This window comes from Cucurbita pepo, chromosome 9 (assembly GCF_057944985.1).
Source record: "Cucurbita pepo subsp. pepo isolate OVF chromosome 9, ASM5794498v1, whole genome shotgun sequence".
NCBI classification, from domain to species: Eukaryota; Viridiplantae; Streptophyta; class Magnoliopsida; order Cucurbitales; family Cucurbitaceae; genus Cucurbita; species Cucurbita pepo.
The window spans coordinates 6,091,176-6,163,264 of record NC_141806.1 but is presented as its reverse complement, the minus strand read 5'-3'; the positions used below and the strand labels follow the sequence as shown (position 1 = coordinate 6,163,264).

At 41.0% G+C, this 72,089-nt stretch overlaps 1 non-coding gene and 1 pseudogene across 1 annotated transcript; both read left to right on the top strand.

Annotated features, from left to right (window-relative positions):
- Positions 1-43,679: 43,679 nt before the first annotated feature.
- On the top strand, positions 43,680-45,485 carry LOC147791188 (18S ribosomal RNA; annotated as a pseudogene).
- Positions 45,486-45,678: 193 nt separating this feature from the next.
- LOC147791187 (5.8S ribosomal RNA) lies at positions 45,679-45,833 on the top strand. The gene has a single exon (XR_015422547.1). It is a non-coding gene; the product is annotated as a 5.8S ribosomal RNA (ribosomal RNA).
- Positions 45,834-72,089: the final 26,256 nt, after the last annotated feature.

The following is a 72,089-nucleotide window of genomic DNA, read 5'->3' as shown; positions in this document are numbered from 1 at the left end:
GTTCTAAAGCAGTTCCGAAAAGCTACCTTCTCTTTCCGATATCCAAGTATTCCCCTGAGAAGTAGTGCTTGGACTTGAATGTCGAAGAAAGAGAGCCTATAGCACTGTACGTATGGGATTAAAACCAAAATTCTAATTTGGAAACCCTCGTAGGTATGTTTGAAAAAAAAAAAAAACTGAGTCTCTGTTGATAATTTTTCGACAATTTTGTGAGGAACGTTGAAACTCGACGATTTCAACGCTTACAATCAGCAGCCAGTACCCAAAAAGTTTTTCACTACCAGCCAATTTTGGTTCGACCAACGTCGGGGTGCCATTAGTGGCTATTTGTTCGCATTCTATGGCAGTTCCAAAAAGTTGACTTCTCTTTCCGATATCCTTATATTCCCTTGGCAAGCACTGCTTAGACTTGAATATCGAAGAAAGATAGCCTATAGCACTGCACGTATGGGATTAAAACCGAAACCCTACTTCGGAAACCCTAGATCAGCCATTTGAAAAAAAAAAAGTCGCAATCGATAATTTTTCGACAATTTTGTGAAGAACGTTGAAACTCAACAATTTCGACGCTTATGATCGGCAGCCAGCACCCAAAATGGTTTCACTTTCAACCAATTTTTGTTCGACTGATGTCAGGGTGCCATTGGCGGCTATTTGCTCGCGTTCTATGGTAGTTCCAAAAAGTTACCTTCTCTTTCCGATATACTAATTTTCCCCTGGGAAGCAGTGCTCGAACTTTAATGATGGAGAAAAAGAACCTAAAGCATTGCACGTACGGGATTAAAATCGAAACCCTGGCTAGGCTGTTTTAAAAAAAACTGAGTCGCAGCCGATAATTTTTCAACAATTTTGTGAGGATTGTTAAAACTCGATGATTTCGACGCTTTTGATCGAAAACCAACACCCAAAAATAATTTCTCTTCCGACCAATTTTTGTTCGACCGACATTAGGGTTCCATTGGCAGCCATTTGCTCGCGTTCTAGGCATTTCCAAAACGCTACCTTCTCTTTTCAGTATCCTACTATTTCTTTGGGAAGCAGTGCTCGGACTTGAATTTTGAAGAATGAGAGCCTATAGCACTACACGTACGAGATTAAAATCGAAACCCTAATTCGGAAATCTTGGCTTGGCCATTTGAAAAAAACTAAGTCGCAGTCGATAATTTTTCGACAATTTATTGAGGAACGTTGAAACTCGACGATTTCGACGCTTACAATCGGCACCCAACACCAAAAAACCGAATCACTCCTTGCAAGTTTCATTCGACCGACATCGGTCTGCCATCAACTGCTATTTGCTTGCGTTCTAAGGTAGTTCCAAAAATTTGCATTCTCTTTTTGATATCTTAATATTGCCTAGGGAAGTAGTGCGCAGACTTGAATGTCGAAGAAAGAACCTATAGCACTGCACGCACGGGATTAAAACCAAAGCTCTAATTTGGAACTCTGGCTGGGGCATTTGAAAAAAATTGAGTCACAGTCGATAAATTTTTTACAATTTTATGAGGAACGTTGAAACTCGACGATTTTCACACTTACGATCGACAACCAGTGATAAAGATCACGATGTTTCAAATGTTCCAACTGGACCTATTACATGATCCAAGAACAAGAAGATTCAACAAGCATTCATTCTTCATCTACAAAATTGGATAGACTCGATTCAACCATCATTTTATGTGTTACAAGCTGATTCGATTGAGGAAGGACAATATAGAGCTTCAAAAGTGAATATTTACACGGTTGAAGTAGTGGATGAAGTTGCAAGCATCACTTCATGAGTTGTTAGAAATTTTTATTTATTATTTTTTAATTTCATAATTCTTGTAATGGGAAAAGGGTGGAAGTTTTTGTCAAATTGACTTCGTCTTTTCTAGAGATTTAAAGGGATCGGGATTAAATCATGGCCACTAACTTCTGATATGGAATCAGCCCAAGGGAATGCTCTAATACCAAATGATCTGAAATTAGTCGAAGGGCTCTAATACCAAATGATATGGAATCACTACAACGGGAGTAAGATTCTGATTACCTTGTTGATCGAATATCGTGAGGCAAGAACACTTGTTTGAGATTCGATTCACTCCACAAGCAAGATCGATCATGTCTAGCTTGAATGATTCTTGTTGATCAAATATCTCAACGCAAGAACACTTGTTTGAGATTCGAATCACTCCACAAGCAAGATTGATCATGTCGAGCTTGAATGATTCTACATGCAACCTAAACTACATATAATTACAAAGAAACTTAGTCATTGGCTAAAGGAAACCACAAATGCTCATTTTACTATATTTTCCAAGTCTATCCTACAAAGATAACATACATGGCTTTATATAGCCTCAAAATAAAAACTCTTAGCCTTCATGAGATATTCAAGAGTTGTAACTATATTTCATGACTATAATTAGTCACTATGTATACTTTATGACTACAATTAACTGCTATGTAAATAACCCTTCAAATACATTAAATAAACACCATAACAAACAATTATGATCCACCCACAATTTATAACAATGAAACTTGATTCTTCTTCAATGTGACATGAATTGAAACATCTTTTGATAATTTTGACAACATTTTCTTCACATCTTCCTTGACGTTTATATTGCATGATTGATGTCTTGGTTCATATCAACTTCTTTTGTGGACATTTGAAGAATTGAAAGTTTGTTTGGTGGGAAGACTATAGATACCAACAAATTATTATGTAAAAATAAGATTTGTGAGGAATGAAATCAAGATCTCAATTGAGACTTTCACACCTAGAAATCTGAGCATCATCTTTGTCATTTCTAAATTTCAAGCAATTCTTGTGTTTTGCATCTTAGTCAAGTTCGATTGTGGAGTGACTCGATTTAGAACAAGGTTCCAAATCTTGCTTCTAAATCTTCGATATTAAGAGGTAATCTAATTCTAGCATTGTCTCTTGGTTGATCCGAATTTTAGATAAAGAGGTGTTAATTTCTTTAATTCGAGGGTTCTTACTTCAACAAAAGCTTGGATCGTTGGGTTGAGGATTAGGGTTCCCTTATCAACCAGCACACAAAAGTGGTTTCGCTCTCAGCCAGTTTTCTTTTGACCGACGTCAGGGTGCCATCGGTGGCTATTTGCTTGCGTTCTAAGGCAGTTCTAAAATGCTGCCTTCTCTTTCCGATATACTAATATTCCCTTAGGAAGCAGTGCTTGAACTTGAATGTCGAAGAAAGAAGCCTGTAGCACTGCACGTACAAGATTAAAACTAAAACCCTAATTTGGAAACACTGGCTGGGAAGTTAAAAAAAAAAAAAAAAACTAAATCGCAGTCAATAATTTTACGACAATTTGTGAGGAACGTTGAAACTCGATGATTTCGATGCCTACGATCGGCAACCAACACCTAAAAATTGTTTCGCTCCCTCCCAGTTTTTGTTTGACCGACGTCGAGGTGCCATTGGGGGTTATTTGCTTGCGTTCTAGGGCAGTTTTGAAAAACTAACTTTTCTTTCCGATATCCTAATATTCCCCTGGGAAGAAGTGCTCATACTTGAATGTCGAAGAAAGGGAGCCTATAGCATTACCTGTACGGGATCAAAATCGAAGCCCTAATTTGGAAACCCTAGCTGGGCCGTGTGAAAAAAACTGTGCCGCAGTCGATAATTTTTCAACAATTTTGTGAGAAACGTTGAAACTTGACAATTTCGATGCTTACGATCGACAGCAAGCATCCAAAAATGGTTTCACTCCCAGCAAATTTTCTTTCGACCGACGTCCGGGTGCTATCGGTGGCTATTTGCTCGCGTTCTAAGGCAGTTTTGAAATGTTGCCTTCTCTTTCCAATATACTAATATTCCCCTTGGAAGCAATGCTCGGACTTGAATGTCGAAGAAAGAGAGCATGTAGCACTGCACGTATGGGATTAAAACTGAAACCAAAATTTTGAAACCTTGGCTGTGTCATTTGAAAAAAACTGAGTCGCAGTCGATATTTTTTTGAAATTTTTTTTAGGAATGTTGAAACTCGACGATTTCAACGCTTACGATCGGGAGCCTGCACCCAAAAATGGTTTCGCTCCTAGCCAGCTTTCGTTCGACCGACGTCGGGGTGCCATTGGAGGCTATTTACTCGCGTTCTAGGAAAATTTCGAAAATATGCCTTCTCTTTATGATATCCTAATATTCTCCTTGAAAGCAGTGTTGAGTCTTGAATGTCGAAGAAAGAGAGCCTATAGCACTGCACGTACGGGATTAAAACCGAAACCCTAATTTAGAAACTTTGGGTAGGCCATTTGGAAAAAACGTAGTCACATTCGATAGTTTTTCGACAATTTTGTGAGGAACGTTGAAACTCGACGATTTCGATACTTACGATCGACAGCCAGCACCCAAAAATGGTTTAATTTTGACTATTTGCTTGCGTTCTAGGCCAAATCTGACAAGCTACCATCTCTTTTTGATATTCTAATATTTCCCTAGGAAGTAGTGCTCGGAATTGAATTTAACTTTAATCTTGAATATTTGATTAAAAAAGAAAAATGGAAATCGTTAAGGACATCACTTCCTTGAGTGTATTTTTCTTTCAATTTATTTGTTTTTTTTTTTAATTTCAATATTTTGACTTTAAAATGACAATAAATTCTTATCTAATATTTTTATTCAAATTTTTGTATTTTAAAGTAGAGTGTACATGGTTTGATTTGGATTGAAGAAATTTTTTTGAGCAAACTTGAAATTTATGGTTGGTTGGGTTGGTGACAAGCATAGAGTTTACAAGCCAACCTAATTAGACCCTTTATTTTTTTGTTTTTTTTTTGTTTTTTTATTTTAAATTATGTAAAAAAAAATTAAATAAATAATTCCACAAACATGTTAAGTTAATAAGTAAAATTAAAAAAAAAAAATCAAATATTAAACATTCAGAGATCATAATGCATCACTAACATTGGTTACAAATATCAAACTCTTAATCTTCAAAATAATCTTAAAAGTAGGGTAGGATAGGTTGTATCCTATTTTCGGGTTAGTTGGATTGACTAGACCAAAAAACTATCAACGGGCGAACCGACTCTAATTAGGGTAGGGTGGGTTGTAATTCTATTTTCGGGTTTAACCCGACCAAAAAATTATCAATTCGGGAACCAACTCGAATTTAAGGTTTTTAAAAAATTCAACGACATCCAACCCGAAAAAAAAATCTAACCCAAGCCAAATGGTTTGATACCTTGAAAAAACAGAACAATCCCAACCTAAATTGATTGGTATTATATTTGAGTATACCTTTTTCACGGCCCTTATTCATTTATAGGAATTATTTTTTATTTTTTATTTTTTGATATTATCAATCTTAATAGCCTCCTTAAGTTAGCGAGATACGTTTCTACGTATATAAATTAATTGAATTTACCAAATATGTCATAGCAACTAAAGGGTAGTTTTGTCATTTCGTTTTTTTGGATCAAAGGGGCTTGGGGACCTTATAAATAGAGGTGATGTGAGATGAGAAAACACAAGAAGTAGAGAGAAAGTGGTTGGCTTAGGGACGACATCGTTTTGGAGCTCATCCTAAGCATGAATGGAGACTTAGCTTCCCTTTGTTGACTGTGGGTAAGGAGGAGGCTCTAAAGATGAGTCTCTTTTAGCTACAGTCAGCAAAGTGGAAGCTAGTGCTTCAAGTTTCAGCTCTTCACCCATTGTCCACCCCTTTTTCTTCATAGCTGGTTCGGCTACCGTTCGAGTTCAAACATTTGAACTTTCGATCTAAAGGTACATATCGGTTATCGCTGAGCTAAGCCCAATTTAACTTTTGAGAAGTGTTTTTATGCCGTTTGAAAGTTCAATATTTGTTTGAGAGGTTTTGTACTTAAAAACTTTTTTTGTTTTTAGCATTTTCTCGACAGGTAATGTGTTCTCATCCATGGCCATGGTTATGCGCCTGATGAACATCCATCGCTTTCCTCTGTGGAATTTCACACTTGGCCTTCGAATCGCAGCGAGGTCGAGGATATGATTCGTGCCTATAAGAACAGAAACTGTAATTTGCAGAAACGGAAGTGTTTTGATTTGAATGATTATTTCTTGGATCGGAAGAGAAATTTGGTAAGGGAGATGTGTAAGCGTCGCGAGAAGGTTGAGAAAGTCATGTGGCCTGATTGGGATCCGCGGCTTGATTGTTGATTGGAACATCAATGGAGAGAGTTCATGGATGGATTGGATTTGAGGATTGAAGCCGCCAGTAGAATGATTGATTTCATGGACGTTGATTACGAGAATCTATTCGGCACATTTTCCTATGAGGAGCACGGAAATCTTGTTCGAATGGGAGGGGATTCGAGTCCTCCAGTACCGCCATTAATCGAATTGGATTTCCCTAACTCGTTGAACAGCCCTAACTAATAAGAATCACTTGTTCCAAATGTTTGACCTATTACACAATCCCAAGAAGATTTAACCAGCATTAATTCTTCATCTACAAAATTGGATAAGCTCGGTTCAACCATTATTTCATTTGGTACAAGCTGATTCGATTGAGGAAGGACCATTTGGAGCTTCAAAAGTGAATATTTCGATTGAAATAGCTGAGGAAGTTGTTGGCATCATTTCATGGGTCGTTAAAAAACTTTATTTATTACTTTTAATTTCATAAGGTTTGTAAGGGTCAAATTGTGGAGAATCAAGGGATCGAGATTAAATTATGGCCACAAACGTTTTTGTAGGGACTATAAATCCCCACAAATTATGTTTTTCCTAGAAATACGAGTCATTCAATCAAGTCTGGATCAAGTTCAATTGTTTAGTGACTCAATTTAAAACAATATTACAAATCTTGCTTCTAGATCTTTGATCATAAGAGGTAATCTAACCCTACATCCAAATTTTGTATAAAGAAATTAACATTTCTTTAATTTAAGGGTTATTGGTTCATTAAAAGTTTGGAGGATTGGGCTGAGGATTTGGTTGCCTTTTATTACTAACCCTAGTCACGATGAAATTGAGTTTAATTTTGAGAATCTTCAATTTTTGTTCGAGGACGACAATGAGAACTTCGTGGCTCATTACGCAAGTTTGATGAACGATGAATTCGATGAATACAACCATATCAAAGATTTGTTGACGCCACGTACCTTCTAATTTGACCTTGGAATTCATGTTGATTTAGTACTAACTCATTTTTTGAACTGAAAAGTTAGAAAACACGTGAGACTTTTCTCTCTCTCTCTTAGGTCCGTAAATGTAATAGTTAACGAATAAACTCTAAATTCATTGTTCATAAATTTTGTAATCACGTTTGTCCTCATCCTATCTTTTGAGGAGCATTTTAAAGAACAAAACAAATAATCTCATAGAACCAATCCTCATGATCTACCAGTAATCCTTACATGAACAATATCCCAAATCAAATTGATGAGCAAGAGCCGTGTGACATTTGCTTCAATCATGCTACAATAAGCCGTCTTTAAAATGCTATGCTTTGTCATCACGCCCATAATCAACTTATGAAACCTTTAATCCAAATTAATTTTAGTGGAACTCATAATTCAACAAAATTTATAAACTTTTAATCTATTTGAACTCGGCCATAACTAAATAATCAACCTAACCCATATAAATTGAATTGGTTCAAAAATAAACCAAACCTATAAAATTTTAATTTATTTAAATTCTGGTGGAATGGAAACTAAATAATCAACCTAATTTATATAAATTGAATTGATTGAATTTTCAATTTACCCAATTCATTCAATAAAATTGGATAGAATTAAATGAAATCCTTTTTACTTTCGACTAGTAAAAAGAGGACTCTAAATTAGATAGGTTAACTGTAACGACCCAAAATCTTCTACTTAATTTCGGGTCATTACATTAACACAATTAATACAAACAACGGTAGAGGAATCTAATAACATAAAAATAAAAAAAAAAATAGGCAAAAAGATAAAAGAAAAGTGTATCAACCCATAACCAATATTAATCCAAAATGTTGCGACTTTCATCAATTCAAAGCCCTTTTTCTCTCGAGAATTCTATATTTTCTACACAAATGATTATGCTTTTGTACTTGTATTTAATCCCCTAAAGGCTAAAATTAAATGGCCCATTTTCATTAAATTAATTAAACCTATTTAAATCCATACGGTGCCTCTCATAATTAAACCTATTTTTCCCATGTTTTATGTCTTTTTAATTCATGTTACGTGTTTTTCTAGACGGTTGAGATTAAAGTGAAGATGGATTGTGACGGATGTGAAAGAAGAGTTAGAAACGTCGTCACTTCCATGAAAGGTCAGGTCATTGTTCGTTGTTAACTGATCAAGTTCTTGTTATTTTTTATCGATAGAACGTGATATTGTCTCGGTTCTTAAAAGGGTTCCTTTTTGTGACATTTCACATCGATTGAAGAGAGAACATGCGCCAACGAGGACTTGGGCTCTAAAGGGGGTAGATTGTGAGATCTCACATCGGTTGAAGAGGAGAACAAAACATTTTTTATAAGAGTGTGGAAACCTCTCCCTAGTATACACGTTTTAAAAACTTTGAGGTGAAACTCGAAAAGAACAAACATTGGACGGTTACACTTTTTTTCTAAGTTTGTTAGCATAAGAACCGCTAACTGAGTATAGCTTAATAAGTTTCAATATTTGCTCTCAGTTTACAACGATTTAAGATATGAAGTTGAAAAATGACCCGAACATTGAATGATATAGGAGTGAAGACGGTGAAAGTGACGAGGAAATCAACTCGGAGGAGGGATTTTGTCGTTTGAGTTGTGTAGTTGTCGTTGCTGTTGTTGACAATGAAATCCTTTTTTTCTTTTTATCTCTCACGTGTAAAATTTTCTATAATAGAATAACATGTAACTATTGGATGAAAGTCCCAGATCCGCTAATTTAGCCATTAAATGTGGGTTTCTCTGTTGCTACCAAAATTTTTGAACAATAATAACCTTTTATATGTTTTATTGTATTTTGACTTTGTATTTAGTTCTTAAAAAAAAAAAACCTCTTTTCACAAATTAAACTCACTCAAACCTATTAAATCATTTATTTTTGTTTATCCTCATTTCATATATATTTTTTTTTATTTAAGAAATCGCAACTAATTATATCTTAGATATTTCCTTTTCAATTACAATTATTTGAGTTAATAATTTTATATGAATTCTGTCAAATCAGTAGCCAAATTAATCGATTAAATTAAAAACTAATAATATCGGTTAATATAAAAGAAGAAAAAAAAGAAGGAAAAATGCAAATAAGGAAAAGGAAAGATTTGGAAATAAGAATCAATTTAAAATACGAAAAAGAAAAATATAGAGAATGCCAAAATACTCTTAACAAAATCAAAAGATAAAAAAAATATACCGAGAGAAGACCAAATATGGTAAACTAAAGAAAGAAAAGAGGAAATACAAGTTAACACTATCAACAGAAAAGAAAAAAAAAAAAAAAAGAGGGAATACAGAGAAAAAGGATAAAAGGAATACTGTTAAAGGTTATAGATCTTATATTAAGAGAGAATTTAATTCTAGTCTTATCTCTTGCTTGATCTAAATTTTGTACAAGAAGTTGTTAATTTCGTACAAAAAGTTGTTAATTTCTTCGATTCAAGTATTTTTTCCTCAACAAAACTTGGATAGTTGGGTTAAGGATTATGGTTGTCTTATCACATCAACTCTTCGGTGAGGAAGTATCCTTCATCTAGAATGATGGACTTGTGCACTAGAGTTAGAGCCTACGGAACTTAAGTGGTTGTGTAATCACACTCTAATGGACGATAAAGCCCTAGTTGTGACTATTAAACCATGGGAGGGTGAATCATCACAAACTAGAGGCGGGAGTGGCTTTTGGAACACCTTAGGAGTTAGAAACATGTACATGGATAGGGAACCCGAGGAAGTGTTCTTAAGAGACTATGAGGTTTGATATGTCTTCATCGTCCACAAGAGGATGGGAACTGAGCAGATGTCCATAGTCCCAATTCGGTAGAGTTACCACGGAGACAATGAAGTAATTTGGGCAAGAAAATTCAACAAGAGGATGTCCTACCTTTGAGAATCGAGCATAAGCAACTTTCGAGGATGAAAGCTTTTAAAGAGGGGAGAATTCGTAACACCCAAGCCCCGACAAGAAATTAAAAACATTATTTTTTCTTTTAAAGACGAACTTCCGAGATTTTATTGAGAGTCTTAAAGACTGAATTTTAAAATGAGTTAGAAGAAAAAAGTTTAGAAAACACCGAGAAATTCAAGAAAAATATAAAACAAAACAATAAAACTTTGAAAAAATTGGTCATAATCAACCCGAGGGATAAATGGATCATTTTTTCCCTCCATTTCTAATCAGAAGTCTGGATTAGCCCTAATCAATTTGTTAAAATGATGAAAAAGAAAGAAAAGGATAAGAGAGAGAGAAAGATGGGGTTCAAAGATTTTTTTTGAAAGAGAGTTACAGATAGAAAGTCAAAATCCACTCCCATGTGAAATGGGAACTTCACCGAAGTTTCTTCACAATAATTTCTCAGTGGTCTCAGGAGAACCTTTATGGACTTCTGAATCACTCAATTCCGTCAAGAATTGGAAGAAGAACGGAAGGTATGATTTTTGGGTTCTTGATTATGATTTTTCTTTCGAGTTTTTCTTGGAATTAAGATTTGGATTTTTAATATGTTAGTAATGGAATGATTTTTTTCAAGTTTTATGAAGGAAGTCAGAATTGATTCAGATCGAAAAGTTGAATTTCGATGAACTTCAAGGGATCAGTAGTATGTGCTAGCATGAGAGCATTCTTTACCTTTGGTGGTTAGAAAGTGCATGTTAAGGATTTCGGAGATTATGTATTGTATGTATGTTATGGTAAAATTACCATTATGATCCTCTATTGAGATTTTCGATGAACATGTTGTGTTATGTATTATGCTAAGATAGAAGGAGAATATGCATGACTAAAATATGAGTTGGGAAATATGGATGAGTATGTTATGCATTATGTAGGAAATCAAGTACCCCAATGATGAAATTTGTGATGAATGTTGTTTTATATGTTTTCCTCTGTGTCAGGAGGATGGGCTATTGTGATCTGTGTTTCAAGTGATTGATGTATGTTATCTCCCCGTTGAGCTTATTTGCTTGTATATGTGCATGATATAGTATGTGTTAGCTTGAGGTGTTCGACTGTGTGTTCTCCCTGTAGAGCGTGTTTTTCTACATAGAGCTAGGGCATTAGAGTTAGGTTGGCTAGATGAGGAAGGTCAGAACACCTCGAGTAGAATGAGTACCTTAGGATCGTGAGCGGCGGTCAAAGGGTCTAGACCCTAGTACTCCAAGACTAAGAAATACTTGAAGAGTCTGAACAGAGCAGCTTGGAGTTGGAAGTCTAAACACCTAACTGCCATAAGAATCCAATAGACGTCCTCAAACCCCAGTTATGACTAAGTTGAAGTTTAAATCATGGATTACATGTTTAGGTGATCGATAAGAATATCTCTCTAGCAACTGAACAGAGCAGTTTGGAGTTGGAAGTTTGCGCTAAGCCACCTAACTGTCTTAGGAATCCAATTGTAACGACCCTAAATTTCCACATACTCAGAGTCGCTACTAACGTCTCATGCTCATCTATAATGCAGAAATATAACTCTTACATGAACATAGTTGATAATGTAAACTTTCAAAAAAACGTTTAAAACAACTTCTTATTTGGAAAACACAGCCATGGTCTTACGTGTTTAAATATGAAATACTGAAATTTAGAGAAAACAAAAACAAATACAAAATAATTTAAAACAATGAAATGCAAAACAACCTATTCTAACTTAAGACTAGAAATTTAAATATGAATCTACCCTATGCACGTGCCACAGTCTCTGCTCGCGATGCCGCCGTCCTCCATACAAGTGCGCCTTGCCTTTACTTGAAAAATGATGTGGCACACGGCTTGAGTATTTCAAAGAATACTCAGTAAGTTGCCCCGCTATAGGGGCCATGCAAATGCAAACACATGCAATCATGATTTAGGGACCTATCTCTAATCATCTTAGGGGTGGCCTCCAGTCTCGGACAAATTGGATGTGTAGTACTTCCCTACACACGACCCACACGTGCGAGTGTGAGTCCCCAGGGCGCTCGCACACCCCCTGGACCCTCTGGTCAAGCTAATCTGTAGCGACGTCCGGAGGTCAGCGGAACCCCATAGTGTCATGCGCCTCATGAACACCCTCATCTGTGTGCTTTCGCACCTGTGCGCATTCACGCTCATCATAAGGTGCGCGTCCGCACTCATCGTCTCTAGGGGAAGTAGCCCTATGCTTATGAACATACAAAATGCATGAGGTCCCTCTAAATCCATCGTAATGTCTCTTCTGACACAACCCTCTAGTCTCATCTCTTTGTTACTCTAGGTAACGCATACTCGTGGATATTTATATTAATATCATTTTCATGCTCTTAGGGTTGTGTCCTACGTCGATCTAACGACATGATGCAATATGGCACTCATCATCATCTAGCATGCTCAATATGGAAAACATCATCATATTAAGGTAAAAATCATGCAATCATCATGCTCATCATAATGCCACAACGTGCGTCAAACATATCAAGCGTCACTCAACAAAATATGTATATACCGCACATATCATCAAGCATCATAATCCACACATCATCATAACTCATAAAATTATTTAGCCTATCCTATAGTAAGGCCACTTACTTGGTTGGCCTTGGCCGAAGTACTCCCTAAATAGCTAAACGTAAGCTCCCGTTCCGTGAGAGCTGCTTCCTACGTCGCCGGGGTTTGTTTCCTATAACACCGTTCACCACTTTCCGTTAGTATTTCACAATTAATTTACCTATAATTTAATAAATGTGAAATACGGCTCTAAAACGGCCTCGGATACCTTAATCGGGGCTGAAAACAGATCCGGGAAGGTCGAAACAGTGGAAACCGGGCTGAAAACAGGTGAGCCGAGCCGAACAGCCGCCGGAGCGTCATCGGAGGGAGCTGAGCCGAGCCGAGGGACTGCCTACGCCGCTGTGTGACACGTGGCGGCAGCAGAGAGAGCCACATCGAGCAGTAGTGTCGGGTCGAAGCGCGGGTCGCAGTCCGGTTCGGGTCGTGGTTCGGGTCGCGGGCTGTGGAAGGCTACTGGGCCAAGACTAATCATTGAGCCTCGGCTTACTGGGCTGGGCCGCAAGTGTTTGGTTTGCAGGCCGGCTCAATTGGACCGTGGGTCTAGTCTGGGTTGGTTCAACTGAACCGTAGCTTTTGGGCTGGTTTGAGGTTTGGGCCGCTGTAGTTGGGCTGGGCCGAAGACAAAGGCCAAGGGAGGAATGGGCTGGCTCTCTCGGGTTTTGGGTTCGGGTTGACCCGGATCCGTGGATCTCGTCTTCCTTACCCGACTTCGGCCGATTTTCCGGTGAGCTTTCTCTCTCCTTCCCACGGCATTTCCGTTGCCAATTTCAGTCCTCTTTCTTCCCTTTTCCTCTTTGTTCGTCGTTCTTCTTGTTGGGTTTTATGTCCTAAAACTCATAGTTTGTAAACAAAGATATATTCTATTTTCAATAAAGTTATTATTGATGTTTATTCAGTAATAAATTGTTATTGAATAAAATGAACTTTACGATCATTAATCTAAATCCAATAAACTAAGAACACTCTGGCTATAGTATGATTACTTGAACTATATGTAGAGACATAAGAGTGGATCAAGTTCAAGTATATAGTCAAAATGATCTATAGTATAAGGATAAGGCTGAGTACCTTATTCTGGGGACACTATGGATGCGGCCCACTTTTGTATATGATATAAACAATGTGATCACTAAATTGTGCATGTGGAGACATGTGAGTGGGGGCGTCCTATGCAATGAGTATTGCATAAGATCGGACCATGAAGAAAACCACTCTCACTTTATAAAGTCGTTTACTGTTGAGACTGATTTTCTTTTCATTCGATAACCTAGGTAACTCGGTTTTAATCCTGAGCTAACCATGAACTCCTGTTTATTCAGAATTATCCTTAGATTTGCATGGGTGAGAGTGGCTCTAGTTCGCCGACTCAACAGGCCTCCCATTTCAGGGGTAAGACTGGGTGAATGGCAGGGGACATGGGGTGCAAGACGGAATTCACTCCTACCCACTTTTAGGGATAGAAGAAAGGTAGTTCCCTTAAGCACTGACTCCATGTCTTGAACAAGGGGCCCCACCCTCTCATTGGCCTGAGAGGGATTCGGTTTACTGGTTGGACCACAAACCAATTGTTCATTAGAGGATCAGTGAGACATAAGGAACAAGAAATAACTTCAGGGGTAAAACGGTAAATTGACCCAGCTCTAGTTACGAACAACCTGTGAAGGATCGACTTACTAATCATGGTTATATCAGATGGACAGAAATATATCTATAGTGAGGGGAGTGCAACTACTAGGCTATAGTGGAGTGTCCTAGTAGTTAACGAATGTTGGTTAACCAGGTTAATGAGTTTAATCGGTTAATCTTGGATCGTTGGAGCCCATGATCTATAGGTTCATTAGGTCCCTCTGCTAGCTCATATCGGACTAAACCATAGAACAGTGTGACGAGTGAGTTCGAAGTGTTCGAATTCAAATTAGGGAATATGCGTTACATATATACGATATATTTAACCGCAATTTTGTTTTATTTACGAATTAAACGAAAAGAGAGAATCTGAGATATTTAAATAAGATTTAAATATCTTAAATCAATTATGTGTCGGAATTGATTGGGATTGACATTTGAATTAATATTAAATATTAATTAAATAGTTTAATTAATCATTTAATGTTACTTTAATTTGAAATTCATTATTCAAATTAATTGTTGAATTAAAATGAAGAAAGTCAAAATGTTGACTTTCATCTAATGGAAAAATCCATGTTAGTGGAATTTTGAGGTGTCAAAATTTGGTTTAACCAAACTTGCATGTTTGCCAAATAAACCCCACAAGTTTGAGTGGAATTTTGAGTGTCAAAATTTGGTTAACTCAAACATGCATGCTTGCCACATAATCCCAAACATTTGAGTGGAATTTTAAGTGTCAAAATTTGGTGATCTCAAGTTTGCATGAACATGCAAACTTGACTCTTTAAATAGAGTGATCATGATACTTGGAATGAATTCTTCTTCATCTTGAGGAAAAAACCTTGAAACAAACACTCTCTTTCACATATACAAAATCCCTCCCAAGTTTAGTCACTCACCGGATTCCACAATCCCGTTCTAAGGCCGGAGGATAGTGGAGAAGACACTAGTGGTGGTTCGAAACCGGTTCGTGAGGCAAAAGGAGTTTGAACTACAAAAGGTTAGTATTTAAACCCATTAAGTTTTAATACTTATGAACATGCTAGTTATTTACAATAATTGATGTTCTAAAAGTGCCTAAGATCCAAATTGCTTCCGCATGTGTTATATTAACACCATCACTTCTTTCTTTTCTGGGAGTTTTGCGGCCTAAAAGCTCCTAAAAGCCACAGATCTAAGAACGATTAAGAAAACCTAATTTTTCGACCTCGGTTATCGACGACGACGCTTACGAAATAACACAAAACGCACCCTGAGTTATTGTACTTTCGTTAGGGATCCTTCTCATGGTGACAACAGGTCGTTTGGTGTCGGTTTGAGGGTGGTTTGAGGGCTCGTTGGAGAAACTGGACACTCGCCGACGTTTGTCCGAAATCTCTCTCTCTCTCTCGAAATTTTCTATCTTTTCTGCCTTTGCAGGTGTTCTGAAGATGCTGGGTGTCGTGGGCTGAGGGCTGGGCGTACTGTGACCGTCGTTTCGCGTGGGTTCCGCGAAACTCGGCGGTCGTCGGAAAACTCGCGGGTTTTCCAGCGACAGAGTTTTTTTTTTTTTTTTTTTCTTGTTTTCTTGTTTTCTCGTTTTCTCGTTTTCTCGTTTTTCTCTTTTATTTATTTATTTATTATATATATTATTTTTTTCTTTCTTTCCCGGGTCGTTACACTAATAGACGTCCTCAGACCCAGTTATGACTAAGGTGAAGTTTAAATCATGGATTGCGTTTTTAGGTGATGATAAGAATATCTCTCTAGCAAAGCATGCACGAAAGAACTTAGTTGAGATTATGGCGCAATAACTAGTGCGATTTACACGACCTAGGTCAGTATGTTTTCAGTAGACATTACACTCTAGGAACGTAAGCGAACAGAGGTTAAAGACTTGTGAGCACCTAGAAATTGGTTTGGTTTGAGGAGCTAACCCCGAACGTCCTGAAAACGGAGATGGATTTCAACCGGCTAGGTGCCCTTTGGAGCCTAATAGACCACCACGACTTACAAACCACCATAAGAGTTTTCCATAGGCTGCGAGTAGTCTGATCGGTGTCAACAGGTGCCCCACTACCCCGTTACCTGTAACAAGAATAGAAGCATTTAAAGGGAAGTATGGGCCTTAACTTCATGGTAGACCAGGGGTTTATGATCAAAACTCAATTGATGCTAAGTTGTTTCTGTAGAGGGAGCGTGAGACCACGTCGTACAACCCATCAATTGGATGGGACGAGGAGGGGTCGCGCCCTCAAAACGAGGATGACTTTATGGTCCTGGGAGGTGCCAGTAAACCACCTAGGTAAGAAACATATAGTCTCATGACGAACATGCATGAGGTAGCACCTGCAACATAAGGATATACCAAGGTATGGAGAATACTGGGTACCACTTTAGAATAAGGGACCAAGGTCCTCAGACACAGAAAACTCAAGAACCTTCTAGACCTCTCACGATATAGAATGTTCATGATCTAGACTACATCGCTTGAAACGGAAGAAGTATTGGATGTAGGTTTTCAGACTACGCTGCTTGGAACATAAAAAACTTGAGCGTAGGTATTCAAACTATGCCGCTTGGAACGCATGAAGCCTTGGGCATAGGTTTTCAGATCGTATCGCAGGGCAAGCCCTACATGCGGGTTCAAACTACGTCGATTGGAACGCATGAAGCCTTGGACGTAAGTTCAGACTGTGTTGCTTGGAATGTATGAAGCCTTGAACACAGGTTGTTAGGTTCATGACTAGTACCGTAAATCCTAGGAAGAGTGTTTTGGAGAACAAACTAAGAACAAAACAAAAACATAAAAAGTAATCAAGAATCAGAAAATGATCGAGGACTAGAACATTTATTAAGATTCAAGTTATAAAGATAAGAACCCATAACCTTTGTACTTGCAACAAGAATCATAACCAGTTAAAAGGAGTGTGGTACCCTAACATACCAAAGACACTATTACAAGCCTACAAGTAGCTTACTTAAGTTTTTGTACTCACTACATGTTTTTCAGGTAAATAAAGAGTTGGTCGAGGTGGAGAAGCGTTCGAGAGTTGTGCAGTCACATAGGGGGTCGTTCCGAAGCATCAGTCCATTTTTACATTTTGGAGTCTTTTGTGTTTTCTTTTATATTTTTATTCCCCATTTGTAATATTTGAAACAACGTTGCCTTATAACTAGATTTCATCTTTGGTGTTATCGACTCCTATTTCTTACTTTAAATTTGGTCGGAATTTTATCTTTTGTTTTATTGTACTTTTATTTTTATTTGTTTTTGTTTTCGTCTTTTTAGTCCCCGTGTTAGATTCAAAACTTTGAATATTGGGTCATGACACACGACCAGAGAAATCTTATGTTCGAGTCCAACTTTTGTCCCCTTGTCCTTTATTGTCCCTACGAGCTTATCTTTTATGGGCTATTGGACTTGAGAGTCCTTTTGGAAATTTAGTTTGAATGCTTTTAGGACAACTTAAGTGGTTGGCTTGAGCACTTTGAATCGGCCAAGACCAAAGCTTCTCTTCCCTAGAACTTCTCCTACTATATTTACTAATTACTCTTTCAATAATACTTGTAAAAATTGGGGCGCTTCCCCAGTTATTTTCTAGCTTCTTTATGCTTTGTATTTAAGTTTTTCTTTTCACTCCTTTTGGTAACGGTAACTTTTGTAATTTTATTGAAAAAATTGTTCTTTCTTATTAGAAAAGACTAGAATACTAGGTTAGGATTAAGCAAAAAGTAAGGAAAAGATAGAAGGAAAAATACTGAACATCTCACATTTAAAGAATGGACTATATATTCGCATATGATAAAGAATGGACGTGCGGAAGAAGTCAAGAATAGTTACAGGAGCTTCCTAAACGGAAAAACAACACAAACTAAGGGTACAAGATATGCAGAGAAATATGTCGCAACAAAAAGAAATAACTTAAAGCACGAAAAAAATTATAGTCCTAAAAAAGATAGAAAAGAAAAGGATTTTCAACAAAGTCATGGGAGAAAATGAATAGGAATTCATAGTTCAACTATAATATTGTGTTTTTAAAAAATGAGAAATAAAAATTTAACTAGAAATAGAAATTCACATTCTGTAATTATACTTACATTGTAAATTGGAAAGGTCTTTGATAAACATCATCCTATTACATGTTTCTAAATTTTAATCATTAATGAAACCATCCCTTCACTTCACTGACACGAAAAAAAAAAAATCAATAAGAAACTAAGTTTTCATTAAAAAAATATGAAAGAAATACATGTCATGAAAAAAGAGTTACAACACTAATTAATACTCTATGCCTTTCCAACAATAGACAAATATGTTCAGATTCTAACAGGAATGACTCGTCACACTGTCAATGCTGTGTTGCACAGCTTCATTACCAAGGAAGAAGCATCATTTGCTGGTTCCTTGGTTGAAATCCTTGAAAAATGTGGCCGGCTGTCCTTCAAAATGTTGACTTGGATACAATTGACTTGTATCTTTACATCAAACTTTCTTAACGATAAATTGGTGACACCAACCTAAACTAATGAGGTAAGTGGCATTACTATCGACATAGTTATATTGATATGTGTAAATTGTTTATGGATCGATATGCTTATGATATAATATGTATATGTTATAATATGTGAATTGTATGATAATACTTACGGTACGATGTGTTCAATGATATGTTTGAGATAGGATACAAGAAGGATGCACTAAACCTAATGTAATGATAGGAGTAAGATATGTTCATGAAACGTTAATGTTAGGTTACGTATCGAAGTGTTATGGATATGAGAGATTGATAAAAGAAACGATATGGTCATGATCGATTAATAAAAGAATATGGTTAGGTTATGGGTAGAAAGGGATAAGATTATGATAGATTGATAAAACGCTAGCATTAGGATACGTTCCTGTAACAATATGACTAAGATACGTTCATGTAACGATATGACTGTGATATATATAAGATTGGGGCTATGATATGTTGGGAAACGATATGACAACGAAATATTTACGATATGATATGATTATGATACGACGTGTGAATGACGGATATATATATATATATATATATATATATATATATATATATATATATAGATAGATAGATAGATATATATATGTTGTGATATGATATGAAAATTATATGAAATATGTTATGGTATGAGATATGTGATAAATTGACATGTTTATGATATGATATATTGTGATACGATATGTTATGGTATGATATGTATATGATGAAAATTGTTATGTCTGGAAGCATGAAATGTTATGATATGATATATTTATGTAACTTGAATGATATGATATGATTGACGTGCAAAACTACAAACTAGCATGAAATACAACCCCAACGTTGCATGAAAGATGATAAACAATATATGAAATGATATGAAAAATGATAGGATATGTACGGAATACTAGCGGGGTTGTATTAAACGATAATGAAAATGAAAAATATTGGGACCTCATGCATTATTGTGTGCTCATGCATCGGGTGATACCCCTATTCCATCACAAGGGTACGGACGAGTACACCAATGGGCAGGACAACGATCATTATGTTTTACATAATGCTGCCGTGACGGTTACTAGTTCTAACGGATGTCTGGCCTAAGGAGCTCTCAAAGTATGCTCGCCCAAAAAGGAAAGTGGCCTAGCGGTGTGCGAATTGACTAGTGAGTCCATACTCGCACGTATGGGTTGTGTGTAGAATATATGATACACATCCAAGTTACCTGTTAGGATAGTATCGTAAGAAAATAGACTGAAAGGATAGGTCTCGTCATTGCATTCCCATGTTCTTGCAATAACCCCCTATAGTGGGGTCACTTACTAAGTATTTACTTCCATTTCAAGTTAAGACAAAGCATTTCTGTATGGCTGACGACGACATCGCAACTTCAGACCACGACACATGTATAGGGTAGTCTTATTTTTTTTTTTTTAATTTAGGCTATAATAGGATATGTTTAATTTAAACGTTTATTTATTTTATTTAATCGTTTGTTATGTCATTTTTAAAGGTGTTATCAAAATACGTAAATCCATGACTGTATTTTAAGATGAAAGTTATGTTTTATGGAAGTTTAATGTTTATGATATGCATGTGTAATTGAAGACAGTTGCTTCTCCAAATTCTCCATAATAGTCTATCTTTCATACATTTGAAATTAGTAATTGTTCCTTCCATTAGTTGATTGTGGACAATCCTAACTTCTCTTCACTAATGCATTCAAATCAATCTCACCTCCTATTTCTCTACTCTTTGAACATACTTGCCACTATCCAAATGAGTATTAGGAGCCCAATAGAACTAGATTCAAAACTTAAAAACGACTAAATGAGTATTTCTTTTACCAAAAATCTTCCATCCGATCAAAATAGGATTGTTTCTTTTTTTGTTGGACCAATTTGATGACCTTTCTATAAATTTTGTGATTCCTCACATGTTTATAAACAGGAGGGTCAATAATTGATGTCATAATGTCATCTCCTTTTTACAATTAAACAGAGAAATCGAGTAAAGTTATTATGAACGAATTAACTAAATATATCTAGCTATAAGCTTGTCACAATTAACTACATATAAATAATATCGGTAGAGCTCAATTAACATCATAGCATATGATGTTGCAAAATAAGCATAATGTAAAGATAGACTTAGACAAGCAATAATCAATGTGATGCATCATCTATACATAGGCAGTTGAAGGAAACATCGCATGCAAGTAGGTTTTCTCAATAAAAATGAATAAATAAAAGAAGAAGAGGAAATATAGCATGTACAAGTATCTATGAACTCATTAATGATACAACAACGTATAAAGCATTAGGTTGCTAATATGTTGTCATATAAAGTTAGAATTAGACAAATTTATAGTGCATGATATGATATCTTTATAGTTTAAATGGGTCGCATCATGTAAGTCATATTCTGCAACAATAAAATAGATATATCTATATAATCTGATTAATGATATCATACCTGTTCGATCAGCTGTAATAGAGAAAATGTGGTCCTAGAGGAATCATCTTTACACCTTTGAAAGAAGGCCAGTGTTGAGGATTGTTGGGAGGGAATCCCACGTTGGGTAATTTCGGGAATGATCAAGAATTTACAAGTAATGAATACATCTCCATTATTACAAGGCCTTTTGGGGAAGCCCAAAGCTCAATAATTGTTTTTTTCCTTTTCTTTCTCCCAATATTGGAGTTTGTTGAGTTGTTTTTCTTTTAAATATATATATATATTTATATTTGAATAATTTTGAGAATGTTTTAGTTTTCTAACAATTTAATATTTATGATAAAACAAAATCTAGTCAAAATCAAGGTTAATTTTTTTTTTTTTTTTACCGAGCCTTATTATTTATAAACACCCAAATCAATTTCTCCATCAAAAGTTTTTTTTTTTACATTTACAGCACTAAAATGTTGGAATATTCTTGATTGCGTCTTTGAATGTGTACTCTTCCACGCCAATTTTCTTAGCTCGACTGTCTCTTCTCCTTATAATATCCTCCATTTCTGCTACCTTGACCACCTCGACCATTTTCGCGACTTCCACGACCTCTACCTTGAAAATTTTGAGAGTAGAGTACCTTTTCATCTTTTATTGATGCCTTGGTTGAAGTGCTTGATCGAGTGTTTCCTCCTTCTTCTTACGTTGCTCGTGTGCCTCGAGAGAACCGGCGAGCTCATCGACCGTGAACGTTGCTAGGTCCTTTGACTCTTCTATTACACATACAACATTGTCAAAGTTGTTGGTTAATGACCTCAAGATCTTCTCCACAACCCGTGTATCAGGTAACATTTCTCCGTTTTGATTTAGTTGGTTTACCACAGTCTATACGCACGTAATGTAGTCAGATACATTTTCTGACTCCTTCATCTTCATGCTCTCCAACTCGCCACGAAGAGTTTGGAGATGCACTTGCTTGACTCGGCCGGTTCCTTTGAACACTTTTTCTAAAGTGTCCCACGCTTCTTTTGAAGTAGTTGCCCTGACAATCTTCTCGAAGCCTGACTCATCAACGGCTCGGAACAGCATGTATAATGTTGCCTTATCCTTTGATCGCAATTCTTTTAACGGTTTGTTTTGTGCCGCTGTATAACCCGTGGTATCCTTTGGTTCTTCGAAACCTTCTTCGACCGCCTCCCATGTATCTTGAGAACCGAGAAGAGCTTTCATTTGGATGCTCCAATTCTCATAGTTCGTCTTTGTTAGTCGCGGCAGCGGCATTTGACCCATCACATTTTCCATCGACTCTAATACAAATTTGTTAAATAAAACTCACTAATTTATGAAATAAATCTCACACACACTAACGATAAAACGCTCTGATACCAATTTGTGAAAATATACTACTCGCGTATTTGTGAAAGAGATATCGAGGGTGGAGAGACAAAGAGACAAAGAGCACGGAGTTTATCAAAAAAAATTCTTATCTATTACTTCTTTGTATTCTTCTTTTTTCTTTTGCTCTGTTTCTTTGCTCTCTCTCTCTCTGACTTTACAATAGATGGATCTCATATTTATAACTTTTCTAACACTAATAATAGGTACAAGAGAGCACCCATAAACCTACCATCATTCCTAAAAAAGGCTCGGAGCCTTTTCTTTCACGTGACTTTTCGAATTAATTTTCCTAACTAAAGTTACATTTTGCATTTTGAGTTTATTTAAAAAAAAACTAACATTCCAATCGGTTTCCCTTAAATTGGTTCTAAATTGAGCAAGTTGAAAGGTACTTCAGAATAACTTTACCAAAATTCACAACTCCAAGTTATTCTCGATTTGGACATTCAGAGCTCATCTCCTCAGCAAATTTGCTGCTTATCTTGCTCTTAATCTAATAGTCCAAGACCCATAAAATGAATCAACTGATGAAGGACGAAATTTGGAGTCAAAGTTTTGAAATTTCAAACTCTTAAGCTTACCAAAAGTTTAAGAAAGCTCATGATCATCAAATATCTAAAAACCATGTGTTAAAGGCGCATACATTGACTTACAACTTTCTCATAGATATCATTCCTAAAAAAAAGACCATTGTGAATACATGGGGATAAATAAATAGATAAAGATACAATAGAAAACCAAGAAATCTATCTAATGTAAAATGCAACTTCCAAGTAAGATAAGTGTTCCAATGGTAACTTCACCACCTAATAAATGAATAAGCAAATTAGAATCTCACATGCGGTTATTTATTATCAGCCAAGGCATAAGAGATGGTTCATGCCATTAGAAAATGTCGTACAAATTACCGCAATATACTAAATTTGAAGTATATTACCATCATTAACACTATATACTATATTGTCATCATCAACGCAATAGAGAACCAAAGGTGAAGGCTGAACCGATCACCAAAGTTGACGAAGGTTGAACCCGAGAAGAACCGAGCTAGACTCCCTCCCAGACTGAGGTTGAACCCGAGCTAAGAATTGAGAAGAGACAAAAAAAAAAAAAAAAAAAAAAAAATTGGAAACAAGCTGAAGCAGAAAAGTTTAAGTTTGCATCTGTTGGCTGAAACACAAAACTACCAAATGCAAGTCTAAATAAAACTCTAATTAATGGACTACACAAATATTCTTTAAATCAAGATTTTTTCTTAAATAATAATATATCTTAATGTAAAAGTTTGTTCACCTAAAAAAAAGTGACAAACAAAAAGGTCAATAGTTCTTAAATTAATTGACATATTTTAGTTTGAAAAGGGCTTTTGTTCGATAAATGCATAAAATACCATATTTCACGGTTGAACCATATGCATGAGCGAGTTTTAAATTAAAAAACTAAAACTAGCTAAGCTATAATATTTAACCATACATTATTTGATAGTAAAATACAAGAATGTAGATAAATTAAAACTAGCTAAACTATAATTTAAGGTATTGCAATAAATCACATCCAAAGAACCTTTCTTGCTGAGAGGTTCAGAAATTTCAAAGACCTTTGATTATGGCCAATATCTTGAATTAGTCTTATTTGTCAAAGACCTTTGATTATGGTGCAGGTATGAAATTGACAAAGTCACAGCTGGACAGTGATTGGATTTGAATCTTGAAAGAGGGTAAGTGAACTTTTTCGATAAGAAGAAGCACAAGATTCTTACAGGGAATCGTAACTGGTTATATACATGCTCTGAAATCCTAGATAAAATCAAATTTACTAACAATCTCCTAAAATCGGGGTAGTTTGAACACTTTGAATCATATCTCAACTACTTTAAATCATATTTCAGTTTTGAATACTTTGAATCATATCTCAATACTCCCCCCTTGATTCAAAGTTGCAAATGTCAAGTAATCGTCTGAAGTAGCAAAATTTTTCTTTTAACAAAGTCTTAGTAAGTATATCTGATAACTGTTCATTAGTGTTACAATATTCCAAGACAATTTCTTCCTCTGCAACAAGATCACGAATATAGTGATGTCGAAGTTCAATATGTTTTGTTCTGCTGTGGAATGCTGAGTTCTTTATCATAGAAATAGTTGCTTTGTTATCACAAAATTTCTTTGTTGCCCATTTTTGCTCTGGTTGAAGATCAACTAACATTCTTCTTAGCCAAATAGCTTGACACGCTGCTAAAGTTGCTGCAACATATTCTGCTTTTGACGTTGACAACGTCACTGTTGCTTGCTTCTTTGAGCTCCAAGTGATCACTCCTGATCCTAAAGTGAAAACATTGGCTGAAATGTTTCGTCTATCATCTAATGATCCTGCCCAATCACTATCAGTGAATCCATATAGTTTGAAATTAGAGGATTTAGAATACCAAATTCCATACTCCATAGTTCCGGCAATGTAACGTAAGACTCTTTTTGCTGCTCCATAATGAACATTTGAAGGATGTTGCATAAACCTAGAAATAATACCAATAGGAAATGCAATGTCGGGTCGTGTGTGGGTTAAGTAAATTAGTCTGCCAACCAAGCTCCTGAACCATCTAACATCTGTCATTTCTGCTCCATCCTTATGTTGTAATTTCTCATTAATATTCATAGGTGTAGCTGCAGGCTTACAATTAAGTATACCAAATTTACTCATAATATCTTTTGCATATTTTCTTTGTGAAATAAAAATCCTATCTTCAACTTAAAGAGAGTTAGAAGAGCTAGCGTAAATGATATCGTCAACATAGAGGCAAATAATGATGAAATCACTTTTACCTTCCTTCTTCACATATAAAGTAGGCTCATTCTCACTTATCATGTATCCTTTTTTCTTTTTTCTGTTAAATACCCATCAATCTTACTATACCAAGCTCGAGGGGTCTGCTTTAATCCGTAATGCCTTTCTCAACTTGTATACCTTTGTTTCTTTGTCTTTCTTTATGAATCCCTCTGGTTATGTTACATAGACCTCTTCTTGTAAATCTCCATTCAGAAATGCTGACTTGACATCAAACTGATAAACTGGTCACCGCAATTTTGCTGCTAATGCTAGAATAATTCTTAGTTTCAAAACGAGCTACTGGAGAAAAAGTTTCTTCAAAATCTATGCCTTGTTGCTGCGCATACCCTTTTGCTACAAGACAAGCTTTATGCTTTTGTATGCTTACATCTGGTGCAAATTTTGTCTTGAACACCCATTTCAAATTGATTGCATTTTTTTCTTTTGGTAAGTCAACCATCTCCCATGTTCCATTTTTCTCAATGGACTGCATCTCTTCTACCATGGCTTTCTTCCGCTCTTCTTTTTCAGCTGCTTCTTCATAACTCATAGGGTCTTAAACAGTAAGAGCAAATTGACATGGTGCATATATGTCAGCTAAAGATTTATACTTCCTTGGAGGTGTCTCATCCCAAAATTCTTCAAGAGGAGAGTTGCAATTTAGTGGTGTTGAAGATGATGATTTTGACAAATTTTGTGTTGCAGCGGAGGTACTAGGAGATGCACTAGAGTTGACCCTTGTCTCTACATCTGAAGAAACTTCAACGGTAATCTCTTGCTGCACTTGTTCTTTGATCCAATCCCAACTCACATTTTCATCAAATATTACATCCCTTCTAACTAAAAGCTTTTCACTAACAGGGTTGTATAGTTTATATGCATTTGATTGAATACAATAGCCAATGAAAATGCATTTTTCAGATTTTTCATCAAGCTTTTGACGAATTTGTGGATGTTTCAAAGCATAAGCAACACAACCAAAGACTCGTAAATGACTTACATATGGTTTCCTTTCATGCCATGCTTCATAAGGAGTTCGATTCATAACAGCCTTTGTTGGTGAGAGATTTAATAGATAAACAGATGTTGCTACAGCTTCTGCCCAAAATTGGTTTGAAAGTCTCATTGCTTCTAACATACTTCTTGCTATTTTCACAATAGTTTGATTTTTTCGTTCAACGATTCCATTTTGTTCTAAAGTGTAGAGAGTTGTTAACTTCCTTTGGATGCCCTCTTTTTTACAAAACAGATTGAACTCTTTAGATATGAACTTGCCACCTCTATCTGTGCGAAGAACTTTAATGTGACAGCCACTTTGGTTCTCTACCATAGCTTTAAAATTTTGGAACTTCTGAAAAGTTTCTGACTTATGTTGTAGGATGTAAACTCAGCTCAAGCGACTATAACCATCAATAAATAGTAAAAATATATACTCTTACCCAAGGACTTAGTTTGCATTGGCCCACATAAATCAGCATGAATTAGTTCTAGACGATCTGAAGCTCTTTTAGCTTTTCCAAAAAGAAAGGACATCCTAGTTTGTTTGTCATAACTACACCCTTCACATAAACTAATAGAATCAATTCTTGGTAATCCAAAAACCATACCTTTATCCCTGAGTATTTTCAGGCTCTTCATATGAAGATGCCATATCTAAGATGTCATAATGTCGAGTCATCTTTTGTGCTAGCAGCAAGAGAAAAATTCATTTGTTGATCTTTATACCAACAATCCACTTTTATGTGCCCATACCTTCTGCAATGGTAGCATTGTATGACATTCCTTATGTTACTTTGCTCATTGAATTGCCTTTGTCCATAATTTCTCCATCTACCCCTTTTACCATGACCACCATGAAAGCTACAAAATCCCCCTCTTCCACGACTTCTACTTGCTCAACGAATATTTTCTCTTTCGTTGCCCTTATTGTTGGCTGTCTCATTCACTTGTAGTGCATTTTCTTTCTTTCTTTCTGGTGATCTATTGATTCTTGACTCATGAACCTGAAGTGAGCCCATCAGTTCATCAATGGAGAGTATTGATAGATCTTTAGCTTCTTCTATGGTAGCCACCACATGGTCAAACTTTGGAGTTAAGCTTCTCAACACCTTTGCGACAATTGTTTCATATGAAATTTTCTCTCCATAGGTACGCGTCTGACTGACTATTGTCATTGCTCTTGACAAAAAGTCAGCAATTGATTCGCCATTCCTCATGAGAAGAGTTTCAAAATCACGTCTTAAGGATTGTAATTTCACTGTTATGACCTTTGAATCTCCTAGAAACTCCTTCTATAGAATTGACCATGCTTGCTTTGATGTGGTTGCTGTTGCAATTCATGAAAAAATAGTCTCATAAATTGCTTGCTGAATGATGAATAGAGCGATGACATCATTTTTTTTGGTTTCTATTAGTCTCTCCTTTTCTTCTATTGTGGGTTCTAATACATCAACAAACCCGTGCTCCACCAAGTCCCGTAGCTCCTGCGATCTGAGCAAGGTCTTCATCTTGATGCTCCACCACTCAAATTTCTCACCATTAAAAATTTGTAACAACAGCGCAAAGAAAGAAAAACTAGCTACTGTCATTTTTCGTTTTGTGAAAATACTCTCTCACTCTCGTGTTGACAAGAACTTGGCTCTGATACCAAATTTGTTAGGAAAGGAATAGAGAAATAGATAGGAAAAGATAAAATAGATCAAATTATTGCTGTTTCCTCACCCAATTACTTAAGACCTGCACAATTCCAATATTTTTTTAAGGCTTATACACGAAATCTTAGTTAAATTCAAATCTACTAACAAACTCCTAAAATCTTGGTAATTTGAATACTTCGAATCATATATCAACTCCTTTAAATCATATCTCAGTTTTGAATACTTTGAATCATATCTCAACTACTTTGAATCATATCTCAACAATTGTTGCCTTTTTGCTTGCATCATATATAACACCAATTTCAATTTCTCAAATCTTGCTTTCAAAAATTCTCTTTCGAAATCTCTCTGCCCCTGTTAAATAAATCCCTACCGATGAATGTGATCCCTGTTTTTTTGTTAATCATTTTTTAGGTAACTAAAAAGTTAAACCCACACAATTGAAGGAGGTGGGAAGTATACGTAGATTGGATGAGCGTTAGTTAAGTTGCCATTTATTTTTTTAGGATAATTTGTTATTTAAATATCCCAACTGAATGACAAATCAATCAATCGAGTCTTCAGCAAATCTCTCACTCTCTCCTTTTACTTTCCGCTATTTTTTCCTTCGAAGAAACTTTCCTTCGGCCAGTTTTTTCGTCGACGTTTTCGTCCGAATTGCCAGAGTCAACAAGTGGTATCAGAGCTCAGTTGAAGCCATCGGTGGTATATCATTGCGGAGGAGCCAACCCTATCAACAGTCAAGTTGAATAGCTCAAGTTGTTAGAGCGTCGTCTTAACAACACACAGGTCTCAGGTTCGAGTAGAAGAAAATGCAAAGTGCAAAAATACCACACATCGTGGGGTCCATCCCGAACAGGCTCACTCACTCTCCACGCCGTCGTCGTGTGTCGGCATCTCCATCACCGCCACAAAGAGGTTGACGCCGTGATAACGGGCGTCGAGTTGTCATTGTGCGAGTGGTCAGGGAGACGACGACCGCCACCCTTCAGTATTCATTTCCGATTCCAAATCTACGGAGGTAATCGACGACCGGCATCAAACCATATGACCGAGGCCAAGTCTGCGTTCTCCGAGTTTGACTCGGGGATTCACGGGATAGCCGTCGTTGAGATCGAAGGGTGCGGCACCATCCTGTTCGTCGGTAAGGGAGGAGGCAAGAAACACAAATCTCGAGGCTCAAGGCTGGCTAACATTGTGAGTCTGGGTCAACTCGATGGATCCGTGATGATCGACGACGGCTGCTCACGCAAGTCTTTCTCCTGCTGGTCGATGACAAAAGTCGTTTCATGTGGCGCCAAAATCAGACCATCGTCAGCACAGCAAGGTCATTACTGATGACGGTCAGGATGCCCGGGAGGTTCTGGGGCACCACACGAGGCCTTTAAGTACCACAAGAAGCTAGCGGTATGTCATCTCCCGAATGTTTGGCTACGTTGCATACATGAAAGACGCGCGTCCCCATCCTAGGGGGCTGAAGCTTGTCTTCATTGGCTACGAACCCGAAAGAAAGGCGTACAGGTTCTATGATCGTGCAGAGGGGCGAGCTCACGTGTCGCGCGACGTCATCTTCGACAAGAGCACCTTCTAGCAATGAAACGACATGATCGAGGTAAACCACAACTCAAATCAATTCACAGTGGAGTACCTCATCACCGAGTCAGAAGGAGAAGGAGCACAACATCAGGAATCGTCACCGCCGCCAGTAGCTGCACCGTTTAACACCTATGCCAACCCCAACAAATAACTCTAGCTGCAACCCGAGTTCGCAACACCACGTACTGCGGATTCGACGCTAGATGCCTATCACGATGATGATTTGGTGGCCAGGTAGCGGAGGATGGATGACCTACTGGGAAAAGGTGGCCGAACAAGACGTGGAGTCTGGAGGATATGCCGCCAGGGACACCGAGCCATAGGGCTCAAATCGGAGGGCTACGTTGCATACATGAAAGACGCGCGTCCCCATCCTAGGAATCGCCACCGCCGCCAGTAGCTGCACCGTTTAACACCTATGCCAACCCCAACAAATAACTCCAGCTGCAACCCGAGTTCGCAACACCACGTACTGCGGATTCGACGCTAGATGCCTATCACGATGATGATTTGGTGGCCAGGTAGCGGAGGATGGATGACCTACTGGGAAAAGGTGGCCGAACAAGACGTGGAGTCTGGAGGATATGCCGCCAGGGACACCGAGCCATAGGGCTCAAATCGGAGGGCTACGTTGCATACATGAAAGACGCGCGTCCCCATCCTAGGGGGCTGAAGCTTGTCTTCATTGGCTACGAACCCGAAAGAAAGGCGTACAGGTTCTATGATCGTGCAGAGGGGCGAGCTCACGTGTCGCGCGACGTCATCTTCGACAAGAGCACCTTCTGGCAGTGAAACGACATGATCGAGGTAAACCACAACTCAAATCAATTCACAGTGGAGTACCTCATCACCGAGTCAGAAGGAGAAGGAGCACAACATCAGGAATCGTCACCGCCGCCAGTAGCTGCACCGTTTAACACCTATGCCAACCCCAACAAATAACTCCAGCTGCAACCCCTAAACTAGTGGAGTTCGCAACACCACGTACTGCGGATTCGACGCTAGATGCCGATCACGATGATGATTTGGTGGCCAGGTACCGGAGGATGGATGACCTACTGGGAAAAGGTGGCCGAACAAGATGTGGAGTCTGGAGGATATGCCGCCAGGGACACCGAGCCATAGGGCTCAAATCGGAGGGCTACGTTGCATACATGAAAGACGCGCGTCCCCATCCTAGGGGGCTGAAGCTTGTCTTCATTGGCTACGAACCCGAAAGAAAGGCGTACAGGTTCTATGATCGTGCAGAGGGGCGAGCTCACGTGTCGCGCGACGTCATCTTTGACAAGAGCACCTTCTAGCAGTGAAACGACATGATCGAGGTAAACCACAACTCAAATCAATTCACAGTGGAGTACCTCATCACCGAGTCAGAAGGAGAAGGAGCACAACATCAGGAATCGTCACCGCCGCCAGTAGCTGCACCGTTTAACACCTATGCCAACCCCAACAAATAACTCCAGCTGCATCCCCTAAACTAGTGGAGTTCGCAACACCACGTACTACGGATTCGACGCTAGATGCCGATCACGATGATGATTTGGTGGCCAGGTACCGGAGGATGGATGACCTACTGGGAAAAGGTGGCCAAACAAGACGTGGAGTCTGGAGGATATGCCGCCAGGGACACCGAGCCATAGGGCTCAAATCGGAGTTCAAACAAAATAAGATACATATACGATAGGACTTTTTTTGTTAATCATTTTTTTAGGTAACTATTTTTACATTAAACCCACATAATTGAAGGAGGTGGGAAGTACACGTAGAGTGGATGTGCGTTAGTTAAGTTGCCATTTATTTTTCTTTTTTAGGATAATTTGTTATTTAAATATCCCAACTGAATGACAAATCAATCAATCGAGTCTTCAGCAAATCTCTCCCTCTCTCCTTTTACTTTCCTCTATTTTTTCCTTCGAAGAAACTTTTCTTCGGCCAGTTTTTTCGTCAACGTTTTCCTCCGAATTTCCAGAGTCAATTGCAGAGTCAACAGCCCCCATTTTCTAAAACTTTCTTCTTGAACCGGGGCCAGAGGCTCGAGCATATATCGCTTGGCCGTAGGCAACGTAAGAACGAATTGGCTTAACTCACTTGTTGATGGGAAATGAGTGTCGCACAATCGCAAGTTCTTGGCCTTCAAAAGTGCGATTGTGACACTGGGTATGGGGGTACCCCTATATCTTCTGCCACGCCTATGCCCCAAGCACTATGCGCCGCACATGGACATATGCTTGGGGTATGGGGGTGCTGGTCGGAGGCCGAGGGCGGTTGATAGTGGCTGTTAGGTTATGGAGCATGATACTTATTTATAGCTTGGTCAACGGTTATATCCGGTAAAGCTATATTTGGTAAAGCTATATATAGTAAACCTATGTATGGTAAAGCTATATCCGGTAAAGCTATATATGGTAAATAACTATATATAGTAGATGGCTAAATCTGGTAAAGCTATATATAGTAAACTATACCATATATATATCTGGTCCGGTAGAGCTTTGAAAATGTACTTTTCTATTCTCTGTACTCTCTCTTGTTGTACATACCTGAAGTCATCAATAAAAAAAAAATTCTTTTAGCCAGAGTTCTCCTTGCAATTTTCTCTATCCTGTTCTTTGTGTTCATCTAGATCGAGCGTGTGCGTTGTTGTGCAATCCTAACAACTGGTATCAGAACAAGGCAAAATTCACCACGATCTGTGAAGATGGAAAGTTCAAAGATTGGAATTGAGAAGTTCGATGGATCCGATTTCGGTTTCTGGAAGATGCAGATTGAAGATTATCTGTACGAGAAAGATCTTCACGAACCTCTATTGGGGGTGAAGCCGGATACCATGACCACGAAACAGTGGAAGCTCAAGGATCGACAAGCCTTAGGGATGATTCGGTTGATGCTATCCAGAAACGTGGCGTTTAACATCATCAAGGAGAAGACAACGTCAGATCTGATGAAGGCGCTATCAAATATGTATGAAAAACCGTCGGCTATGAACAAGGTGTATTTGATGCGTAGATTGTTCAATCTACAGATGTCTGAAGGTGGACGTGTTGCTGATCATATAAATGAATTCAATATGATCATAAGTCAACTGGGTTCGGTGGAAATTAATTTTGAAGATGAAATTAAAGCGTTGATTTTGATGTCATCCTTACCCGAGTCATGGGATACTGTTGTTGCCGCAATCAGCAGTTCCCGAGGATCTGATAAACTGAAGTTTGATGAAATTCGAGATGTAGTTCTCAGCGAAAGTATTCGCAAACGGGAAACTGGAGATTCATCAGGCAATGTTCTCAGTGTTGATCGAAGGGGAAGAAGCAAATCAAAGAGCTAAAACAAACATGGACGTTCAAAATCAAAGAACCGGGGAAAATCTCCAAACAAACCCAACGTAACGTATTGGAGCTGTGGGGGAAAAGGACACTTTCGGACAGATTGTACAAAATTGAAGAAGAAGCAGAATCATAAATCTGAAGATGATGATGATTCTATATATACAACAGAAGATGCTGAGGACGTTTTAATCCTTCGTGTGGACAGCCCAGCTAAATCCTGGATTTTGGATTCAGGTGCATCGTTCCATTCGTCTCCAAGTAAGGAATTGTTTTGAAATTTCAAATCAGAAAATTTTGGGAAGGTGTATCTTGCCGAAAACAAAACCTTGGAGATTGAAGGAAAGGGAGATGTCTCCATACAAACTCCAGCAGGAAATCAGTGGACATTACAAGATGTCAGATACATTCCTGGTCTCAAGAAGAACCTGATCTCTATTGGTCAGTTGGATAGCACAGGCTATGCAGCAGAGTTTGGAAAGAGTTCATGGAAGATTGTGAAGGGCGCCATGGTTGTTGCACGTGGCACAAAATCCGGAACCTTATACACTACTGCAGAGTGTATAAACATGACTGCTGCTGCTGAGAGTGCTTCCAATTCAAGTCTATGGCACAATAGACTTGGACATATGAGCGTCAAAGGAATGAAGATGCTGACTGCGAAAGGAGCTTTAGAAGGCTTAAAATCTGTTGATATGGGTCTTTGTGAGAGCTGCGTTATGGGCAAACAGAAACGAGTTAGTTTCACAAAGGTTGCCAGAGAACCGAAGAAAGTGCGGTTGGAAATGGTCCATACAGACGTCTGGGGACCATCTCCAGTTTCATCACTTGGTGGATCAAGGTACTACGTCACCTTCATCGATGACTTCAGTAGGAAGGTATGGATTTACTTTCTGAAACACAAGTCAGATGTGTTTACCACCTTCAAGAAGTGGAAAGCTGAAGTTGAAAATCAGACCGGCTTGAAGATCAAATGCCTGAGGTCTGACAATGGAGGAGAGTACAACAAATCAGAGTTTCTAACATTTTGTGCAGCTGAGGGAATTAGATTAATAAGAACAATTCCCGGTAAGGCAAGACAAAAATGGTATTGCAGAAAGGATGAATAGAACATTGAATGAGCGAGCAAGAAGCATGAGGATTCATTCTGGACTGCCAAAGACATTCTGGGCTGATGCTGTGAACACAACAGCATATTTGATTAATAGAGGGCCGTCAGTACCCTTGAAGTTCAAATTGCCTGAAGAAGTATGGACAGGAAAAGAACTCAAGTACTCTCACTTGAGAACCTTTGGTTGTACTGCGTATGTTCATGTTGATCCAGAGAAGAGAGATAAGCTTGATGCTAAGGCTGTGAAATGCTACTTCATAGGCTATGGCTCTGACATGTTCGGGTACAGGTTTTGGGATGAGAAAAATATGAAGATCCTAAGACACTGTGATGTGACCTTCGATGAAAATGTCATGTACAAGGACAGAGAGAAGATAAACTCTGAGACTACGAAGCAAGTGGGAGTTGAACTTGAGTGGCAAGAAAGATTCACAGAGTGATGTTGTAGCGGATACTCAAGAAACCCCTGAGACTCTTGCTGAAACACCAGAGGTGAAGCAAGTGGGAGTTGAGGTTCAGTTGCTCAAAGATTCACAGAGTGATGTTGTAGCGGATACTCAAGAAACTCCTGAGACTCTTGCTGAAACACCAGAGGTGAAGCAAATGGGAGTTGAGGTTGAGTTGCTGAAAGATTCACATAGTGATGTTGTTGCAGATACTCAAGAAACTCCTGAGACTCTTGCTGAGAAACCAGAGGTGAAGCAAGTGGGAGTTGAGCTTGAGTTGCTGAAAGATTCACATAGTGATGTTGTAGCAGATACTCAAGAAACTCCTGAGACTCATGCTATTGGCGAGAAACCCGGTCTATCATTCAAAACACAGAAGGCGATGCCATTTCACTCGGAGGTTAGTTGAAGATGGTGATGTGTTTGGAGAAGATAGAGGGTGCAAAGAATCCAGCAAACATGTTGACAAAATGTGTTGATGTTGGAATATTGAGGTTGTGCAAAACCTCAATTGGTATGGTGCAGTGAAGATGCTCATGGTCGTTTGAGAGTGAAATTCTTGGTTGACTAAATCAGTCTCCAAGTGGGAGAATTGTTAGGTTATGGAGCCTGATACTTATTTATTGCTTGGTCAACGGTTATATCCGGTAAAGCTATATTTGGTAAAGCTATATATAGTAAAGCTGTATATGGTAAAGCTATATCCAGTAAAGCTATATATGGTAAATAGCTATATATAGTAGATGGCTAAATCTGGTAAAGCTATATATAGTAAACTATACCATATATATATCTGGTCCGGTAGAGCTTTGAAAATGTACTTTTCTATTCTTTGTACTCTCTCTTGTTGTACATACCTGAAGTCATCAATAAAAAAAAAAATTCTTTTAGCCAGAGTTCTCCTTGCAATTTTCTCTATCCTGTTCTTTGTGTTCATCTAGATCGAGCGTGTGCGTTGTTGTGCGATCCTAACAGTGGCGGCGCGATGGCGGAACGTGCACGGTTGGTTGGAGTCCAATGCCTTTGGTCGTGCGACATGAGCCTCGTTGAGTATGAATTTTGCGATGTTGCCTTCTAACTTGGGCTGGCTTGAGGATGGTTGACGATTGGTAACGATGTTCGACATGCAAGGTGGGGTGGTGCCGGGCTTCGATGTTCCCGCGCCCTCGCCTCGCCCGCCCGTGTGCGCCCTGCTCTACTCATTCGCGTGCTCACATGTGCAGGCCCCACCCCACCCGACTACCTTCTCCCACGCGTGCGCGCCCCTCCCCACTCGCCTGCGTACTCCCTTGCGTGTGCTCTCCACCCCTCCCGTGCATGCCTCATCCATCACCCATTGATTGTGAAAGTACATGTGGAGTGGTTGTTTTCTTGTAAATTTTTTTTGGGTGCTAAGCAACATGAAAGAATGATGACCACAAAATTTCATTTTTTTTTTAACTCTTAACTATTTTTTTTATAATTTCTTGTTATTTAATATTTAAAAATTTATTAAAAAAAATTGGTTGGTTGAAAACTTATGAAACTTGATTTCTAGACTCATTAGAATGTTCCATTAATGACTCAAGTTAATGGAAAACAATAATCTAAAACTTTAGATATTTGACTGTATGACTGTTCGAAAAAATTGTATCTACGCCTGATAGACTAAAAATGTCTCAAAATGTATTATATAGTGGGGTGACTAGTCTACATGGGCTGGGCACGAGGGTACCCTTCTATCTTGCGCCATGCCCATGCCCCAATCACTATGATCCACACATTGACATATGCTTGGGGCGTGGGGGAGGTGGTTGGAGGTCGAGGACGGTTGACGGTGGCGGCGCGATGACAGAACGCTCACGGTCGGGTGGTGTCAGTGTTGGTTATAAAGCCGTTAGCAAGACAACGGTTCCTAGAGTTAAGAGAGAAGATTGACTTGAAGAAAGTCGACTCAACATAGTTAAACAAGTTTAGAGGAGTGATGGTTGGTTATAAACTTGTTTTTTTATATAAGTTTTTTTTTGGGTTAAAAAAATAGTGGTTAATATTTATTTTTATTGCTTATTTCTCCCTGAAAAAAGGCTGGAGATATTGGAGTTAATGAAACTCATTTTTAGGGAGAGGAATAGTAGAATGAGTGGTGGAGTGTTTGCTGATTTGTAGCAAAATGAGTAAACTTTTTAATATATAAAGAAAATGGTGTCAAGTTCTAATGACACCACAAAAAGAAAAAATAATTTGTGTGTCTTCGCTTCTTCTCCCCTTCTGTTACGTTTTTTTTTTTCTGCCTTTGGGCGTGCGACATGAGCCTCGTTGAGCATGAAATGTTGCGATGTTGCCTTCTAACTTGGGCTGGCTGGAACGATGATGAAACATGCAAGGTGTGGTGGAGTCGGGTGCCTTCGGACGTGTGGCATGAACCGCGTTGAGTGTGTGACTTTGTGGTGATGCCAGCCAGCCTTGGGCTAGCCCTATGTTTTGAAGGTAGTGTGGTGCCAGAAATGTATGGCTGGTTGGAATCAGGTGTATTTGGGCATGCGACATGAGCCTCGTTGAGCATGGAATGTTGCAATGTTTCCTTCTAACTGGGAATCTCTAGTGTGAGGATTGTGGATGGTTTGTATGACGATGAAACATGCAAGGTGGGTGGAGCCGGGTGCCTTCGGGCGTGCGACATGAACCTTGTTGAGTGTGGGACGTTGTGGTGGTATGTCTCCCTTCCTTGGGCTAGCCTGTTAAATAAAAGCCATGTTCCTTATTTAGTTAGGTTTCTCAAAACATCTGAATTCACGCCAATGGAAGAGCGTAATTCTAGTGCCATTTTTTTTGGCCAATTTGTGTGAAGTCTTCGTCCACTTTTCTATTTTTGTATAATTAGTTTTTCTATTTTTGTAATTAGATTTGTTATTTAAATCATTCAAATGAAGGAAAATAATATATCGAGTCTTCAGCAAATCTCAGCGAATCTCTCTCCCTCTCTCCTTTTACTTCCGCTAATTTTTCCTTCGAAGAAACCTTCGGCAAATTTTTCGTCGACATTGTCCTCCAAATTGCCAGAGTCAACAAGTGGTATCAGAGCCTCGTTGAAGCGATCGGTAGTATATCATTACACAAGAGCCAATCTTATCAACAATCAAGTTGAATAGCTCAAGTGGTTAGAGCGTCGACCTAACAACACACAAGTCTTAGGTGCGAGTTGAAGAAAATGCAAAGCGTGAAAACACACACATCGTGGGGTCCATCTTGGGCAGGCTCACTCACTCCTCCACGCCGCCGCCGTGTGCCGACATCTCCCTCGCCGCCACGAAAAGGCCGATGCCGTGATGACGGGCGTCGAGTTGTTGTTGAGCGAGTGATCAGGGAGAGATCGACCGCCATCGTTCAGTACCCGATGTTGACAAGGTCTAACTACAACGAGTGGGCCTTGTTGATGCGCGTCAACCTATAGGCGCAAGGGTTATGGCACGCTGTCGAGCCAGAGGAAGGAGAAATGATTGAGTACCGGGAGGATCGCGGCTGGCATTCGCTACCATATTACGATCTGTGCCCCTAGAGATGCTGGCGTCTCTTTCCACCAAAGCGCACCGCACAATCGGCCTGGGAGGGAATCAAATCCCGTCGGGTCGGTGTTACAGTGAGTGCGGGAATCCAATATCCGAGCAACTGCGGAAGGAGCTCTCGGAGATCCGCTTTAAGGACGGCAAATCTGTCGATGATTTTTCAATGCGGATCACGGGGCTCACCAACAGCATCAACGAGACCGAAATCGTGAAGAAGATGTTGCAGGTCATCCCCGATCACCTCGAGCAAGTTGCAATTTCAATCGAGACATTGCTTGACGTGAACGACCTAACAGTGGAAGAGGTGACTAGAAGACTAACGTCGAGCAGCGGAAGAAAAATACTGCTTCAGCTGTCGACAAGGAGGAGGAATGGCTTGCACGCCTAAAGCTCCGCGACAACACCGACGAGAGTAACGGGCCCTCCTCAAGCCGCAAAGGCGGTAAGAAGCCATGGAAGTCCCACGGGTGCACGCGTGGAAAAGATGGGGATCAAAAGAAGGAGTCGACCAACGGCAGGCCGATCCAGTGCTCGAACTGCGGGAAGAGAGGTCACCTGAGCAAGAATTGCTGGAGCAAGCTCAAGAACAAGGAAAAGGCCGAAAAGGCCCATGTAGCTCAATCCGAGGAGGACGAGCCAGCTCTCTTCATGGTAAGTGCATGCGTCCCTAATCTCGATTCCAAATCCACGGAGGTAGAGGTAATCAACGACGACGTCGAACCCGAGAAAGAGCTCCAGCTGGGCGTAGCAAAGGCGGCACCAGCTGGGGAGCCAATTCAATTGGAGGAGGAGCGAGTATTCGCTCAGATCGGCGAGAGGGACGAGCAACACGAGCATCGATGATGGATCCTCGACACAGGGGCAACAAACCATATGACCGGGGCTAGATCTGCGTTCTCCGAGCTTGACTCGGGGATTCGCAGGACGGTGAAATTCGGCGACGGCTCCGTCGTCGAGATCGAAGGGCGCGGCACCATCCTGTTTGTCAGCAAGGTTGGCGAGCACCGCAAGCTGACCGACGTCTACTTCATCCCGAGGCTCAAGGCTAACCTTGTGAGCCTTGGTCAACTCGATGAGACAGGCTGCTTCATTTCCATCGAGCGCGGACTACTCAAAATCTGTGATAATCAACGACTGCTGCTCACGCAAGTTCGGTGCACGACAAACCGTCTTTACATCCTGGAGTTAGAGATAGAGCAACCTGTCAGCCTCTCGGCCAAGACCGAAGAGGTATCTTGGAGGTGGCACGCAAGGTACGGGCACTTAAACTTTCCTGCCCTAGAAAAGCTATAAAAGGAGGAGTTGGTGCATGGTTTGCCGGGAATCAAAGGCGTGAACAAGTTGTGCGACGGGTGCCTCATCGGCAAACAGAGGCGCACACCCTTTTCATCTCGAACATCCTACCGCACTGATGAGCCGTTGGAGCTTGTACACGGCGATATCTGCGGGCCCATCAAACCGGCAACCCCAAGCGGTAAGAGTCTCTTCCTCCTGTTAGTCGATGACAAAAGCCGCTTCATGTGGCTGACCCTGCTGCAAGCGAAAAGTGAGGCAGCAGAGGCGGTGAAGCGCATTAAAGCGCGAGCGGAGGCCGAATGTGAGAAGAAGATGCGAGTGCTATGCACAGACCGAGGCGAAGAATTCACCTCGGCATGTTTCGGTAAGTATTGCGACGAGAACGGCATACAACGGTACCTAACGGCGCCCTACTCCCCCCAACAGAATGGAGTGGTGGAGCGCCGAAATCAGACCATCGTCAGGACAGCGAGGTCATTGCTGGTGACGGCCGGGATGCCTGGGAGATTCTGGGGAGAGGCAGTAATGACGGCCGTCTATCTCCTCAATCGGTCACCAACCCGAAGCCTCAACGGGAAGACACATATGAGGCCTGATACAACAAAAAGCCAGCGGTACATCATTTCCGCGTGTTCGGCTGTGTCGCATACATGAAGGTAACACGTCCCCACCTCACCAAGCTCGATCCTAGGGAGCTGAAGCTCGTCTTCATCGGCTATGAACCCGGGAGCAAGGCGTACAGACTCTATGATCCTGTAGGGGGGCGAGCTCACGTGTCTCGCGACGTCGTCTTCGACGAAAGCACCTTCTGGCAGTGGAATGACGAGATCGAGGTAGACCATAATCCAAATCAATTCACGGTGGAGTACCTCGTCACCGAGCTAGAAGAAGGAGGAGCCCAGCATCAGGAGCCGACACCACCACCAACAGGTGCACCCCCTGAACCAGTGGAATTCGCAACACCACGGACTGCGGATTCGATGCTGGATGCCGATCACGATGCTGATCTGGAGGCTAGGTACCGGAGGATGGACGACCTAGTGAGAGGAGGTGAACCACCTGGACTGGCAGCGCGCGAGCTCGAAGAAGTGGCCAAACTACATGCCATCAGTGCAGATGAACCGAACACCTTCGCCGAAGCAGAAAAGAACCCATGCTAGCTTAAGGCAATGCAGGAGGAGATGACATCCATCACCGAGAACCAGACGTGGAGTCTGGTGGATATGCCACCGGGACACCGAGCCATAGGGCTCAAATGGGTCTTCAAACTGAAGCGCAACGAAAAAGGAGAAGTTGTGAAGCACAAGGCCCGTCTGGTGGCGAAGGGATACATCCAGAAGCAAGGAGTGGACTTCGAAGAGGTATTTGCGCCAGTGGCAAGATTAGAATCCGTTCGTTTCTTGCTGGCAATTGCGGCACATTACTCTTGGGAGGCTCACCATATGGACGTAAAGTCTGCTTTCCTTAACGGAGAGCTGAAGGAGACCGTCTATGTCCGACAACCACCTGGCTTCCTGGACAACGACAACCCCAATAAGGTACTGCGCCTGCACAAGGCACTCTATGGGCTTCGACAAGCCCCACGAGACTGGAATGCGAAGCTCGACAGTACCCTACTGTCACTGAAATTCAAACGTTGTGTCTTTGAGCATGGCATGTACACGCATGACCATGGCAAGAAGCGACTGATCGAGGGAGTGTACGTCGACGACCTCATAATCACTGGAGGCGACGTGGAAGTCCTCGGAAGGTTCAAGAAGGAGATGTTGAAAAACTTCGAGATGAGCAATCTTGGCGTGCTCAGCTACTACCTCGACATCAAAGTGCAACAGAATTCTATTGGCATCTCCATCTGCCAAAGTGCATACGCGAAGAAGCTGCTGGACACAACTGGGCTTGTGGACAGTAATCCTACAAGGAAGCCAATGGAGGCCCGACTCCAACTAAGGAAGGCCGACACACGACGACAGTCGACTCCACGAATTACCGCAGCATTGTCGGGAGTCTGCGCTATCTGGTAAACTCTCGTCCTGATCTTGCTTATTCTGTTGGATATGTGAGCAGGTTTATGGAAGCACCTAGGGAGGAGCATCTAGTGGCTGTTAAGCGCATCCTGCGCTATGTAGCCGGAACCAGAGGCTGGGGTGTAAGATACTGCGCAGGGAGCGGAAAGGAGAAACTCAAGCTGGTCGGCTACAGTGATAGTGACATGGCCGGTGACGTTGATGATCGTAAGAGCACCAGCGGAATGATCTACTTTCTCTCAGGCGGCGCGATCTACTGGCAATCAACAAAACAGAAGGTAGTTGCTTTGTCTTCCTGCGAAGCAGAATACATCGCCGCTTCGATGGCAGCAACACAGGGGATCTGGCTTGCACGACTAATGGAAGAACTCATCGGGAGAGAAAGTGATCCACCAATGCTATACGTAGACAACAAAGTTACGATCTCCCTGATCAAAAATCAAGTTTTGCACGACCGGATCTAGCACATAGAAAACAGATTCCACTACATTTGAGAATGTGCAGATCGAGGGCTCATCAAGATTGATTTCATCCGAACAGAGGAACATTTTGGAGACATTTTTACCAAGTCCCTGGCGCGGGTGAAATTTGAAGAACTACGCTCAAAGATCGGAGTTCAAATAATAAGGTACAACTTTTAGGAGGAGATTGTTAAATAAAAGCCATGTTCCTTATTTAGTTAGGTTTCTCAAAAAAACTGAATTCACGCCAATGGAAGAGCGTATTCTAGGTGCCATTTTTTTGGCCAATTTGGGCGGAGTCTTCGTCCACTTTTCTATTTTTGTATAATTAGTTTTTCTATTTTTGTAATTAGATTTGTTATTTAAATCATTCAAACGAAGGAAAATAATATATCGAGTCTTCAGCAAATCTCAGCGAATCTCTCTCCCTCTCTCCTTTTACTTCCGCTAATTTTTCGTTAGAAGAAACCTTCGTCAAATTTTTCGTCGACATTGTCCTCCAAATTGCCATAGTCAACATAGCCCTATATTTTGAAGGTTGTGTGGTGGCAGAACATGCACGGTGGGGCGGTGTCAAATGCCTTTGGGTGTGTGACATGAGCCTCGTTGAGCATGAAATGTCGCGATGTTTCCTTCTAACTTGGGCTGGCTTGAGGATGGTTGATGGTTGATGGCTGGTACGATGATGAAACATGCAAGGTGGGATGAAGTCGGGTGCCTTCGGGCGTCCGGCATGAACCTGATTGAGTGTGGGACGTTGTGGTGATGTCAACCATCCTTGGGCCAACCCTATGTTTTGAAGGCGGCGTGTTGGCAAAACATGCACGGTGGGGCAGTGTCAAGTGCCTTTGGGCATGTGACATAAGCCTCGTTGAGCACCGAATATTGCGATGTTGCCTTCTAACTTGGGCTGGCTTGAGGGTGGTTGATGACTGGTACGACGACGAAACATGCAAGGTAGGGTGGAGCCAGGTGCCTTTGGGTGTGCGCATGAATCTAGTTGAGTATGGGACGTTGTGGTGATTTCTCCTATCCTTGGGCCAGCCCTATGTTTTGTAGGCGACGTGGTGGCAGAACATGCACGGTGGGGTGGTGTCAAGTTCCTTTGGGTGTGCGACATGAGCCTCGTTGAGCACCGAATGTTGTGATGTTGCCTTCTAACTTGGGGTGGCTTTTGAATGGTTGATGGCTTGATCGTGCACGACGTTTTGGGCTTGGCTTTGCACAATGATTTTGCGCCCCTGCTTGCAGTGAGTGTGAATAGTCGATCATCGTCCAAACTCGTTTTAGCGTACGTCGCATGAGTGGTGATTTGGTTGCTTGGGTCTATAGGCTTAATGCTTGAGCATCAAACTGTAGGCGCCATGTTCTCTTCATTGGTGTGTCCCAAAGTATTTTGAGTGACCGTAGTCCATCTGTTCTTGCATAGATTACCTCATGCACTGGTAGCATTGAGTCTTGTTAGTCCGTTTCTATCAGCACCCCTTGTTGGGTGCATGATGAGCCTGGAAGCCTGCTTCGCATATTGCTTCAACCTTTGCATGGCTTGTCGTGAAATGCTTCTCGGTTGCTTGCACTCTTGGATGTCATGTATTTGGTGGCATGATGTGCTTGGGAAACCCCTCGAACATGTTGCCTATGTATTGCTATATGAATCATGAATGAATGATGCTTGCTCCCGCATTGCCCCCATTGTTTCCTCTCTCACACTCTCTTGGGAGGTGGTGACTGTGAAATGTGGTGGCAAGTGGTCGGCAACGTTGTGTCGGAATGCTACTTGGTTGATCCTGCCAGTAGTCATATGTTTGTCTCAAAGATTAAGCCATGCATGTGTAAGTATGATCTAATTCAGACTGTGAAACTGCGAAAGGCTCATTAAATCAGTTATAGTTTGTTTGATGGTATTTGCTACTCGGATAACTGTAGTAATTCTAGAGCTAATACGTGCAACAAACCCCGACTTCTGAAAGGGATGATTTATTAGATAAAAGGTCGACGTAGGCTCTGCCCATTGCTCTGCTGATTCATGATAACTTGACGGATCACACGACCATCGTGCCGACGACACATCATTCAAACTTCTACCCTATCAACTTTCGATGGTAGGATAGTGGCCTACTATGGTGGTGACGGCTGACGGAGAATTAGGGTTCGATTCTGGAGAGGGGGCCTGAGAAACGGCTACCACATCCAAGGAAGGCAACAGGCACGCAAATTACCTAATCCTGACACGAGGAGGTTGTGACAATAAATAACAATACTAGGCTCTTCGAGTCTGGTAATTGGAATGAGTACAATCTAAATCCCTTAACGAGGATCAATTGGAGGGCAAGTCTTGTGCCAGCAGCCACGGTAATTTCAGCTCCAATAACGTATATTTAAGTTGTTGCAGTTAAAAAGCTCATAGTTGGACCTTGGGTTGGGTGAATCGGTCCGCCTATGGTGAGCACCGGTTGGCTCTTCCCTTCTGTCGGTGATGTGCTCCAGGCCTTAATTGGTTGGGTCGTGCCTCCGGCGCTGTTACTTTGAAGAAATTAGAGTGCTCAAAGCAAGCCTAAGCTCTGTATACATTAGCATAGTAGAACATCATATGATTTCAATCCTATTCTGTTGACCTTTGGGATCAGAGTAATGATTAATAGGGATAGTCGGGGGGGCATTCGTATTTCATAGTCAGAGGTGAAATTCTTGGATTTATGAAAGATGAACAACTGCAATAACATTTGCCAAGGATGTTTTCATTAACCAAGAACGAAAGTTGGGGGCTCGAAGACGATCAGATACCATCCTAATCTCAACCATAAATAATGCCGACCAGTGATTGACGGATGTTGCTTTAAGGACTCCACCAGCACCTTATGAGATATCAAAGTCTTCGGTTCTAGGGGGAGTATGGTCGCATGGCTGAAACTTAAAGGAATTGACGGAAGGTCACCACCAAGAGTGGAGCCTGCGGCTTAATTTTACTAAACACGGAGAAACTTACCAGGTCCAGACATAGTAAGGATTGACAAAATGAGAGCTCTTTCTTGATTTTATGGGTGGTGGTGCATGGTCGTTCTTAGTTGGTGGTGCAATTTGTCTGGTTAATTCCGTTAATGAACGAGACCTCAACCTACTAACTAACTATGCGGAGGAATCCCTCCGCAGCTAGCTTCTTAGAAGGACTATGGCCGCTTAGGCCAAGGAAGTTTGAGGCAATAATAGGTCTGTGATGGCCTTAGATGTTCTGGGCCGCACGCGAGCTACACTGATGTATTCAACGAGTCTATAGCCTTGGCTGACAGGCCCGAGTAATCTTTGAAATTTCATTGTTATCGGGATATATCATTGCAATTGTTAGTTCTTACTGCAGAATTCTTAGTAAGCGCAAGTCATCAGCTCACGTTGACTGTCCCAGCCCTTTGTACACATCGCCCATCTCTCTTACTGATTGAATTGTCCGATGAAGTGTTTGGATCGTGGAGACGTGAGCGGTTCGCTGCCTGTGACGACGCGAGAAGTCCACTGAACCTTATCATTTAGAGGAAGGAGAAGTCATAACAAGGTTTCAGTAGGTGAACCTGCTGAAGGATCATTGTCGATGCCTAAACATCAAATGACCTATGAATGTGTTTACAAATTTTTTGTGTCAGGGGGAGCTTTCGTGTCCCCTCTAATGTCTAAACCAAACCCGATGCAAGTCGTGCCAAGGAGCTCAAACGAATAAGCTTGCCCCCTACCCTGGTCTCAGTGTGTGAGGGGCAAAGCATTCTTGTTGTACTATTCACAATGACTCTCGGCACGGATATCTCGGCTCTCGCATCGATAAAGAATGTAGCAAAATGTGATACTTGGTGTGAATTGCAAGATCCCATGAACCACTAAGTCTTTGAACGCAAGTTGCACTTAGAGCCTTTTGGCCGAGGGTACGTCTGCCTGGGTGTCACGCATCGTTGACCCCACATGCAACACCTACTTAGGTTTGTTGTACTGGCGGGGGCACATGTTGGCCTCCAGTGCGCACCATCGAACAAATGGCTTAAAATTGAGTCCTCGACATCTATTGTTGTGACACTACGGTGGTTGATTCAACCTCGGTACCGTGTCTCAACCTCAGCTTGCGTGCCTCCACTTTGTGAGCAAGGGAGGAATTTTATGTTGACCCTTTGAACATTCTCCCCAAAGACGATGCTCTCGAGGCGACCCCACGTCAGGCAGGACTACCCGCTGAATTTAAGCATATCAATAAGCGAAGGAAAAGAAACTTACAAGGATTCCTTAGTAATGGCGAGCGAACCGAGAAGAGTCCAACTTGAGAATCGGGGCGTCAAAAAGGGTCAGCCGTATAGGGGATACTTGCTTTTACCTGGAAAAATAAGAGTAGCACATGACTTGAGTATTTTGATAAATACTTAGTAAGTGACCCCGCTATTGAGGTTAGGTGCAAGCACATACAACGATAAGTGGGACCTATCATATTAGTCTATATTTCTTAGTCGGCTATCCTAAGCGGGTTAATTTGATGTGTATTTACTATTCTACACACTGTCTACACATACGAGTATGGACCCACCAGTTGGCTCGCACACCTCTTGGGCCCCTTTCTTGTCAGGCGAGCATTATCTGGGAGCTATTGATGTCGGACACCTGTTAGGAATAGCAACCTTCGTATCATTATAACAAATATAATGATCGTTTTCTTGCATTGTAGTGTACGCGTTCGTACCATCGTAAAAGATGAAGGGGTATCCTTCGATGCATGAACACACAATGATACATGATGTCCCAACATTTTCCCTTTCATTATGCTCTTTAACAACCCCTCTAGCATTTTTTTTATATCATAAAATTCTACCATAACTTTTTATGTGTATATTGGGTTTGTGGATTATGTCAATTCATCACATTGCTTGTCAATCATATCAGAACATATAACTCTATCATGTCAGACATATGTCATATCATAAACTTCCCATGTCTTCTAACGTATCATATACCATTGTATAGAATCATCCCATCGCAGAATAACATAATCATACATCATACATCATCATCATACAATATATTCACAACATCATAAATATAAAGAATAAATGACACGTGCAAGGGAGACTAGGCACGTGTCGTCATTCATTAAACAAGTCGTTCAACCTATCCTATAGTAAGACCACTTACTTTGTTTGCCTTAGATGACGTTCTCCCTAAATTCGAGTATGTTTGCTTTTCATCTCTCAAAATTTCTCATAGTATTATTAGTTTTCGTTTCCTATTAGAATGTCCATCTCGTTTCATTAGAAACTACAATTTCTTAACTTAGTTTAACATAAATCGAGAAAGTGAACCTTATACTGAATTTATTTTCCATAAACAAGGTCAATTTCAGCTTTAGGATAGTCGGAACGGTAAGAATTACGCAAAATACTCTATAGCGAGCTAAAGATCTGGATTCTAAGCTGCGAAGCCGAGTCTAGCCGTCTGAGCTGCGTAAGTTGAAGAAGTTTCTGGCTGCAGGCGCAACCTGTGGCGCAATGAGGCGTGAACGCATGTTTTCTGACGATCGAATTTTTTTTTTTTTGTTTGGCCTTTACAAAATCTATTTGTGTTTCATTTTACATAATGGTGTATAACTTTCAAATTTATATCATTTTTGTGCTTGAAAATTTTCTATAAAATCTAGACTTTGATATTAAGGTTGACGTCAATATTTTATTCTTCAATAACAACTTTTAATATTTTATTTAGATGTACTCATTTTTATATTAAATGTTTCCATATATTTAGAACTTAAATGATTAACAGACATTTTGTTAGAGTAGTATTATGTAGGCACACAACTTATGTAGAAAAGAAAAGATTTAATACGAAGTAAGACATAGGTGATGGATTTGTCTACCCACACGCCCTTCCCAACGCCAAGGATACACCAAATAAAACCATGCCCCAGTCTGCCCTCACAACACATGCCTACTATAAAGGAAATGAGAGTAATAGAGAGAAGATGAACCATCATTGTTGTTTTTCTATGAACGCCAACTGTGAAGGCAAACCAAACCCCCACCTCTTGTTTTAGAATTTCCCTCCATCTCCCCTTGATATATAGAAGATATCTCCATTAGTTAGAGAAGGAAGCATAGAGAAAAATACCGACCTAAGGAGATCATACAAAACATGGGTTTGAACGGTAGTCACATCCATGGCTTCATGAATTCATGGGAGAGGGAGGAAAATTCAGGAAGAATGAAAAAGGGATCAAAAGTCGACGGCGAGGAGCTCTTGAGAAGAGAGAGAAAAGTTTCGATAAATTCACATACAATCGTGTGGAGAAGAAATGATCCATCGGGTCGGGTCAAATTCTTATAAACCATGATTACAACCCCTGGCTCAAATTAAGACAAACCCAAGTCTCGACCCACGACTAGTGCGAAGCCCAGTAGCCACGAAGAAAGCCTTGAATCCTACCTACAATGCTCGGCCCACCTGCAGCATTGATCGCTCAACCCACTGCAACTATTCGGCCCAATCGAGTTTAGTACCATCGGCCACAACCTGCGCACCGCTGGAACCACCCGAGACAATGACCCAAACTCCGTGCCTTGACCTAATTAACTGTAAGGACCGGGCTGACTCGATGACTCTAAAAAGACAAGTAAATTTTTCGCGAAATAAAACAAATGAAATTTAAACGTAACATACATTATGTTTATATTATATCAAAATAAAGTTTGTACAAACTACTTAAAACACAACACAACAATTAAAGTACAAAATAAGGAACCACACAAGCCATTTTAAAAAAATAGGGTTGAGGAGGACGGGAGAGGATAGTCTATGTCACCTGCTCTAGAGTCTGCTCCCAATCTCTATATTACCTATAAAAAATGGAGAATAAGGAATGTGTACAAAGACTCGATAAGTAGCCTACTCGTAGGATATTAATTGTGTCGATAAAAGCTAGGGTACCACACTCTTTCTTTTCTTGTTCTTGTTCGTGTTGTAAGTTCTTGTTCTATTTCTTAATTTACTCTCCAAGAAACTCCCTTTAGGATTTACGGTACTAATCATAAACTTGTTGACTTGTGTCCGAGGCTTCATGCGTTCCAAGCGACACAGTCTTAATACCTACGTAAAAGGCTTCATGTGTTCCAAACAGCGTAGTCTAAGTCATGAGCATGATGTACCAAGAGGTCTTAGGGGGTTCTTGATTCTTGGATAAGGTAACTTAATCTCTTCTTGCTCCATCATGGCCTTAGACTACTCCCCATGATAGACTATAAAGGTCATGTGGTCGATGCATGCATGAACATGGCATAGACCATAAAGGTCACGAGATCTGGCATAAACTATATAAGTCGCGTGATCGGTGCATACATGAACATAGCATCCTACAAATCATTAGGTACCCATAACATGACACAGAGTGTCACGGTCCTACTTTTTTCAACCATGCAGCGTCGTGATCTTGACATACTCACGATCAGCCTTAAGGGGAATTAAGCCTCATATATATTTTTTGCCCTGACTTTGTGGCATCATCGGACCTTAGGTGAGGTTTGTCTTCGCTAATCGAACATCGCTTGTATGGAATCCAAGCTTGTTTGACCACATACGCCCCTTGCGCGTGTATGTTCAATCGTCTGCGACACAACCGACTTGCCTCTACACTAGGCCATGTCATTTGGCTCGACCTTGCCTCTGCTTGGGGACAAGATCTCTCAATGCAACGTCGCTTCTAATCTTGTCATCTCGATCCCCATCGACATGGCCCATATATTTTGGCGTCATCCCGAGTCTCGGGGATCGTCGGTCATCACAACTTGCTTAGTCATGCCATCTAGAATGGGCCCACGTGTCACTCATCTGATTGGGACTTTTCGAGCATTGGCCCTCCCGTGCCCGTGTCATGTTATTTACGTATACCGTATCGGATAGTGGGTGTATGTAGAAACCTCTGACACGTGGGCTGGGACGCAATACTGGCACACTCGTGCCACTCGGTATTGTCCTTGAAAATTTTATTTTAAAGGAAGTCGCCCGAGACACTTATCTCAGCACGCTCGCCCACACTGTGATACACATATATGCCACAGGGTAGCTCGCTTAGACCACAGGGCCTGGGGTGGTGGAGAGATGACACCATGGTACCCCCTCTATTACATTTTGAGTCATTTTTTATCCTCAGACATAGACATGATTTCGGTGAATGGTCATACGGTGCCTTGCAGCATCCGTTTGGTATCCGATTGACACCAAATTTGGTGAGCATTTATATTTCATATGGACGAACTTAACTCTAGAACTGCAAGCCCGAATTCCTTCTGAAACCTCCACTTTTGAGGTTGAGGCCAAACATGACCCTACTTGGCCTTTAAACAAGCCTGTCTTTGCCACTATAGTCTATTTGGTGTCTCTATCTTGCTTATCTCTCAACTTGTCTTCAATGCCCACTTTGTGTGGTGTGTTAGATGATGTACTGTTCTCCTCGGTCGCATCATAGCCACTCATCTAGGCCCTCGTGTGGCAGGGATGGGCACCACTTGATGGTCGCTGCTTCTCTTGTTGCAACGTGAGGGTCACAGCATACTCTCTTCATAGTTAGGTTGTGACACAGGGCATCTCCTTTAGGTGAGGGAAATAAGGCCAAACATGACCCTACTCGGCCCTTAAACAAGCCTGTCTTTGCCACTATAGTCTATTCGATGTCTCTATCTTGCTTATCTCTCAACTTGTCTTCAATGCCCACTTTGTGTGGTGTGTTAGATGATGTACTGTTCTCTTCGGTCGCATCATGGCCACTCATCTAGGCCCTCGTGTGGCAGGGATGGGCACCATTTGATGGTCGCTGCTTCTCTTGTTGCAACGTGAGGGTCACAACATACTCTCTTCATAGTTAGGTTGTGACACAGGGCATCTCATTTAGGTGAGGGAAATAAGGCCAAACATGACACAGGGCATCTCATCTAGATGAGGAAACGTAGGCCTCTAAAAGCACCACGTGGTGGGAGGTATGGGCCACAGTTGGACATGATTACAATATTACCTAGCATTCTTAAGTCTTTGAGTTTGAGGATCTTGGTCCCTTATCTTTGAGTGGTACCCACATTCCTCTTACCTTTATGAAAGAATATGACTAGGTTATGTTTATTTAACCATACGACTGTGATGTGTTTATAAAACAACATGATTATGATATGTTTACGAGATGATAAGTCCATGATATGTTCGTACTACAACGTGACTATGAGATGATATGTGAATGTTATGACACGTGATATGATGATGTACCGATGATATGATAAATGTTATGGTATAACACATTTGGCAATATAGTACATGATATGCTGATGATATTATGTATGTATGATATGACATGATATGACACGATGCATGATATGAATGATATGATATGAAGGAAAAATGGAAGGGGTTGTCTTACATGGTAATGAATATAACTGTTGGGATCTCATGCATCATTTTGTGTTCATGCATCAGGGAATACCCCTCTTTTATGATGGTACAGATGTGTACACTACAAGGCAGAAAAATTGTAACGGCCCAAGCCTACCGCTATTGTCCTCTTTGGGCTTCCCCTCAAGGCTTTCAAACGCGTCTGCTAGGTAGAGGTTTCCACACCCTTGTAAAGGGTGTTTCGTTCTCCTCCCCTACTAATGTGGGATATCACAATCTACCCCCTTTCAGGGCCCAGCGTCCTCGCGGGCACTTGTTCCATACTCCAATCAATGTGGGAAGCCCACCAAATCCACCCCCCTTGGAGGCCCAGCGTTCTTATTGGCACACCGCCTCGTGTCAACTCCCCTTCGGGGAATAGCCTCCTCGCTGGCTCATCGCTAGATGTCTAGCTTTGATACCATTTGTAACCGCTCAGGCCCACCATTTGTAATGGCTTAGGCCCACCGCTTTGGTACCATTCTTTCTTTTCTTTTATTGGAGAAACTATAGAGGGTTTAAAAAGATTGGTTGTGATGTGAGGGAGATGGAATCATTCTCTCTCCTTCCTTAATTAATTAACTCACAGTAATGTCACAATAACTACCCCAAATTTTCTACTTAATTTAAGGTCGCTACTGTATACATATCATGAACATTAAATGCAAAAATACTTCATTTTAACTTTCATAAAACGTTACCTTCATCTTAAAACATAGCCATGGACTTACGTTTCTTGAAAAACACCTTTAAAAATGACACAACAAAAGACTAAATAAAATAAATAGACCTCTAAATTAAAAACATCATATTCTAGCCTAAGTCTAAGAAAATAAATATGACTACCCTATGCATGAGTCATGGTCTCGAGTCGCGATATCGTCGTCAGCCGTACAGGAATCTCTTGCCTTAACCTGAAATAGAAGTAGTACGTGGCTTGAGTATTTAAAGAAATACTCAATAAGTGACCCCACTATTGGGAGATAAATGCCAGAACATACGAATGGAATGACGGAACCTATCATATCAGTTTATTTTCCTACGGCACTATCCTAATAGATAACTTGGATGTGTACCATATACTCTACAAAGCCATACGTGGGAGTATGGACTCACTAGTAAGTTCGCACACTGCTAGACCACTTTCCTTGTCGGGCGAGCATACTTTAGGCGCTCCTCAGGCCAGACACCTGTTCGAACTAGTAACGGTCACAGCAACATTAAGTAAACGTAATGATCGTTCTCCTGCTTGACCATTGCAGCATTATGATAAACATAATGATTGTCCTCCATCTTGGTCATCGCAACATTATGATAACAATAATATTTTTTTTCCTTCCTCGTAACGTGCGCGTCTGTACAATTGTGAAGGGTAAGGGGTATCTCCCAATGCATTAGCACACAATAATGCATGAGGTCCCAACATTTTTCTATTTTCATTACCATTTAATACAACCCTGCTAGCGTTCCGTACATATGATATCATCTTTTATATCATTTCACATATCGGTTATCATATCTTTCATGCATATGTCAGGGTTGTATTTCATGCTAGTTCGTCGTTTTACATGTCAATCATATCATATCATTCAAATTACATAACTACATCATATCATAACATTCCATGCTTCCAGACATAACAGTTTTCTTCATATACATACATATCATAACATATCGCATCACAATATATCATATCATAAACATGTCAATTTATCACATATCTCATACCATAACATATTTCATACCATAACATATTTCATATCATATCACAATATATATATATATATATATATATATATGTCATGTACATGTCGTATCATAATCATATTATATCGTAAACATTTCGTAGTCGTATCACTGCCTAACTTATCATATCCTTAACATTCTTATACCTATCACAATCATATCGTTACATGAACGTACTTTAGTCATATCATTACAGGAACGTATCCTAACGCTATCATTCTATCAATCTATCATTATCCTATCCCTTTCTACCCATAACCTAACCATATTCTTTAATCAATCAATCAATCGTGACCATATCATTTTTATCAATCTCTCATATCCATAACACTTCGATATGTAACCTAACCTTAATGTTTCATGCACATATCTTACAACTATCACTACATTACGTTTAGTGCATCCTTCTCGTATCCTATCTCAAACATATCATAGAACACCTCGTACCGTAAGTGTTATCATACAATTCACATATTATACCCTATACATATCATATCATAAGCATATCGATCCATAAACAATTCACAAATATCAATATATATGACCGTGCAGAACCACAGGGCACGTGTCAACATTGTTATGATCGCTCAACAATGCACACACTCGATCAAGATGAACACAAAGAACATGAGAGAGAAAATTCAAGAAGGAATATTGGCTAAAGGTTTTATTGTTGACTTCAGGTATGTACACCAAGAGAGAATACAGAGAGTGAAGAAAGTACATTTTGAAAGCACTACCTAATGGGGTATATATATTGTTTCCGTTTATTAAATTTAGCTTTAACATATTTAACCTACGAGATATATTCTACCAAATATATCTCTACCAAATCTTTACGAAATATCTACCATATATTTCTACCAGATCTTTTAATATAGATACGCATCCATATCCCAACAATCTCCCACTTGGAGACTGATCCAGTCAACCAAGAATTTCATTCTCAATCTGTACAATACCACTTGAGACTTTGCACAACCTCAATGTTCCAACATCAACACAAAATGTTTGCTGGATTCCTTGTACCCTCTATCTTCTCCAAACACATCACCATCTTCCACTAACCTCTAAGTGAAATGGTATCACCTTCTATGTTTTGTCTTTGAATGATTGATCGGGTTCCTCACCAACTGCATGACACTCTAACTATCTACCTGAAGAATCTTCTCGCGCTGTTTCTTGCCTAATTCTTCTAGATAGTCTATCATCCATATCATCTCCTTTCCAGCTTCAGCTATTGCCACCTATTTAGCCTCAGTAGATGAAAGAGCAACGCATTTCTGTAGCCTAGACATCCCATCATCCATGGCTTACTCCCACTTCGTTGTATCCTCCAACTGTAGGGCCTCATCAAGGGGTTTTCGTTCCCCTTCATCAGTCACCAATCGATAGTGTAAAAAAGGTACATACCTATCAGGTCTCATAAAAAAATGGTGTCGTTGAAAATTTAGCATCATGCAACACCCTTATTTACCTAAATCATTGGCCTCCGACTTCCAATAGACCGTTAGAGGTTCTCCATCCTTATAATTAAGAATCGTCACTTTCCAAGGCGACCTCGAGATTTGAGAGATAAACAAGTGAAGGCATTAAAAGTTGATGCAAAAGTAAACAACAAAATCACATGGAGAGAATTCATAGCATTCATTTTTTGATGTGTTTAGAATCTGTAACGACCCTACATTCTTATTTAAGCTAAAGTCGCTACTATATACATATCATAAACATTTTATGGGAAAATACTTCATTCAAAACTTTATCATAAAACGTTGTCGTGCACTTGCATGTTTTCTAGAAGGTCTTTAAAATAAAATACCAAAAACTGAAATAACATAAAGTAAAATTGCACTATAGTAACCTATATACTACAAAATTAAATGCATACTAACCTATACTAGCGTAGTATAGTCTACGAAATTAAATTTTCCCCTATGCATATGTCATGGTCTCTTGGATTGCAATGCCACTGTTAGCCGTACAGAGAGCCTTGCCTTTACCTGGACAAATAAGAGTAGCACATGACTTGAGTATTTGGATAAATACTCAATAAGTGGCCCCGCTATTGGGGTTAGATGCAAGCACACACAATCATGAGTGAGATCTATCATATCAGTATATATTTCTTAGGCAGCTATCCTAACTGGGTTAATTCAATGTGTATTTACTGTAAACATATGGTCTACACTTACGAGTATGAACCCACCAGTCAGTTCGAACACCTCTTGGACCCCTTTCTTGTCAGTGGAGCATTATCTGGGGGTTGTTGATGTCGGACACCCATTAGCAATAGCGACCTTCGTAGCATTATAACAGATATAATGGTCGTTTTCTTGCCTTGTAGTGTAGGTGTTCGTACCATCGTAAAAGATGAAGTGGTATCCCTCGATGCATGCGCACACAATGATACATGAGGTCCCATCATTTTTACTTTCATTATGTTGTGTATCAACAAAAAAAACCAAAAAAAAAAAAAAAACTTAGTTGTCGGAAACTCCCAATTTCTGGTGACCACCGCGTTTTCTCGGATCCCATAGGGAGCAATGCTCCACGTTCCCCTCCAAAGTCCCAATCCTCAACAAAAGATACTCAGCCAACTCCAAGAATCCCTCGGACCACTTGCAAACACAGAGAAAAATGTAGTTATCACCACGAGGAGTATCCTTTGCGACTATACATCATTTTAGGTTAAGTTTGGTGCCTTTTCCGTGAGGATTATTGTCGATAAACGAAGTTTAAAAATTGAGTTCTCTAAATGTTCTTAGATCTGTGAATATAGGACATTTCAAGCCACGAAACTCCGAGAGAGGAAAAAGGAAAGGAAAATAGAGAGGAAGAAGAAGAAAATAAGATAGAAAAAGACATAGAAAACAACGAAAGGAGGAGAGAGAATCTTCACCAAAAAATCGCGTAGAGAGTCGGGTAAGGAAGACAAGATCCATCAGATCAAGGTCAACCCGAACCAGAAACCCGAGAGCAACCCTAGTTTTCTTCCCTCAACCTCTGTCTTCGATCCAGCCCAACTACTAAGGGCCAAAAATCCAAGCCCATAACCCGACATGCAAACAAGCCAGCAGTGAACCCTTAGCCTAAATTTCGGCTCGACCCAGTAGGCAACGGTCCAGCTGAACCTACAAGAGACACGACCAGCGGTTCAACTGAACCGACTTGCAGCCTAATTACCTGTTGTCCAGCCCAGTAGTCTGCGAGCCCTCAGCCTACAAACTCTTGACCTAGAAGCCCAACAGCCACGCTTGTAGTCAGTGATCCGAGAGCTAACCCGAACCCCGCGACCCGAACCACCCTCAACCTACACCTCGACCTGACGCCACTTGCACAACGCGGCACGTCCAGTGGCTGCCACATGGCATCCAGTAGTGTAGGCACTCCCTCGGCTTGGCTCGGCTTAAACAGCTCGTGACCTTTGGCGACGCTCCTACAGCTCCACGTCTTATACGACTCGGCTTTTAAGATTTTAACCCAATTTCCATTGTTCCGACCTTCTCGAACCTGTTTTCAGCCCCGATTAAGGTAATCGAGATCGTTTTAGAGCCGTATTTCACATTTACTAAATTATTATTAATTTAATTGTGAAATACTATTGGAAGGTGGTGAACAGTGTGATAGGAAACAAATTTCGACGACCGTTGTTCAGCTCTCGAGGAACAGAAGCTTACGTTTAGCTAGTTTATAAATGATTTAATGTTTCTTGGAATATAAATATGTTTAACAATACAATGTCTACTAACATACAATTTATTAGCTACTATAATTTCATTATATATTTGATAATTACTTTATAAATGAGGATATATGTTTGTTATTATAGTAAATGAGATATATGTTGGTTATTATATACTGTGTATCAACAATTTAATACTTTTGAGATATTCCCTCTTTTTTATCTCTATTATCTTTAGATCAATAATTTAATACGGTTGAGATCTTCCCTTTTCTCAGTGTGTTCTCCCTATATGTTTTTAATTCTATAATATTTTATTTGTTTTTAATTCTTCCCCTTATTTTCTCTCCATTCTCCCTCTTAATTTTTCATTATATTATGTTTTCTGTGTTGTGTTCTTCATCTGTTCTTAATTTTTCATTTTGTTTTCTGAGTTCTATTCTCCATTTGTTTTTCATTCTATTCTGTTTACTGTGTTTTTATTTCATTCTCTATTTGTGTTTTCATTCCATTTGATTCTCCATTCTATCCATTTCTTTTTTTTATTTCATTCTCCATTCAATCCTAGAGACCTGTACACACACCAGTGACAGATTTCAACCCGTTGTCGAAACCACTGAACTACGCCATGAAAACTATCCCAGAGAGTACACAAACCAAGGACAGATTTCGACGTCGCTCTCACACGACCCACGACTACCGCCCAATGTCTGGATCACCCCCAAACCAAACCTCGACCTTCAACCATCTCAAAACAACCTGCAAGAAAAGAAAACGCTCAGAAAAATGAGAGAAACCAACGATGCTCCAGCGAAGTGGACCTATACGAAACCATCGTCAAAACCACCAAACTACGCCATGAAAACAATCCTAGAGATCTGTACACACACCTAGGACAGATTTTGATGCCTTAGAATCGACCTATACTGTTGAAGGAGGAAGACAAAACCTCGGGTTTTCAGATCTCCCCAGATCTGGATGTTTTTTACCTATACGAATAATACCAATGCCATAAAAGGGAAGAGGGGAGAGAGAAGACGTAGAAACGAAACAAAACGAAGGAAAAGGGACGTAGGAAAGAGAGATCGTAGGAATTTCTCTTGTAAACGGGTGAGAAGACGAAACTCGACCCGAGCTCCGGACCCGCAACCCGAACAGAAATCCAACCCAATCATAGCCCAAACCCTCTCGGCCCACCTGATCCGCTAAGCCACCAAAACCAACCCAACACCACAGCCCAAACGCCTCGGCCCAGCCCAATCAACAAACGACAACCCAAGTACCACAGCCGTGACTTGGACCACGACCTGCGAACCGAAACCAAACCCACATCCCGTGAATCGTAACCAACCCGCGAATCGAAGGCCTAAAAGCGTCTCGGCCCAAATCCATAGTCCAACCTAGCCCACTTGCAACCATTTCCTCTTGGCCCAAACCCGGTCCACTACACGCAGTGAGCCCAGACCTGCGACTGCAACCCGTACCCGCGCCTCGACTCAAGACCGCCTGCACACGCGCCTTCTCTAGATTGTGCCTTGTTAAGGATATTTAGTACTAAATTATAGTTTACCATATATATCATATTTGATATTTTATTATAAGACCAATTTCTAGATATTTGTCTTTTTACCATAGGTATCTTTGGATTTATTGTTCTTCCCATTTATTACTATTCCCATATCATTGTAATTTATTTGATTATAAATAGAAAACTTTCACACACCATTTAGGTGTGGTGGACTAAGCGAACATTTTCATGGTATCAGAGCCATTTCGGTTTAGCAACCCCGTTCCTTTATTTACAATGGCTTCTGAATCCTCTACTATTCTTTTCCACCACCACTGTTGGCTTTGATGCCGCAGGGGCAGTCGTCATGGCTGCCGCAGGCGGAGCCGATTGATTACTTTTCGGCTCCACCCGTTTGACCTCCAAATCACCCTTCGCCATACTCTGTACATACAACCTCACCTTTTCCAACACAAACGATTTTCCTTCAACCAACATAGTCTCTTTCATTTTCTTCCCAATCTTCCCATCATTATTCACAGAAACCCTAACCTAAACCTATCGACCATCTGCAGAGATTTATCTTTGAAATCTGGGTGCCGCACTAGCCTCTTCGCCAACCAAGTTGTTGCCTCCATTCTTACCAAAATTGGCTTCTTCGCCCATTGTGGTGACTCTTCCGGCTTCAACATTGTCTTTGTCCCTTGCTCTAGGTTTCCCCCTTCTACTTCTTGGGTTAAAAATATTATCACTGGAGCCAAGACAACATCGTCGTTCAGCGATGATCCCTCTTCATGGGTTAGACATATTCTCGTCGGAGCCAAGGCAGCATTGTCACTAAGTGACGATCCCTCTTAATGGGTTAGACATATTCTTGTCGAAGCCAAGACAGCATCGCCGCTAAGCGACGATCCCTCTACAGTTTTTTATGGGCAAGAAAGTGTTCCTCTACGCCTCCTCCGAACCAGGTTGTTGACATCTTCACAAAAAGCGTTTCTCGACCTCTCTTTGAATTTTTCAAATCCAAGCTTCACGTTTGTTCAAATCCGACGCTTAGCTTGGGGGGGGGGGGGGGGGGGGAGGTGTTAAAGATATTTAGTACTAAATTATAGTTTACCATATATATCATATTTGATATTTTATTACAAGGCAAATATCTCTTTCCATTTATTGTTCTTTCCCTTTATTACTATTTCCATTTCCTTGTAATTTATTTGATTATAAATAGAGAACTTTCATACACCATTTAGGTGTGGTGGATTAAGCAAACATTCTCATGCCATGTGGCACATCTGCAACGCGACACCTCTGACTCCGGCAGCTTGATCAGCTCGCAGCGGCTCCTCAGCTCTAGCAGCTTATTCGGCTCGGGAAACCCATTTTCGACCGTTCAACACCGTTTCGACCCACCCGAACTCGATTTCGAACTCATTTAAGGTAAAATAGGTCATTTTAAGGCCGTATTTCACAATTTCAAGTTGGAAATTAATTATGTTTGTTAAATACTAACAAAAGTGTCGAACGATCCAATAGGAACTAATCACCAACTAAAGCGTAGGATGTATACGAGGAGATAGGAGCTAGGGAGTATGTTGTTTATGTACAATTTAAGGAACGTAAATTTAATACGTAAAAGCATGGATGGTGAATGCATGTTGTTTCTGAAATGACTGGATGTGCGATATGATGCGATGTGATGTGTTGTGCTTAGAATGTTTATGTGATCTTTTAGATGTGTTCTATACGAATCACATGTCACAATATGTTATAATATAAGTATGAAATGTAATGTTACGTTCCTTAAATTGTATGTAAACAGCATGATATGTATGACATGAAATTTCAATCTATAGTATGAAATATAACCCCATTAGAATTATGCATGATAGGAGGACTGAAAAATGAGAAGTAATATGATATGAATGGAACTGATAGAAGGGTTATATTTATTAATGATAAAAGAAGAAATATTGGGATCCTCATGCATTATGTGTGCTCATACATTGGGGCGATACCCCTATTCCATCACGGGGGTATGGACGCGTACACCCAAGGGCAGGAGAACGATCGTTATCTTTTTTATAATGCTATTGTGACGGTTACTAGTTCTAACGAGGTCGAAGCTCCCAGAGTATGCTCGCCCAACAAGGAAAGTGGCCCAACGGTGTGCGAACTGACTGGTGATTCCATACTCGCACATATGGGCTGTGTGTAAAGTATATGGTACACATCCAAGTTACCCGTTAGGATAGCATCGTAGGAAGATAGATTGAAGGATAGGTCCCCTCATCTCATTTTCATGTGTTTGTTGCATAACCCTGATAGGGGGTCAGTTACTGAGTATTATAGAAATACTCAAGCATTGTGCTACTACATTTTTAGATAAAGGCAAGACACCCATGTGAGACCGAAGGAAGCATCACAAATCCCGAACCGTAGTACATGCATATCATAGATTGGTTTCCATTCATAGTATAAATTAGTACAGGTTAAATTTCATTTTCATTCATATTATAGGTTAGTATAGGTTGAATTTCATTTCTATTATTAGTATAGGTTAGTACAAGTTGGATTGTAATTGCATTAATAAACTATAAGTTAGTATATGGTATTTAATTCAACATTTTTTTCCTTTCTTTCTTGTGTATTTGTTTATCCACGTGGTAATAAAGGAGGTATGAATTAATAATCGAAACTATAAAGTGTCCATTAAAGCAATTCCACATTAAATGTAAGGTTAGAAGTATAGTAATGACCTTAGATTAAATAGGAAAAATTTAGGGTCGTTACGTTTTAAGTAGGTAGAAATCTAGAGTTGTTACACTATTCTTGTTTGAACGCAAGTATATTCTCCTTATATTATAAATTTATGTCAGATGGGCACAAATTAAGTTAAAAAGTCATGGATCGAGAGGTGAAAAATTTGAACTTTCCACTCATTTTTTTTAACAAAAAAAATTACAAATAATAACCGAGGTATAAGAAGTTGCGATAAACCATTAAGCATTAAAGAATTCTTCAATTTTGAACTCAAAGTATTAAACTTCTAATTAAACATTCAAACTACAATTATTTTTCTATAAATCGCCATAGAAATTGAATATCGATGATGACATTTTTTCCCGTTGTGTATTATACTTTCAATGGCTGAACTTTTTCCTTTTAAACTATCAATTATATAAATGTAGATATATATATGGATGGTGCCGTTGAAAATTTGACATCATGCAACACCCTTATTTACCTGAATCATTGGCCTTCGACTTGCAATAGATCGTTAAAGGTTCTCCATCCTCATAATTAAGAATCGTCACTTTCCAAGGTGACCCTCAAGATTGGAGAGATAAACAAGTGAAGGCATTAAAAGTTGATGCAAAAGTAAACAATAAAATCACATAGAGTCAATTCATAGCATTCATTTTTTGATGTGTTTAGAATATGCAACGACTCTAGATTCCTATTTAACCTAAAGTTGCTACTACATACATATCATTAACCGTTTATGGGAAAATACTTCATTCAAAACATTATCATAAAACGTTGTCTACCAAAAATTACCAAAAATTGAAATAACATAAAGTAAAACTTCCCTATACTAACCTATATGCTACAAAATTAAATGCATACTAACCGATACGAACGTATTGTCTACGAAATTAAAATTTTGTAAACTCCCCTATGCATGTGTCATGGTCTCCTGGATTGTGATGCCACCGTCAGCCGTACAGGGGAGCCTTTCCTTTACGTGAAAAAGTAAGAGTAGCACATGACCTGAATATTTTGATAAATACTCAGTAAGTGGCCCCACTATTGGGGTTATATGCAAGCACATATAATCATAAACTTCCCATGTCTTCTAACGCATCATATAACATTGTATAGAATCATCTCATCACAGAATAACATCATCTTACATCGTACATCATCATCATCATCAGACAATATAATCACAACATCATAAATATAAGTAATAAATGACATGTGCAAGGGCCACTAGGCACGTGTCGTCATACATTAAACAAGTTGTTCAACCTATCCTATAGTAAGACCACTTACTTGGTTGGCCTTAGTCGGTGTTCTCCCTAAATTCGAGTACGATTATTTTTCATCCCTCGAAATTTCTCTTGGTATTATTAGTTGTCGTTTCCTATTAGAATGTCCATCTCGTTTCCTTAGAAACTATAATTTCGTAACTCAGTTTAACATAAATCAAGAAAGTGAACTTTATACTGAATTTAATTTCCATAAACAAGGTCAGTTTCAGCTTTAGGATAGTCGGAACGGTAAAAATTTGGTAAAATACCCTTTAGCGAGTCGAAGAGGTGGATTGTAATACCCCAATTTTTAGATAAATAAATAAAAAAATAAAAAATAAAAACATAGGGGCAAAATGGTCATTTTGCCTCTACTCTTACCTAACACGTTTAGTTGTTTGGGCTCACAGTCGACAGAGAAAGAAAAGAAAAAAAAAATAGAGAGAGAAAGGAGAAAGTAGAAGAACTTTGGATTTGAGCGAGAGGAAGAGCAGAGATGACAAACTGCCGTTGAAGATCGAATCCAAGGCAAGAAACTTCGAAGCAATACTTCTCTCGGTGCTGGAAAAGGAGTTTGGGTTGTGGATCCACTCATTCCGGCAAGAAAATCCGAGAACGGACAAAGTAAAGTTTCGAACTTCTTGTTTTGACTTTATCTAGATTTGAGGAGTTTCTTGAGCGTTAGATCTGAAGTTTTTGAGGTATGTAACTAAAATAAGATTCACACAGGTTTCTTGAGGTTTCTTGCGATTTTCGGTAAGAACTCGTGTTTTTCTCCAAATCTGAACTCAAATAATAAGACCTGTGATTACCAAAAAAATACAAGAAAAATATATTGTAGAAATAGAATATGAGATCTACAATATTCGCAAAGAGAACTTGTTGATTCGGATTACGGATTGGAAGATATAAAAATCGGAAGTTAATGGATTGAAAACGCCAAAACTCACGTTTCTGGAAAATTTGGAAAAACACAGGAGGAGAGAGGAGGCATCGCCGCCACGCATCGGCCGGCATATGTTGACTCTGGAAATTTGGAGGACAATGTCGACGAAAAATTGGCCGAAGGTTTCTTCGAAAGAAAAATTAGCGGAAGTAAAAGAAGAGAGGGAGAGAGATTCGCTGAGATTTGCTGAACACTCGATATATTATCTTAGTTCAGTTGAATGGTTTAAATAACAAAACTAATTACAAAAAATAGAAAAACTAATCATACAAAAATAGAAAAGTGAACGAAGACTTCGCCCAAATTGGCCAAAAAAAAATGGCACCTAGAATTACGCTCTTCCATTGGCATGAATTCAGATGTTCTGAGAAACCTAACTAAATAAGGAACATGGCTTTTATTTAACAATCTTCTCCTAAAAGCTCTACCTTATTATTTGAACTCCGATCTTTGAGTGTAGTTCTTCAAATTTCACCCGTGCCAGGGACTTGGTGAAAATGTCTCCAAGTTGTTCCTCTGTTCGGATGAAATCAATCTTGATGAGCCCTCGATCTGCACATTCTCGAATGTAGTGGAATCTGATTTCTATGTGCTTGCTCCGGTCGTGCAAAACTGGATTTTTGATCAGGGAGATCGTAGCTTTGTTGTCTACGTATAGCATTGTGGATCGCTTTCTCTCCCGATGAGTTCTTCCATTAGTCGCGCAAGCCAGATCCCTTGTGTTGTTGCCATCGAAGCGGCGATGTATTCTGCTTCGCAGGAAGACAAAGCAACTACCTTCTCTTTTGTTGATTGCAAGCAGATCGCGCAGCCTGAGAGAAAGTAGATCATTCCGCTGGTGCTCTTACGATCATCAACGTCACCGGCCATGTCACTATCACTGTAGCCGACCAGCTTGAGTTTCTCCTTTCCACTCCCTGTGCAGTATCTTATGAGGTCGTCGATGTACACTCCCACGATCAGTCGCTTCTTGCCATGGCCGTGCGTGTACATGCCATGCTTAGAGGCACAACGTTTGAATTTCAGTGACAGTAGGGTACTATCGAGCTTCGCATTCTAGGCTCGGGGGCTTGTTGAAGCCCGTAGAGTGCCTTGTGCAGGCGCAGTACCTTATTGGGGTTGTCATTGTCCAGGAAGCCAGGTGGTTGTCGGACATAGACGGTCTCCTTCAGCTCTCCGTTAAGGAAAGCTGACTTTACATCCATATGGTGAACCTCCCAAGAGTAATGTGCCGCAATTGCCAGCAAGAAACGAACGGATTCTAATCTTGCCACTGGCGCAAATACCTCTTCGAAGTCCACTCCTTGCTTCTAGACGTAGCCCTTCGCCACCAGACGGGCCTTGTGCTTCACAACTTCTCCTTTTTCGTTGCGCTTCAGTTTGAAGACCCATTTGAGCCCTATGGCTCGGTGTCCCGGTGACATATCCACCAGACTCCACGTCTGGTTCTCGGTGATGAATGTCATCTTCTCCTGCATTGCCTTCAGCCAGCACGGGTTCTTTTCTGCTTCGGCGAAGGTGTTCGGTTCATCTGCACTGATGGCATGTAGTTCGGCCACTTCTTCGAGCTCGCGCGCTGCTAGTCCAGGTGGTTCACCTCCTCCCACTAGGTTGTCCATCCTCCGGTACCTAGCCTCCAGATCAGCATCGTGATCGGCATCCAGCGTCGAATCCGCAGTCCGTGGTGTTGCGAATTTTACTGGTTCAGGGGGTGCACCTGCTAGCGGTGGTGACGGCTCCTGATGTTGGGCTCCTCCTTCTTCCGGCTCAGTGACGAGGTACTCCACCGTGAATTGATTTGGATTATGGTCTGCCTCGATCTCGTCATTCCACTGCCAGAAGGTGCTTTCGTCGAAGACGACGTAGCGAGACACGTGAGCTCACCCCCCTACAGGATCATAAAGTCTGTACGCCTTGCTCCCGGGTTCATAGCCGATGAAGACGACCTTCAGCTTCCTGGGATCGAGCTTGGCGAGGTGGGGACGTGTTACCTTCATGTATGCGACGTAGCCGAACACGCGGAAATGATGTACCGCTGGCTTTTTGTTGTACCAGGCCTCATATGGTGTCTTCCCGTCGAGGCTTCGGGTTGGTGACCGATTGAGGAGATAGACGGCCGTCATTACTACCTCTCCCTAGAATCTCCCAGACATCCCGGCCGTCACCAGCAATGACCTCGCTGTCCCAATGATGGTCTGATTTTGGCGCTCCACCACTCCGTTCTGTTGGGGGGAGTAGGGCGCCATTAGGTGCCGTTGTATGCCGATCTCGTCGCAATACTTACTGAAACTTGTCGAGGTGAATTCTCTGCCTCGGTCTGTGCGCAGCACTCGCATCTTCTTCTCACATTCGGCCTCCGCTCTCGCTTTAATGCGCTTCACCGCCTTTGCTGCCTCACTTTTCGCTTGCAGCAGGGTCAGCCACATGAAGCGGCTTTTGTCATCGACTAACAGGAGGAAGAGACTCTTACCGCCTAGGGTTGCAGGTTTGATGGGCCCGCAAATATCGCCGTGTACAAGCTCCAACGGCTCATCAAGGCGGTAGGATGTTCGAGACGAAAAGGGTGTGTGCCTCTGTTTGCTGATGAGGCACCCGTCGCACACTTGTTCACGCCTTTGATTGCCGGCAGACCGTGCACCAACTCCTCCTTTTGTAGCTTTTCTAGGACAGGAAAGTTTAAGTGCCCGTACCTTGCGTGCCACCTCCAAGATACCTCTTCGATCTTGACCGAGAGGCTGACGGGTTGCTCTATCTCTAACTCCAGGATGTAAAGACGCTTTGTCGTGCGCCGAACCTGCGTGAGCAGCCGTCGTTGATTATCGCAGATTTTGAGTAGTCCGCGCTTGATGGAAATGAAGCAGCCTGTCTCATCGAGTTGACCCAGGCTCACAAGGTTAGCCTTGAGCCTCGGGATGAAGTAGACGTCGGTCAGCTTGCGGTGCTCGCCTCCCTTGCTGACGAACAGGATGGTGCCGCGCCCTTCGATCTCGACGACGGAGTCGTTGCCGAATTTCACCATCCCGCGAATCCCCGAGTCGAGCTCAGAGAACGCAGATCTAGCCCCAGTCATATCGTTTGTTGCCCCTGTGTCGAGGATTGCTCGTCCCTCTTGCCGATCTGAGCGAACACTTGCTCCTCCTCCAGTTGAATTGGCTCCCCAGCTGGTGCCGCCTTTGTTACGCCCAGCTGGAGCTCTTTCTCGGGTTCGACGTCGTCATTGATTACCTCTACCTTCGTGGATTTGGAATCGAGATTGGGGACGCATGCACTTACCATGAAGAGTGTTGGCTCGTCCTCCTCGGATTGAGCCACATGGGCCTTTTCGGCCTTTTCCTTGTTCCTGAGCTTGCTCCAGCAATTCTTGCTCAGGTGACCCTCTCTTCCCGCAGTGGCCTTTTGTGACCCTCTCTTTCCGCAATTCTTGCTCAGGTGACCCTCTCTTCCCGCAGTGGCCTTTTGTGACCCTCTCTTCCCGCAGTGGCCTTTTGTGACCCTCTCTTCCCGCAGTGGCCTTTTGTGACCCTCTCTTCCCGCAGTGGCCTTTTCCTTGTTCCAGCAATTCTTGCTCAGGTGACCCTCTCTTCCCGCAGTGGCCTTTTGTGACCCTCTCTTCCCGCAGTGGCCTTTTGTGACCCTCTCTTCCCGTAGTGGCCTTTTGTGACCCTCTCTTCCCGCAGTGGCCTTTTCGGCCTTTTCCTTGTTCCAGCAATTCTTGCTCAGGTGACCCTCTCTTCCCGCAGTGGCCTTTTGTGACCCTCTCTTCCCGCAGTGGCCTTTTGTGACCCTCTCTTTCCGCAATTCTTGCTCAGGTGACCCTCTCTTCCCGCAGTGGCCTTTTGTGACCCTCTCTTCCCGCAGTGGCCTTTTGTGACCCTCTCTTCCCGCAGTGGCCTTTTGTGACCCTCTCTTCCCGCAGTGGCCTTTTCCTTGTTCCAGCAATTCTTGCTCAGGTGACCCTCTCTTCCCGCAGTGGCCTTTTGTGACCCTCTCTTCCCGCAGTGGCCTTTTGTGACCCTCTCTTCCCGTAGTGGCCTTTTGTGACCCTCTCTTCCCGCAGTGGCCTTTTCGGCCTTTTCCTTGTTCCAGCAATTCTTGCTCAGGTGACCCTCTCTTCCCGCAGTGGCCTTTTGTGACCCTCTCTTCCCGCAGTGGCCTTTTCGGCCTTTTCCTTGTTCCAGCAATTCTTGCTCAGGTGACCCTCTCTTCCCGCAGTGGCCTTTTCGGCCTTTTCCTTGTTCCAGCAAGAATCAGGTGACCCTCTCTTCCCGCAGTGGCCTTTTGTGACCCTCTCTTCCCGCAGTGGCCTTTTGTGACCCTCTCTTCCCGCAGTGGCCTTTTGTGACCCCGCAGTGGCCTTTTCGGCCTTTTCCTTGTTCCAGCAATTCTTGCTCAGGTGACCCTCTCTTCCCGCAGTGGCCTTTTGTGACCCTAGAAAAACGTGCCCCTTTAGGGTATAGAACCTCCGTCAAGACCACTCACGATCTCCTCACATCAATACAACCCCCTTCTCAAGCAATACACTGCTAAAAAACAACATACACATTGAATTCACAACACTACAAATCACACACATGTACACACTTACACAAACTCCCTTTCACACACTGAAAACACACAACCCTCACAAACACACTATACTTACTCATATACACAGGCACTCTCTTGAGGTCAAAACACATAAAAACACACACAAACGACTCATAGATACCACATTAAAAGATACCTCATCATTATACATAACCAGAAAGGATACTATGTATGGGCACCCTTATTACAACTCCCGACCTCTGAGACTTTGGTCCATCTCACCCGAGACAAAAATGGATCACTGCAAGTCGGCCACAATCCACTGTGTGCTCTTTCCGCCGAGTTAGTGGTTATGCTAGCGGATGAAAGCCCCACCCAATTAATTACTGGGTGAATCGGCTAGGCGAGTGGGGAAATAAAGCATTTTATCTCAACCTCTCTTCAGTTTCACCAAATGTTCTATGACACCTCTTTTGACAGATAATACACTCCAATGAAGACATTTACACCTATTGCGGGTTGGTATTCTGACTGTTCTGATGGATGGTTGACGTTGTTGTTAACATAAAATCAGAACAGATCAATCCGTAGGGCTCCATCCACTGAGTGCCAATACCGAAGGCGTAGTGGCATTTCCTTCGGTTACTGCATTATTGCAGGGCGTGTAAACCCTCTCAAAGGCAGATTATCCGACTTAAGACAGTCATCAGTATCGCCACATAATATCTTCTCAAGCACTTGATAACAAACAGATAGAGCCACGTATAATCGGAATATCTATACTGATGCTCCGGTTATCTTGGTTCCTCCATTGCTATTGAGTGTTTTCTACTCGTTCTAGAAGGCTGTTTAGTCTTTTCAAGGAGAGAATTCACTTTATTGTTGAATATACACTGCAAATAACCCATAAAAACAATCCCGGAAAGACTAACCACAGTCACTCCATGGGATTTTTTCGACTTTCAGACTATTACACTCAAAACTATCCTTGAAAAGACTATACAGTCTATACATGGGATTTTTTCGACTTTAAGACTATTACACATAAAACTTCCCAGAAAGACTAAACAGTCTATACATGCCGTTTTTTCAACTTTAAGACCATTACACACTAAAAGGCCACCTTAGCTCTATCAAGTTTTTGCCCTGAAAGACCATTACACACAAAACTTCTTTCACAAAGGTTCCACATATTGTAACAATTAGTAGTTACTCGCAAGGAAAGCCTTGTTCCAGCAATTCTTGCTCAGGTGACCCTCTCTTCCCGCAAGTGGCCTTTCGACCTTTTCCTTGTTCCAGCAATTCTTGCTCAGGTGACCCTCTCTTCCCGCAAGTGGCCTTTCGACCTTTTCCTTGTTCCAGCAATTCTTGCTCAGGTGACCCTCTCTTCCCGCAAGTGGCCTTTCGACCTTTTCCTTGTTCCAGCAATTCTTGCTCAGGTGACCCTCTCTTCCCGCAAGTGGCCTTTCGACCTTTTCCTTGTTCCAGCAATTCTTGCTCAGGTGACCCTCTCTTCCCGCAAGTGGCCTTTCGACCTTTTCCTTGTTCCAGCAATTCTTGCTCAGGTGACCCTCTCTTCCCGCAAGTGGCCTTTCGACCTTTTCCTTGTTCCAGCAATTCTTGCTCAGGTGACCCTCTCTTCCCGCAAGTGGCCTTTCGACCTTTTCCTTGTTCCAGCAATTCTTGCTCAGGTGACCCTCTCTTCCCGCAAGTGGCCTTTCGACCTTTTCCTTGTTCCAGCAATTCTTGCTCAGGTGACCCTCTCTTCCCGCAAGTGGCCTTTCGACCTTTTCCTTGTTCCAGCAATTCTTGCTCAGGTGACCCTCTCTTCCCGCAAGTGGCCTTTCGACCTTTTCCTTGTTCCAGCAATTCTTGCTCAGGTGACCCTCTCTTCCCGCAAGTGGCCTTTCGACCTTTTCCTTGTTCCAGCAATTCTTGCTCAGGTGACCCTCTCTTCCCGCAAGTGGCCTTTCGACCTTTTCCTTGTTCCAGCAATTCTTGCTCAGGTGACCCTCTCTTCCCGCAAGTGGCCTTTCGACCTTTTCCTTGTTCCAGCAATTCTTGCTCAGGTGACCCTCTCTTCCCGCAAGTGGCCTTTCGACCTTTTCCTTGTTCCAGCAATTCTTGCTCAGGTGACCCTCTCTTCCCGCAAGTGGCCTTTTCGACCTTTTCCTTGTTCCAGCAATTCTTGCTCAGGTGACCCTCTCTTCCCGCAAGTGGCCTTTCGACCTTTTCCTTGTTCCAGCAATTCTTGCTCAGGTGACCGTCTCTTCTCGCAAGTGGCCTTTCGACCTTTTCCTTGTTCCAGCAATTCTTGCTCAGGTGACCCTCTCTTCTCGCAAGTGGCCTTTCGACCTTTTCCTTGTTCCAGCAATTCTTGCTCAGGTGACCCTCTCTTCCCGCAAGTGGCCTTTCGACCTTTTCATTGTTCCAGCAATTCTTGCTCAGGTGACCCTCTTCTTCTTCCCGCAAGTGGCCTTTCGACCTTTTCATTGTTCCAGCAATTCTTGCTCAGGTGACCCTCTTCTTCTTCCCGCAAGTGGCCTTTCGACCTTTTCCTTGTTCCAAGCAATTCTTGCTCAGGATGGACCCCACGATGTGTTTATTTTCGCAATGCTCAGCTCAGGATGGACCCCACGATGTGTTTATTTTCGCAATGCTCAGCTCAGGATGGACCCCACGATGTGTTTATTTTCGCAATGCTCAGCTCAGGATGGACCCCACGATGTGTTTATTTTCGCAATGCTCAGGATGGACCCCACGATGTGTTTATTTTCGCAATGCTCAGGATGGACCCCACGATGTGTTTATTTTCGCACTTTGCATTTTCTTCTACTCGAACTTGAGACTTGTGCGTTGTTAGGTCGACGCTCTAACCACTTGAGCTATTGAACTTGACTGTTGATAGGTTGGCTCCTCCGCAATGATATACACCGATCGCTTCAACGAGGCTCTAATACCACTTGTTTACTCTGGCAATTTGGAGGACAATGTCGACGAAAAATTGGCCGAAGGTTTCGTGGAAGGAAAAATTAGCGGAAGTAAAAGGAGAGAGGGAGAGAGATTTGCTGAGATTTGCTGAAGACTCGATATATTATTTTTCCTTCCGTTGAATGGGTTTAAATAACAAATCTAATTACAAAAATAGAAAAACTAATTATACAAAAATAGAAAAGTGTACGCCTTGGCCAAAAAAAAATGTCACCTAGAATTATGCTCTTCCCATTCGCGTGAATTCAGATGTTTTGAGAAACCTAACTAAATAAGGAACATGGCTTTTATTTAACAGCATACGGAGGAGTGCGGCAGGACCAACGAGCGACACGTGGCGACCGTGGGCTGGAGAAGCGCATCAGGCACGCGCAACTGGGTTGGCCTGAGTCCGAACCATGCGAACCGAACCGAACCGGCCACTGGCCTACGACTGTGCAGGAAGTCACGCATGGACGTGCGCGTAGTACACCCTCCAGAGCGCGTCAGTCACGTGTGTAGGCGCGTGAGTGACCTTTCAACCTCCATTTGCTTGTTTTTCATCCCAATTTCAACTCTGATCCTATTTTTATTGAATTAGGACCTATCAAGAAAATTCCATAATTTTTGGAACCTTTTCCGGCAAATAGTTCGAGCTTGGAAAGACACGCATCAACCAAGTAAGTAGTCATTTGAATTTCCACGAGAAATACTTATAGGAACCGCTTAGAATAAGCATGCATGCTATCATACCCATAAACTTAGCTAGCCGAACCTAGCAAATTAGTATGGAAACCATGAAAATGAAATAAATAATGAAGTCTATGACTTCTAGATATGAATGATTATGTAATCTGTTTAGATTGAGATTCTGATAATGTATGTATGCATGAGGAGGATGGGAAACTTGTGAAATCTGCACTCTAGGTGAAAATGGATGTTATCTTCCCGCTGAGCATGTTTGTTAATATTGCATGAATGCTACGTGTTAACTCCTATGCATGATGTTTTCTTGCGTTATCTTTCTTGATGAATAGGAATAAATTATGAGCTTAGATTAGGGTGCTTGTGACTAAGTAAGCTAGACGAGACCCTAGGTTGGGGGACCTCTAGAATACCATGCATTTAGACCTGCGAAACGATTACCGGTGGATCCAGAGCCCAGAATTCCAAACATGATAGGTTTGTGATACCTTGCACGAGAATCCTAGAGATGCATGAATCCAAGTCTAAGCCACCAAGTTCCACCCCTAGAAAGAATAGTAGGTCACCACAGTAACAGTAAGTAGCCCGCTAGAGTTGAGCAGTGTGGATAGTGTCATCAGAACCTCCACTTTCTTCTCTGC